The 72,089-nt window shown below is 34.3% G+C and overlaps 3 protein-coding genes, 1 long non-coding RNA gene and 1 other non-coding gene across 5 annotated transcripts; 2 read left to right on the top strand and 3 right to left on the bottom strand.

The window, feature by feature from the left end:
• The first annotated feature begins 28,573 nt into the window (after positions 1–28,573).
• LOC107888279 (probable pectinesterase 15) lies at positions 28,574–31,206 on the top strand. Its single transcript, XM_016812339.2, has 5 exons — positions 28,574–29,140; positions 29,302–29,473; positions 30,299–30,505; positions 30,599–30,849; positions 30,939–31,206. The coding sequence occupies exons 1-5, from the start codon at positions 28,692–28,694 to the stop codon at positions 31,084–31,086; spliced, it is 1,227 nt and encodes a 408-aa protein (XP_016667828.2). The 5' UTR covers positions 28,574–28,691; the 3' UTR covers positions 31,087–31,206.
• A 3,963-nt stretch (positions 31,207–35,169) lies between these two features.
• On the bottom strand, positions 35,170–36,960 carry LOC107888278 (UDP-glycosyltransferase 73D1). The gene has a single exon (XM_016812338.2). It carries the CDS (start codon positions 36,826–36,828, stop codon positions 35,350–35,352), a length of 1,479 nt encoding a protein of 492 aa, XP_016667827.1. The 5' UTR covers positions 36,829–36,960; the 3' UTR covers positions 35,170–35,349.
• Positions 36,961–38,796: 1,836 nt separating this feature from the next.
• On the bottom strand, positions 38,797–40,453 carry LOC107890155 (UDP-glycosyltransferase 73C4). The gene has a single exon (XM_016814657.2). It carries the CDS (start codon positions 40,376–40,378, stop codon positions 38,897–38,899), a length of 1,482 nt encoding a protein of 493 aa, XP_016670146.2. The 5' UTR covers positions 40,379–40,453; the 3' UTR covers positions 38,797–38,896.
• Positions 40,454–50,264: 9,811 nt separating this feature from the next.
• Positions 50,265–51,539, top strand: LOC107888277 (uncharacterized). Its single transcript, XR_001681328.2, has 2 exons — positions 50,265–50,933; positions 51,277–51,539. It is a non-coding gene; the product is annotated as an uncharacterized lncRNA (long non-coding RNA).
• A 17,466-nt stretch (positions 51,540–69,005) lies between these two features.
• Positions 69,006–69,111, bottom strand: LOC121207376 (small nucleolar RNA R71). Its single transcript, XR_005902466.1, has one exon. It is a non-coding gene; the product is annotated as a small nucleolar RNA R71 (small nucleolar RNA).
• Positions 69,112–72,089: the final 2,978 nt, after the last annotated feature.

Below are 72,089 nucleotides of genomic sequence, written 5' to 3' on the forward strand. Positions count from 1 at the left end.
ATAAACTAACTTTGTTTAAAGTTTGTTATAAACAATTAGAACCAAAATAGACAGCGTAAGAAAAATGAGAAAAAAAAAATTGACACATCCGATCTTTGTTTACATAATTCTGATATAAAGATTCTATGCCTGCGGAATCTCACTCAAGATAAATCTTTATTCAACCACCAAACACTTCAAGAATACACTTCTTTCTTTATTATATAAAGCTCACAACTCTACATGCAGCATCGATAAAAAACTAATAATCTCACACCACACAATAGTCACAAGACAGAAATTTCACTAAGTGTTACAAACACCCTATTCAACAAAACACTCACTCAAAAGAAGAAAGAAATAAACAAGCTAATAAACAACAAGATGCTCACCCAATATAATATGAATGACTATCTTATGTAAAACACAAAACTTTACCGTTAGCCTAGCCGGAGAAAGAGGAGTACTTTTGGTCATTAACAATATGGTTGTGGTCTTGGGTACATTCATCACTAATACTCTGATTATTCAGAAATCAATTGATAATGTCCAGACTAAAATTAAATAAATTCTCACGTCCCTTAACTTACTAAAAGTTAGCCGACCCTTCAACGCCAATGTCGTACTGTAGATTGCAATAGAATTCTTGCACAATTTCTTTGACATATGTTCTCGCAAAAGTGTTAATTAGACTTTAGGAGATTTTTCGTTTTAATATAACGATTCAAAAATTAGTGATGCAAAAAATTCAGTTTTGAGACCCTGTTTTAGATAAATTAAATTTTGAATATTAAATTAATAATTAATTAAGGTATAGGAGCTAAATTGTAAAAATTAAATTACTATAGATTTTTAATTGAAAACTTAGATTAAGGATCAATGTAGTAATATACCACATTGGAAGTTTAGTGGACCGTAAATGATCCTATATTTTACACGTTACTTTTTTCTTTTGTTTTAATTGAAACTAAAATATTTTTCAACTTTGTTTTAAAATAAAATTTATTTTGAATAGAATTTAAATATTTTTATAATTTTTTGAATAAATCAAAGGTATTTGTCATATTATTGTTTCGATAGCATCTTTCATTCGTACTGTACATTAGGACAGGTGAAGGGTGTTATAATTATAATGCAAGAAGGCAATTTATATTAATAGGTAATTTGAATTATACATTGTCCGTAGAAATAAAATTGAACAATTGACTCATGTGAACTATTATATTGTCTATAAGTCTAACTGGGAAGATTATTTGTCTTAACTATAGGAGAGAATGACTCTCAAAAATAGAGACACATGTGTAGTTGTCTAAATTGACAATACATCGACTAGACTCAAATAGAATTTATCTTAGATCTGTTTATGAATTTACTCGCTTGTAACATTTATAGTGTGACTTATCTCAATCATGTCTAAGTGACTAGCTTTGTGTACATAGTTCATGTGCTTTGATATATTGAAAGCATGTGCTCTCATGGTAGTAAGCTAAAAGTTGACATATGAGGCACATAATTTATGTATGACATGACTTCACTTATAATAGTAGAATTTATAACTCAGTTGAAGAGTAAATGATATTTTTTCATTGGCTGATACGAGCATTAAAACTCATTGTTAGGCCATGGGTGTGATGGGCTAAGTTTGCTACAATGCCCAATAACTCAGTCCAAAACTAAACAATTCAAAAATCAATTCAACGTGTTGATTCAAGAATGAGCGTCAAAACATTTTCAAGAGAAAGAATTGGAAGATCCAATCGCTCAAGACTTTGTTTCATGTTGTTTGGGTTACAAAGATGCAAGTCAATTAATGAAGCTAAATGGACGTTTTTTGTAAGCTTACAAGAGACCCAACTGTGAAGAGTTGGGCCATACGTACAAGCAATGAATAATCTAATTACAAAAGCTTTAAAAAAATAAAAATAAACAAAAAATAATAGTTATCTCTAAACTTTTCTATCACATAAGGAATCAGAAAATGATTTAAAGTTTTTTAAAATTAATTTTTAAATATTTATAAGTAAAAAGCAAGAATTCGTAACATACAAATTGCACTCGACTTTAATGATGAATTACAACAAAACTGTGCTAGTGCAAATAGCGTTGCGACACCCATTTCTTAGTTTATTCAATCGGTTTTGAGCGATTCGCAAATTAGTCGGCCTAACCCCCTATCTTCAGATATGTATCCTGATAAATTTAATTTAATTTAAACAACATAAAAGAAGAAGTAAACATATTTAAACAAGTTTACATAAATTGAAAAAAGAAAGAAATTAATAAAATTAAATCAACAAATTTCTATCAAATCGCTAGAGTTATCATTATTAAAGGATAATGGAAGAGGTTGTATAGGTTTGAACCTCATACTTGATGCAAGACAAATCATTTCCTATTATACCTGTGGCTAGTTTACATCAAATTCCAAGGGTTAAGCCTAAGATTATGTATATAATCTACCTTATATTTTGCATGACTTTAACGTATGATGCGTCGTTGAGAGCACTAAAAATATCCTATTCCCTGTAAAATAACGAAAAAGAAATAGTAAAGGAGAAGTAGGGTCGAATCCTCAGGGACCAAATTATACGAATGCTTGTTTCTCGAAATCCTGGATAGAATCGTGCCCAAGAAAACCTGCGTTCTTGGAAAAAAAAACAGAATTTAAGAATTGATTTTGGAAGAGAAAAATAAAATAAAACAGAATTTAAAGTTTACTGAAATTATGATCACGAAAATAATAAAAATAATAAAGAGAGTTTAAAGAGAAAAGAAATTCTTATGGGAAAGTTCCAACCTCCGGTTGTCTCATTCCGCATTGGGCTCAATCCTTGGCTTTTGGATGATCCTTCTCGACTCAAGTAAGCCAATTATAGTAGAAGAGGACGCCTAAGACCACCAGCTCCAAAGATTAGACTTACGATTTTTAGGGAACCTGACTCTAGCCAGTAATCTATGCTAAATCAACGCTTCTCAATGGCGAATCCCACGCCATTTTGTCTCTTTGGCTCGCCAACCTCTGACGCAGTAAGTTAATGAACCGACTATGCAATCCTTCCAAAACATACAAAGCGGCCGCCTTTGCATATGCTGAAAAGCTTACTTCTTAAGGGCCATGGACGGAAGCGTCAGCCCGTAGTGCGGAGAAACGATGAATACTTGGCGAGAAGGCTAAGTACGGATTCTAGGACTCATACCACCAGGTAATTACCCTTTGATTCGTTAGCTCTTTGAGACTTCCTTCGTCCCTAGAATAGGTCCCCAGATATCAATGATATGAGCGACACTGCTATTGACTCGGAACTTTCTTTCAAGCAAGATATGTGTCTAGAGGATCCTCAAGACTTCGAAGATGATCAAGACTGTAGTTTATCTCCTGATTTGTTAAGGATGGTAAGGCAAGTCAAAAAATAGATCCAACCTTACAAAAAAAAATTCAGTGGGGAATTGTGAGCTTAGGAGAAGAGAAAAAGGTGAAGATTAGAGCCTGTATCACTGCAGAGACAAAGCGAGACGTTATTGAGTTACTCTAAGAATTCAAAGATATTTTTAGACAAGTGGATGCTCTTGAGGTTAAGAAGATCTTGAATGAGGAACACGTGCTAATGGTTTTGCAATGGCCAAGTGAATCATGAGATATGGGTACTTCTGGTCCACCATGGAAGGGGATTGCATAAGTTATACCAAGAAACGCCACAAGGGCCAAATTTACGGGGACAAAATTCATGTACCTCCATCTATTCATGTTATGACTTTTCCATGACCTTTCTCTATGTGGGGGCATGGAGGTCATTGGGCTAATCTCGCCAAAAGCTAGCGGTCTTCGAGTCATCTTTGTAGTCATCGATTACTTCATTAGGTGGGTGGAAGCTGCTTCATATGCCAATATCACAAAGCTGACAATCAACAAATTTCTTGAAGAATCATATGTCAATATGAAACGCCAAAAAGGATCATATTAGACAATGCATTGAATTTGAACAACCGCACGACATTAGAAGTTTGCAGTCTGTTCAAGATTAACACCATGCCGCCCAAAATGAACAGTTCAGTGGAGACAAAAAAAAGAAAAAAAAAGTAAAAAAAACGAGAAAATAAAAATAAAAAAAACCAAATAAAAGAAAAACCTCTACTTGAGCAATTCAGTTCTCACTAGTATATGGAATAGAGGTAGTTTTACCCATCAAAGTTGATATTTCTACCCTTCAAGTCTTGTCAGAGCTGAATCTGGATGAAGCAAATCCAAACCCGATATGATCAGTTAAATTTGATTGAAGAGGAAAGATTCAAGGTTATCCGTCTTGGTCAAAAGTACCAAAAATAAAATACGCGAGCTCACCAAAAAGTTCGCCCCAGAGACCTGATATCGAAGAATATTCTTGCCATACAAAAGGACTTCAGAAGAAAATGGATGCCGAACTGGAAAGGACCTTATGTGGAAGGCCTTATCTGAAAAAGCGTTGATATTGACAGGATGGATGGCAAGAACCTGCCTAATCTCGAGAATTCTGATTCAAGAAATAAATACTTCACTTGAAAAAAAAACGAAAAGAAAAATAAAAAAATGAAAAAAGAAAAGAAGAAAGAAAAAAAAAAGGAGAGGCCAAGGTGAAAACCCACAAAGGGCGCCTTGAGACCAAAGGGTTTTGAATTGAAAACCCATGAATGGGCAGTTCAAATTTTGTTCAAAGGTGGGGCATGCGGTAGTCTTACCCTTTCTGAATTAATAAGAAGGAGAGATGCTACATCTTGGGGCATCAACAAAGCCTTCTAGGACTTCTAAACACATATCAAGTTCAAAAGGGTCCTTAAGAAGTTTGGGGCAGAGAAGCTCATGCTACGATATCTGGGGCACCTATTCCCATTTTATTCATTTTTTGTATTTTTGACAAAATACATCATCTTGATTAATTTATTCTCATTTTGTATTCTAGCAAAATTTGCTATCCTGATTAATGTGTTCATTTAGAGTTTTGCTCTCAACAAATTTTCATCTTATCCATTGTGATAATATTTTCCATCTTATTCATCTTGTATCTCAGCAAAATTTGCTATCTTGATTGATTTGTTTGTTTAGAGCTTTGCTCTCAACAAAATTTCATTTTGTCCATTTTGATAATCTTTTTCAAGCATTTTTCATTGAAATAACGATTAATGGACTGACAATACACACGCAGAAGGAGTTCTGTATATTACTCTGAAAGTTTCTAAATAATACGAGGACCTGAAACAGGACTATTGTTTAGAACTAACCAAACCTAAGGGTTAGAAACATTTGAGAAATGATAGTCTAAATAGCGTCTATTTCTTTGGGTTTTCTGTCAAACTGGCTGAACAAGAAGGCATCAGTGATAGAACCTTGATGAACAATGAGGAATGATAACCTAAGCATTAAGGAATTATTTTCATGACATTCTGCATTCATTCAAATACCATTCACACATGTCTAGTTAGGAGCATTTGATTCATTTTGATCATGCCATCCTAATCATTAGGCATAATTAGGTTCATTATACATGTCATGTTCCCTAGAGAACAGATCAGTAAAAATTGAAGATAAACCTTGCCTCTCTCAGTCGTAGCAGAGCTGGTTGAAGTTATCAGATCTTGCCTTCCTGCATTGACAGCGAAGCAGATCGAAGACAAACCTTGCCACTCTCGTTTGTAGTAGAGCTGGTTGAAGATAGCAGATCTTGCCTTCCTGCATTGACAGCGAAGCAGATCGAAGACAAACCTTGCCACTCTTTTTTTTAGTAGAGCTGGTTGAAGATAGCAGATCTTGCCTTCCTGCATTGACAGCGAAGCAGATCGAAGACAAACTTTGCCACTCTTTTTTTTAGTAGAGCTGGTTGAAGATAGCAGATCTTGCCTTCCTGCACTGACAGCGAAGCAGATCGAAGACAAACCTTGCCTCTCTCGTTTGTAGCAGAGCTGGTTGAAGATATCAGATCTTGCTTTTCTGTATTTGGCAGCGAAGCAGATCGAAGATGGCAGATTTTACCTCCCTGACAACAGTGGAGTACATTGAAGCCGATAATTCTATCTCCCTGTATTTGGCAGTGGAATAGATTGAAGATTGCAGATCTTGCCTTCCTGTATTTGGCAGCGAAGCAGATCAAAGATGGCAGATTTTACCTCCCTGACCACAGTGGAGTACATTGAAGCCGATAACTCTATCTCCCTGTATTTGGCAGTGGAATAGATTGAAGATCGAAGATGGCAGATTTTACCTCCCTGACTACAGTGGAGTACATTGAAGCCGATAATTCTATCTCCCTGTATTTGGCAGTGGAATAGATTGAAGATTGCAGATCTTGCCTTCCTGTATTTGGCAGCGAAGCAGATCAAAGATGGCAGATTTTACCTCCTTGACCACAGTGGAGTACATTGAAGCCGATAACTCTATCTCCCTGTATTTGGCAGTGGAATAGATTGAAGATCGAAGATGGCAGATTTTACCTCCCTGACTACAGTGGAGTACATTGAAGCCGATAACTCTATCTCCCTGTATTTGGCAGTGGGATAGATTGAAAATTGCAGATCTTGCCTTCCTGTATTTGGCAGCGAAGCAGATCGAAGATGGCAGATTTTACCTCCCTGACTACAGTGGAGTACATTGAAGCCGATAACTCTATCTCCTTGTATCTGGCAGTGGAATAGATTGAAGATTGCAGATCTTGCCTTCCTGTAATTGGAAGCGAAGCAGATCAAATATGGCAGATTTTACCTCCCTGACTACAGTGGAGTACATTAAAGCCGATAACTCTATCTCCCTGCATTTGGCAGTGGAATAGATTGAAGATCAAAGATGGCAGATTTTACTTCCCTGACTACATGGGAGTACATTGAAGCCGATAACTCTATCTCCCTGTATCTGGCAGTGGAATAGATTGAAGATTGTAGATCTTGCCTTCCTGTATTTGGCAGCAAAGCAGATCGAAGATGGCAGATTTTACCTCCCTGATTACAGTGGAGTACATTGAAGCTGATAGTTCTATCTCCCGGGGCAAGAAGTAGATCGAAGATAGCTGATCCTATCTTCCTATATTGGTAGGAAGTGGATCGAAGATGCAGATCTTGTCTTCCCATATTGGTGGCGAAGTAGATCGCAGAAAACAGATCTTATCTTCATGTATTGGCGTGAAGTAGATCGAAGGTAGCAGATCCTATCTTCCTATATTGGTAGGAAGTGGATCGAAGATGCAGATCTTGTCTTCCTATATTGATAGGAAGTGGATCCAAGATACAGATCTTGTCTTCTCATACTGGTGGTGAAGTAGATCGAAGAAAGCAGATTTTGTCCCTGTATTTGACAGTGGAATAGATCGAAGATTACAGTCTTATCTCCCTAAGTAGTAGTGGAGCAGACTAAAAACACAAATCTCATCCCCATGGAGTCGTAGCAGAGTAGATTGAAGCTACAAGGCGTATCTGAAGTTGCAGTAGAGCGGATCGAAGCAACAAGACGTGGCAGGTTGGAATAAGGCTATTTGAAGAAGATGAGCACCAAAAAGTCAAGACTCGGCAAGACCGGGCAAAATTGGCCCTTTTGATGTCTTTGCTCTATTCTCGTTACACGAAAATGAGCAAAGAGGGGCAGCTGTATGAGCCCATTTTGCCCGGGCCCAGTGCAAAACAAAAACAAAATAATAAATAATAAACCCAAAAGTAACAGCCCATTTACAAACCCAAACTCTGACCCAAAATTCAAACCCAAACGAATCAAAATCCTAAAGCCCAAATGGCCCAAAATCTAAAACATTTTTCAGCAAAATTCAGCAGCAAACCCTAGCTGGCCGCCGCATGCCTCGCGTGGCCTCCTCGTCTGCCACGCCCAGCTCTCCATGCCTCCATGTCGGCCACCTGCTCCTCCACTACCAGCACCTCCATACCCTGCAAGATCAAGACAAAAAAACAGGATAGAATAATAGAAAAAGGATGTAAAATGGGTTATAAAACCCGAAATGAAAAACGGAAACAGGGGTTTTTTTTTTTTGATTTTTTTTGGGTTATTTTAGGCCTTATATAGCCCTCCAAAACGACGTCGTTTTGGGGGCTACACTTAAGCCTCAAAACGACGTCGTTTTGACCATGCCCGACCCATCCGACCCGACCCGCTAGAGGATCCGCGTGTTTTCGTTTGAATGGGATATTTATGCGCGCAGTCCTTCCGCTTTTTCAGGGTTTTGCAATTAAGTCATTTTTCTTGTTTCCAATTTGGCCCTATAATTTCTCGCGCTTTTCGATTTAGTCCCCGCTAATGTGCTGCGTTTTAATGGAATGGAATAATTGTTGTTTCGGTCCCTCTATGTTTTGTGCGCGCTCAAATAAGCCCATTTCTCTTTATTTCCTTTCACATTTGCCCCACAACTTTGTTTTTAATTCAATTTTAGTCCTTTTTTTTCGTTTATTCTTATATCTTTATTAAATATCCTTGTTATTTTTATATTATTAGTATTATTAGTATTACTATTATTATTATTATGTATTAGTATATATTTTTATTATGTACGCGTATACATATATATATTTTCATATTTAATATTTTTATTTCATTTTTATTCTAATATTTTATTATAATTTATATATATATACATGTACATATTCTTTATTTATTTTAAGTACATATTTTTTATATTTCACATTTTCTACAGGCATATATATACTTATATATTTACATATTTTAATTCATATACTTATAAATGTATGTACATACTTACGTTATTTTATTTTTATAATATACATATTTATATTTTTTTGTCTTTATGTAATATATATACATACATGCGCATGTTATTTATATATATGTAATTATGTTTTCATATTTTATAATTCTTATACATACACATATATATATACGTATAGACATACATATTTTCATTATATATATATACCTACATAGTTTTTTTTTGTATTTTAAATCTTTTAAAATTCATACATACATTTTTAAAACTTTTATAATTTTATTCATTTCTTTATTATTATTATTGTTTTACTTTATGTTTATTTATTTATTTATGTGTCCATTATTATTTTTTTTAAAAATGTTTTAGTTTTTTTATTTTTTGTTTATTTACTTGTTATTGTATATAATTGATTTTTTTATATATTTATTTTTGTTATCTTCGCTCGTATTATTTTTACTCGCATTATCGTAATTGTTATTCCGTCACATCAATTTTCACCCGAATTCGTAAAAAAGGAAAATTTTGGAAATAAAAGCAATACTCGACACTTGGGATCTTCGAGAGAATTGGGCCCTAACGTGCTGGGTTCTAATTTTCTGTTGAATCTAAATACTCGAGAATGCTCTTTAATAAAAAACATAAATAAAAACTCATTATCGGGATTTCAATATGTTGTGTCCTAACGCATTGGATATGACACTTGGTTTTCTCGATATGAGGATTTTTCGAAAGTAAAGGCAATATTCCGTATTTAGAAAATTCGAGAAAATCGTGCCCTAACTTACTGAGCTTCGATTTTTCTCGTTGATTCTAAGTAATCGAATATCCTTTTAGAATTAAAATAAATGAGGTTTAAATAAAAAAAACGAAGGGCAAGCTTACTCTCAAAAATACGAGGTGTCGTGTCCTAACTTACTGGATGTAATATCTTGTTACTTCGAGATAAGGAGGCATTTTCCATTTTGATTTATTTGAGTATTTTTAAAATAACACAATATAAGGAGGGATCATATTTTTAAAATTCTTTTCGAGTTTTTAATTTTCGATACTAAGACACTGATTAATCAACTAGGTACCAATTTTGGGCGTATCGAGGGTGCTAATCCTTCCTCGTGCGTAACCGACTCCCGAACCCATTTTTCTGAATTTCGTAGACAAAAATCGTTGTTTTAATAAAATCTAAATCGTTTATTAAAAACAACCGTTTTACGAGGTGACCCGATCACACCTCATCAAAAAAGATTGGTGGCGACTCCCATTTTTCGTTTTATTTTCAAAATCCAAGTCGACCCCGTTTTATCCAAAAAAAATGGTGTCAACAGCTTGGCGACTCCACTGGGGATTATAAGAGAGTCAAGCCACGTGTTGATTATTTCTTGTCTTTTTGTTGAAAGTGGAAAATTCGATTTAAATTTACGATCCTCTCATTGCATCTCTTTTTGTTTTGAGTTATATTTTTTTATCATGTTCTGTATTTTATTTTATACCTCTGCACATTGCATTGCATGACCGTTGGTCACACCTTTTAAGTGGGAGTGAGAAACTACGCCTTCGTGAGGTTTTCACCTCCGCATGGGATAGTGAATCGCTTCCGGGATACATCCGTACCTATGTCTTCGTGAGATTTTCATCTCCGCATGGCCATAGGGAAATGTATTCCCCTGAACTGAACTCGGTCCATATGAGCCTATAATGGGTGAGGATCGAGGAATCTGCTGGTTCAGGTACCCTTACTTTAGAACCAAACCTCATGTAGTGAACCTTAGGAGCCCACCCTAGGTAGAACCACTTCGAACCCCTAGTATTCACCCAAATAGGTGTTCTATTTATTCTTGCTTGCTTTTGCTTTGTACTAACATGTTTTCTTTTTGTTATGATTGCATTGCATTTTCATCATAAAAAGAGGTGTTGATTCACGTTCAATTGCTAAATAGAGAGCTTGTCATAAGAAAATGGGTTTCTTGATAGAGTGGATGACGATACGGTTGTCCTAATACGGTCCGAGAAGATATAACAAAAGAAGGATGATAGTTCAGTAGAGAACTATACGACTTTGCCTCGTTGCCTGAAGACTCAAGATGACAAAGATTATTCGAGAACTGTTAAACTTTTTAAAGAGAAGCCAACGAGCATCACAAGGATGAGTGAGTAACGAGTGGCGGCCCGGATTGAGTAAAAAGGAGATATAAGATACGTCCCTTTTGAAGAGTTCGTGAGACTTATCTTAACGTTCGAACGAAGAAAATGATCGAATGCCTCCGCATATGAGGGCAAAGCCGTATATGTATCCGCTTTATGTAAAGAGATTTGTTTTCTAGTAAAGTTGTTCTAATAGAATTGAATCAAGAATCAATGTCTCTTTTTGCATTCATACATCTGCATTACATTTCATTGCACGTATCTCTTCATTCATTAACATTACATTTCATTACATACAATAAATTTCCTAAAATCCAAAAATACGCGTTCATGCATTAACATTACATTTTATTACATACAATAAATTTCCTAAAATCCAAAAATACGCGTTCATGCATCAACATTTCATTTCATTGCATACAATAAATTTCCTAAAATCCAAAAGTACGTCGAGTTTAGAACTCTAGTACAAAACCAGATGGATTGGAATTCTTTGAATATATCGATGGTTCGAAAGGTGAAGATGTGTATGCCTTTGAAAAAGAACTAAAAAATAAAAAACCTATCTTGAATTTGTTTCTACATCCCTAGAGGCGTTTTAAACAACTGGATCGTGGAGGAGATTCTTGTAATTTTTAGGACCATTTCAGAGTAATATTTGGAACGCTCTTATTGTTCTAAGCCTGGGAGCAATAGAAAATCCTTTTGTGAAAAGGCACATGTTCACTATTCTTTATTTCAACGAAATGCATCTTTGTGTCTTGTTTTGGCAAATATTCTTTTGTTCCTTCCAATTCATTCATACTCATACCACCAGGTAATTACCCTTTGATTCGTTAGCTCTTTGAGACTTCCTTCGTCCCTAGAATAGGTCCCCAGATATCAATGATATGAGCGACACTGCTATTGACTCGGAACTTTCTTTCAAGCAAGATATGTGTCTAGAGGATCCTCAAGACTTCGAAGATGATCAAGACTGTAGTTTATCTCCTGATTTGTTAAGGATGGTAAGGCAAGTCAAAAAATAGATCCAACCTTACAAAAAAAAATTCAGTGGGGAATTGTGAGCTTAGGAGAAGAGAAAAAGGTGAAGATTAGAGCCTGTATCACTGCAGAGACAAAGCGAGACGTTATTGAGTTACTCTAAGAATTCAAAGATATTTTTAGACAAGTGGATGCTCTTGAGGTTAAGAAGATCTTGAATGAGGAACACGTGCTAATGGTTTTGCAATGGCCAAGTGAATCATGAGATATGGGTACTTCTGGTCCACCATGGAAGGGGATTGCATAAGTTATACCAAGAAACGCCACAAGGGCCAAATTTACGGGGACAAAATTCATGTACCTCCATCTATTCATGTTATGACTTTTCCATGACCTTTCTCTATGTGGGGGCATGGAGGTCATTGGGCTAATCTCGCCAAAAGCTAGCGGTCTTCGAGTCATCTTTGTAGTCATCGATTACTTCATTAGGTGGGTGGAAGCTGCTTCATATGCCAATATCACAAAGCTGACAATCAACAAATTTCTTGAAGAATCATATGTCAATATGAAACGCCAAAAAGGATCATATTAGACAATGCATTGAATTTGAACAACCGCACGACATTAGAAGTTTGCAGTCTGTTCAAGATTAACACCATGCCGCCCAAAATGAACAGTTCAGTGGAGACAAAAAAAAGAAAAAAAAAGTAAAAAAAACGAGAAAATAAAAATAAAAAAAACCAAATAAAAGAAAAACCTCTACTTGAGCAATTCAGTTCTCACTAGTATATGGAATAGAGGTAGTTTTACCCATCAAAGTTGATATTTCTACCCTTCAAGTCTTGTCAGAGCTGAATCTGGATGAAGCAAATCCAAACCCGATATGATCAGTTAAATTTGATTGAAGAGGAAAGATTCAAGGTTATCCGTCTTGGTCAAAAGTACCAAAAATAAAATACGCGAGCTCACCAAAAAGTTCGCCCCAGAGACCTGATATCGAAGAATATTCTTGCCATACAAAAGGACTTCAGAAGAAAATGGATGCCGAACTGGAAAGGACCTTATGTGGAAGGCCTTATCTGAAAAAGCGTTGATATTGACAGGATGGATGGCAAGAACCTGCCTAATCTCGAGAATTCTGATTCAAGAAATAAATACTTCACTTGAAAAAAAACGAAAAGAAAAATAAAAAAATGAAAAAAGAAAAGAAGAAAGAAAAAAAAAGGAGAGGCCAAGGTGAAAACCCACAAAGGGCGCCTTGAGACCAAAGGGTTTTGAATTGAAAACCCATGAATGGGCAGTTCAAATTTTGTTCAAAGGTGGGGCATGCGGTAGTCTTACCCTTTCTGAATTAATAAGAAGGAGAGATGCTACATCTTGGGGCATCAACAAAGCCTTCTAGGACTTCTAAACACATATCAAGTTCAAAAGGGTCCTTAAGAAGTTTGGGGCAGAGAAGCTCATGCTACGATATCTGGGGCACCTATTCCCATTTTATTCATTTTTTGTATTTTTGACAAAATATATCATCTTGATTAATTTATTCTCATTTTGTATTCTAGCAAAATTTGCTATCCTGATTAATGTGTTCATTTAGAGTTTTGCTCTCAACAAATTTTCATCTTATCCATTGTGATAATATTTTCCATCTTATTCATCTTGTATCTCAGCAAAATTTGCTATCTTGATTGATTTGTTTGTTTAGAGCTTTGCTCTCAACAAAATTTCATTTTGTCCATTTTGATAATCTTTTTCAAGCATTTTTCATTGAAATAACGATTAATGGACTGACAATACACACGCAGAAGGAGTTCTGTATATTACTCTGAAAGTTTCTAAATAATACGAGGACCTGAAACAGGACTATTGTTTAGAACTAACCAAACCTAAGGGTTAGAAACATTTGAGAAATGATAGTCTAAATAGCGTCTATTTCTTTGGGTTTTCTGTCAAACTGGCTGAACAAGAAGGCATCAGTGATAGAACCTTGATGAACAATGAGGAATGATAACCTAAGCATTAAGGAATTATTTTCATGACATTCTGCATTCATTCAAATACCATTCACACATGTCTAGTTAGGAGCATTTGATTCATTTTGATCATGCCATCCTAATCATTAGGCATAATTAGGTTCATTATACATGTCATGTTCCCTAGAGAACAGATCAGTAAAAATTGAAGATAAACCTTGCCTCTCTCAGTCGTAGCAGAGCTGGTTGAAGTTATCAGATCTTGCCTTCCTGCATTGACAGCGAAGCAGATCGAAGACAAACCTTGCCACTCTCGTTTGTAGTAGAGCTGGTTGAAGATAGCAGATCTTGCCTTCCTGCATTGACAGCGAAGCAGATCGAAGACAAACCTTGCCACTCTTTTTTTTAGTAGAGCTGGTTGAAGATAGCAGATCTTGCCTTCCTGCATTGACAGCGAAGCAGATCGAAGACAAACTTTGCCACTCTTTTTTTTAGTAGAGCTGGTTGAAGATAGCAGATCTTGCCTTCCTGCACTGACAGCGAAGCAGATCGAAGACAAACCTTGCCTCTCTCGTTTGTAGCAGAGCTGGTTGAAGATATCAGATCTTGCTTTTCTGTATTTGGCAGCGAAGCAGATCGAAGATGGCAGATTTTACCTCCCTGACAACAGTGGAGTACATTGAAGCCGATAATTCTATCTCCCTGTATTTGGCAGTGGAATAGATTGAAGATTGCAGATCTTGCCTTCCTGTATTTGGCAGCGAAGCAGATCAAAGATGGCAGATTTTACCTCCCTGACCACAGTGGAGTACATTGAAGCCGATAACTCTATCTCCCTGTATTTGGCAGTGGAATAGATTGAAGATCGAAGATGGCAGATTTTACCTCCCTGACTACAGTGGAGTACATTGAAGCCGATAATTCTATCTCCCTGTATTTGGCAGTGGAATAGATTGAAGATTGCAGATCTTGCCTTCCTGTATTTGGCAGCGAAGCAGATCAAAGATGGCAGATTTTACCTCCCTGACCACAGTGGAGTACATTGAAGCCGATAACTCTATCTCCCTGTATTTGGCAGTGGAATAGATTGAAGATCGAAGATGGCAGATTTTACCTCCCTGACTACAGTGGAGTACATTGAAGCCGATAACTCTATCTCCCTGTATTTGGCAGTGGGATAGATTGAAAATTGCAGATCTTGCCTTCCTGTATTTGGCAGCGAAGCAGATCGAAGATGGCAGATTTTACCTCCCTGACTACAGTGGAGTACATTGAAGCCGATAACTCTATCTCCTTGTATCTGGCAGTGGAATAGATTGAAGATTGCAGATCTTGCCTTCCTGTAATTGGAAGCGAAGCAGATCAAATATGGCAGATTTTACCTCCCTGACTACAGTGGAGTACATTAAAGCCGATAACTCTATCTCCCTGCATTTGGCAGTGGAATAGATTGAAGATCAAAGATGGCAGATTTTACTTCCCTGACTACATGGGAGTACATTGAAGCCGATAACTCTATCTCCCTGTATCTGGCAGTGGAATAGATTGAAGATTGTAGATCTTGCCTTCCTGTATTTGGCAGCAAAGCAGATCGAAGATGGCAGATTTTACCTCCCTGATTACAGTGGAGTACATTGAAGCTGATAGTTCTATCTCCCGGGGCAAGAAGTAGATCGAAGATAGCTGATCCTATCTTCCTATATTGGTAGGAAGTGGATCGAAGATGCAGATCTTGTCTTCCCATATTGGTGGCGAAGTAGATCGCAGAAAACAGATCTTATCTTCATGTATTGGCGTGAAGTAGATCGAAGGTAGCAGATCCTATCTTCCTATATTGGTAGGAAGTGGATCGAAGATGCAGATCTTGTCTTCCTATATTGATAGGAAGTGGATCCAAGATACAGATCTTGTCTTCTCATACTGGTGGTGAAGTAGATCGAAGAAAGCAGATTTTGTCCCTGTATTTGACAGTGGAATAGATCGAAGATTACAGTCTTATCTCCCTAAGTAGTAGTGGAGCAGACTAAAAACACAAATCTCATCCCCATGGAGTCGTAGCAGAGTAGATTGAAGCTACAAGGCGTATCTGAAGTTGCAGTAGAGCGGATCGAAGCAACAAGACGTGGCAGGTTGGAATAAGGCTATTTGAAGAAGATGAGCACCAAAAAGTCAAGACTCGGCAAGACCGGGCAAAATTGGCCCTTTTGATGTCTTTGCTCTATTCTCGTTACACGAAAATGAGCAAAGAGGGGCAGCTGTATGAGCCCATTTTGCCCGGGCCCAGTGCAAAACAAAAACAAAATAATAAATAATAAACCCAAAAGTAACAGCCCATTTACAAACCCAAACTCTGACCCAAAATTCAAACCCAAACGAATCAAAATCCTAAAGCCCAAATGGCCCAAAATCTAAAACATTTTTCAGCAAAATTCAGCAGCAAACCCTAGCTGGCCGCCGCATGCCTCGCGTGGCCTCCTCGTCTGCCACGCCCAGCTCTCCATGCCTCCATGTCGGCCACCTGCTCCTCCACTACCAGCACCTCCATACCCTGCAAGATCAAGACAAAAAAACAGGATAGAATAATAGAAAAAGGATGTAAAATGGGTTATAAAACCCGAAATGAAAAACGGAAACAGGGGTTTTTTTTTTTTGATTTTTTTTGGGTTATTTTAGGCCTTATATAGCCCTCCAAAACGACGTCGTTTTGGGGGCTACACTTAAGCCTCAAAACGACGTCGTTTTGACCATGCCCGACCCATCCGACCCGACCCGCTAGAGGATCCGCGTGTTTTCGTTTGAATGGGATATTTATGCGCGCAGTCCTTCCGCTTTTTCAGGGTTTTGCAATTAAGTCATTTTTCTTGTTTCCAATTTGGCCCTATAATTTCTCGCGCTTTTCGATTTAGTCCCCGCTAATGTGCTGCGTTTTAATGGAATGGAATAATTGTTGTTTCGGTCCCTCTATGTTTTGTGCGCGCTCAAATAAGCCCATTTCTCTTTATTTCCTTTCACATTTGCCCCACAACTTTGTTTTTAATTCAATTTTAGTCCTTTTTTTTCGTTTATTCTTATATCTTTATTAAATATCCTTGTTATTTTTATATTATTAGTATTATTAGTATTACTATTATTATTATTATGTATTAGTATATATTTTTATTATGTACGCGTATACATATATATATTTTCATATTTAATATTTTTATTTCATTTTTATTCTAATATTTTATTATAATTTATATATATATACATGTACATATTCTTTATTTATTTTAAGTACATATTTTTTATATTTCACATTTTCTACAGGCATATATATACTTATATATTTACATATTTTAATTCATATACTTATAAATGTATGTACATACTTACGTTATTTTATTTTTATAATATACATATTTATATTTTTTTGTCTTTATGTAATATATATACATACATGCGCATGTTATTTATATATATGTAATTATGTTTTCATATTTTATAATTCTTATACATACACATATATATATACGTATAGACATACATATTTTCATTATATATATATACCTACATAGTTTTTTTTTGTATTTTAAATCTTTTAAAATTCATACATACATTTTTAAAACTTTTATAATTTTATTCATTTCTTTATTATTATTATTGTTTTACTTTATGTTTATTTATTTATTTATGTGTCCATTATTATTATTTTTTTTAAAAATGTTTTAGTTTTTTTTATTTTTTGTTTATTTACTTGTTATTGTATATAATTGATTTTTTTATATATTTATTTTTGTTATCTTCGCTCGTATTATTTTTACTCGCATTATCGTAATTGTTATTCCGTCACATCAATTTTCACCCGAATTCGTAAAAAAGGAAAATTTTGGAAATAAAAGCAATACTCGACACTTGGGATCTTCGAGAGAATTGGGCCCTAACGTGCTGGGTTCTAATTTTCTGTTGAATCTAAATACTCGAGAATGCTCTTTAATAAAAAACATAAATAAAAACTCATTATCGGGATTTCAATATGTTGTGTCCTAACGCATTGGATATGACACTTGGTTTTCTCGATATGAGGATTTTTCGAAAGTAAAGGCAATATTCCGTATTTAGAAAATTCGAGAAAATCGTGCCCTAACTTACTGAGCTTCGATTTTTCTCGTTGATTCTAAGTAATCGAATATCCTTTTAGAATTAAAATAAATGAGGTTTAAATAAAAAAACGAAGGGCAAGCTTACTCTCAAAAATACGAGGTGTCGTGTCCTAACTTACTGGATGTAATATCTTGTTACTTCGAGATAAGGAGGCATTTTCCATTTTGATTTATTTGAGTATTTTTAAAATAACACAATATAAGGAGGGATCATATTTTTAAAATTCTTTTCGAGTTTTTAATTTTCGATACTAAGACACTGATTAATCAACTAGGTACCAATTTTGGGCGTATCGAGGGTGCTAATCCTTCCTCGTGCGTAACCGACTCCCGAACCCATTTTTCTGAATTTCGTAGACAAAAATCGTTGTTTTAATAAAATCTAAATCGTTTATTAAAAACAACCGTTTTACGAGGTGACCCGATCACACCTCATCAAAAAAGATTGGTGGCGACTCCCATTTTTCGTTTTATTTTCAAAATCCAAGTCGACCCCGTTTTATCCAAAAAAAAATGGTGTCAACAATACAACTTTCATCACCTCTTGTTTTATCCAATGGTGGAACTGTTCCACTTTCTTTCCTACCAACAGCACTCCCTGAGCTATCCATGGTCCAGTTATTTGATTGTCCTGCAAAGTTCACGACACGAATTATAAGCAGAAATAGACAAAGATAAAAAAAAAAAAAAAACTTGCATAAATTACTTGTGTAATAATTTCCCAAGAATTTATATATTTAAAGCTGACTCAATGTATACATTTAAAGATGATAATACAATAGATGTAATAATTGAACAAGAAACTATCTTACTGTAATATTTTTGTTATTTATTTTACATAATAAATATTTAAAACTATTTAATATGAAGCAATTTTTGCATTTTCACAAAACAATTTAGAAACTGGAAATATTTTTTTCTGGCCAAGATTTGTAAAGCTTAGTGCTAGTAGGCAGATGCAGTAGCCTATGCATCGCATTTTTATTTTTGTTTTATTTCACTGGAATAATCCAATAGTTTATGACTTATTCCCTTCTATCCACTGCAATATTGCAATAAAGTACATTAGAAACTAGGATATTGGTAAAAGGCACACATAAGGTCTGGGGCTAGGCTTGGAGCTGAGGTGGGTACAAAATGAAAGCAATAATTCCATCCTCAAGAGTCCAAGCACGCAGAAATGTAATTTATTTTGACAAAATTATATGGCAAAAGGAAATAATGGCACGGTCTCAAAGTTTGATCATGCAACATGATAAAGTGTATGATTAGCAGCAGGTGGTGGGAATAAAGGCAACATGCTATGGGGATGTTTCATTGCAAACTAAGGAAAATAACTTATGTTTCTTCTTGGTGCAGTAAAGAGAACACCTCAGATTTGATTGAAGCTAACCTCAAGATGATCAGTAGTTATAAACAAATAAAAGAAGGATTTAGTCGGAGTCATTTTCAAGACTTTATCAACTTTAAAAAATGCAAAGAAGTAATGCTCAAATTTCAATACTGAACTAATGAAACAAATACAGTTCACAAATTGATGCATCACATAGATTGAACTATTGAAAGGACTTGAACAAAGAATGTAACAACTAAGTAAACATAGTGGAGAATCACATAAGAAATTAAAAACCCAACATGTGGTACATATATCACAGCCACCAATCATAAAAAAATTTAAATATACGGGACTCACCAAGATGCAATGCAACAATCGCAATTTAAATTGGTAAAACCAGTACTAGGAGGCTCTAACATAACAAAACCTGTAAAATTGAATACCTAATCTTTATATGAGTTCCAGCATACAAATTCCAGTTCTACCATGACCCATTTATAAATAAAAGTTTCTCAAATTATAAAGAAAAGGTTGACAGCAACTAGTACATAAAAGCTCCAATTGCAAACAAAGAGAAAGCACCAGATAAATAACAATGTCATTAAGTGAAAATGGAAAAAGAAAAACATATTTGAGGATTTGATACAAAAAGTATTATTTGGCATGTTAATAAAAATTAAGTACCAAATATAATTGTAAACAATTTGATTTTTTGCACGAATAACAAAAAATTCAGCACATAACAATAGTCATAACTTTATCCATTGAAAGACAAACCAAAACCAAAACCAAAACCAAAATCAAAATCAAGTTCATGCCAGCATATAATTTGAATCTCACCGCTGACCGTAAACTCTTTCTCCATTGAGGCCTTAGTTCCAAATCTGAGCGAGTGTGCATAATCCCACGAGGCAAATCTTTTAATTTCCCGGAAGGCAATTCATTATCCTTAACACAAACATAATACACACCTTAGATGACGACAATGAAGAATCCACACAGATTACCAATGTGAGCACTTAATGAATTAAGAAATACACATTAAGTTATACTAAAACATAGTCCAAAGAAAAACCAAGGCGAAAAAGTTTCAAGTTCTTCAAGCTCAGGCGTCAACAGGAACTATAAACTAACTTGGCATGGTATATGTCAATATTAAGATGCTTACCTCTACTGAGTCAAAAGGGTGCAATTTGGTTTCCATTTGACAATAAGAGAAAGCATTTATAAAAGATAAGAATATAGCTTTGGCAAGCCTCACAACACCTTATTACAATATAACAATGCCAGCATGAAATCCTATTTATCTCCTTACAATAAATCAAAACCAGTGGAATCTAGAGAACAAGGAGAGTTGTTATACCTGTGTCTCATAGTATCGATAATTTTTTCTATATTAAACGCATAAAAACTGCAGGAAATTGCATTGAAGAAAACAAAAGAAAAGGCTACCTCAAAAGTTCTTTTAAAAGTAAATGCAACAATTAATAAGTTCTCACTTAATTTATGCTGAAAGACCATACATGGTAATAGCAAAAAAGACCTAATTTTTCTTTTGTCTCAGCAAACTGACTTAAGAAAATGGAAGTCGCAAAATGATATGATATGCGTAATGCCATTAAACATTGAAATTTAAGATGTTTAAGTAAGTTGAAGCATGTGCATATGCATGTAATGGCCAAATCTCAAAAGAATTTATACCCACACCTACAAATTCTAGAATGGAATCCCGGTTATAAAGATTTGACATTAACCAATCCAGCACTTCCCCTTCAGTCAACCACTGGTAGAAGGAAAAAGGAAAAAGGCCTCTGATTATTTGAAAAATAAGAAAAAAATGAGAAAGATGTTGTCAAGAAGAGACAAATTTAAGCTTTTGTTGGATCTATGTATGTAGTTATTACTAATTTAAGCGCCTGATTTGGATTCAAAAAATACATGAAATGAAAGAACAATCACTGTAAAGAGCAAAGGTTCGATTTTTAGATTAAAGTAGAAAGATGAAATCCAAAAGCAATGAAAGCTAACACCCTTTATAAACTTGAAGTTCCCGGAATTGTTCAATTCAAATAAAATTTGGAAATGCTTGAACTTGTACTGAGAGACTCTCTATTAGTACAATTATTAAAACAAAAAGGAAAGATTCAATAAAGAAAATAAAGAATGAACAAGGAATATGAATGGGCAGAAATAAAAGTCTCTTAAAAACCAGATCTTGATCGAACCACCATTGCCAGAAAATAAAAATAAAAAAACGAAAACTAGAAACATAAAATGAGGGACCTTGAAGATTAAAAGGAGGCGAATTGATTGAAAAGAGATGAAACTAGACAGGGAGTAAAGCTCTTCTTTTGCCTTCGGGTAAATTCGGGTCGTCTAATTCAACAACAACCAAAAATTGAATGAATGAACCAGCAAAAACTAACAGAGAGAAAAGGTCATTTAAAAGAAAAACCGAAACAAGAGGACGCAACACCACGTCTTAAAGGTACATGTGGAAGAACATGTTGAAGTCAGCTCCCATGTAGCAGCAAAGGTGGCCATGCAAGGAACGTGCTTCAACAGCAAAATTGATGCAGCAAGCTGAAGCTATCCATTTAGTTTCCTTAATTGAATGTTTTGTATTTAGTTAGGATCAAACTTAGTTGGTAGCTGCATTTTGATGTAATTAGGTGCTGAATGACAAGTTTAGGTAGAAGTTTTTGTTTTTCAATCAAGTTTACCAAGTTACTAGGCAATTTAGTGGTGTTAGGTATGTTATTAGGTGATTACTTGTTTGTTTTACTTGTTGACTGATATATGTAATGGCTTAATGCCTTGTTGATGTTGTTAATGAAAGATATCAGCTCATTTTTCATTCAATCTTCTTCTCTCTTTTCTGTTTTTCACTTGCTAGTTTCATCTTTCTGTTTTCTGCTTCCGAGTTTGCTTCTTCACCAAGGCTCGAAGCTTACTACTCAAGCAAGACTAGAAACAGCTTGTTGCTGCCTCTTGCACCAACAGAACAAAAGGAAAGAGGTTTTGGGGGGGGGAATCTTTGCTTTTGCTTTTGCATGGGGAAAGGGTTTTTGGTCTCTGCTATGGGGTTTATATGAGTTGTCTAGCTGCCGCTCGCCGACGTCTCCCCCTGCGACAGCTCCCAAACACAACACCTTCCCATTTTTTTGAATACTCAATTTCACCATCTCTCCCCCTCACATGGATTTTTCCTTTCTTTCTTTAAAATTACAACTAAAAATGCCAATCGAACCTACCTGAAGCAATTAAGGAATGAAACAAAACCACTGTTAGAGAGTAAAAACTGCAAGCCAGTAAGTTCAGCCCAAGTTTTTAATGTCTCTGCTAAATCTCGGTTTTCGCTAATAATCTCAAGGAGATAGGATACCGAATGCAATTCCAGGCTACCGAATGCATCTTTGAGAAAGGATATCAAAATATTCTTCAATTAGGAGAGAAACAGGAAAAAGAATCCAAAAGATAAAAATCTTACTTTCTTTTTGTGACAGTATAACGGTATAACAGTAGATCCTAACGGCGGCGCAGATGATTGAGGCGGCGTCTGTAATATCCCGAATTAGGGCCTAATCGGAATAGTGGTTTCGTGACCACAAATCCGAGATAGAAATAATTATTTTATAATTATTTTGAGGTTTATGATATGAATGCATACTTGTGTGAAGATTTCGTGAAGAAATTTTGGGCATAACGAGTTTAATTTAAAGTTAGGGACTAAATTGAATAAGTTGTAAAATTTGCATTCTAGAAGTTTTTAGTATGAAATTACTTTGAAATATTAATTAGGAGGTCTTAAATAGCAATTTTACCAATTTTAAGTTCATGGACAAAATTAGGACGTGGAAGGAATTTTTGGAAAGTTTAGTAGTAAGGGTATTTTGGTCATTTAGTTATTAAGATGAATTAAAAACAAAATTAAAAGCCAATTTTTGTCCATCTTCTTCATTAGGCCGAAATTTCAAGGGTTCTCCATAGCTAGGGTTTGTTTCAAGCTTCCAAGCTCCATAGTAAGTGATTCCAAGCCCCGTTTTTAATGATTTTTACGTTTTTGAGATCCCGGTAACTCGATAAAGCTTATGTTAGCAATAATTTAACCTAGGGTTTATATTTAGAAAAATACCCATAGGTGAAATTTGTGTATTTTGATGTTTTATGATAGAATATGAAGTTTTAAATTATGTTAGACAACTTGTACTACTCGATTTTAAGCAAAAACGAGTAAAAGGGCTTAATCGGTAAAAATATCTAATAGTCACAAGTACATGTTAGAGTGAGAATTTGATGTTGCCATAGAAGAGAAAAGTGATCAGCATGTTGTAAAACATAAGAATAAGGAATAAAGTTTAATCCCGAGCCTAGGGGCAAAAATGTAAATATGCAAAAGTTTAGGGGTAAAATTGTAATTTTGCCAAAATTTGAGTTAAGAATTAATTTGATAATGTGAGTATTAAATAAGCTAAATGTGTTATTTTAGATCAAGAAAGACGTGGAATCGACCTCAATCGAGGAAAAGAAAAGATTGTGGACTAGATTGCAAAATCCTTGTATTTTGGTACCAAGGTAAGTTCATGTGTAAATAATGTAGCATAATGGTTATTTTTAAGTTATTGATGTTAATTATATGTTATGCTGAATTTTATTATGAAATGTATGCTTTGTGGTTAATTTCAAATAATATGTAAATTATGTGAACTACTTGTTAAATATAATTGTTACCGAGTATTGATTTCGGCATTCTACGGAAGACGGCAAGGATAATTGTTCGAGGAAAAAGCCCGTTTGAACCTTAGGAATAGATTAGGATACAAGTGACATGTCACTAGGATGGTTGAGTATCCGAACTCGTTGAGTTGAGTCCGAGTTCACTTATGGATGCGAATGTCCGAACTCGTTGAGTTGAGTCTGAGTTCGTGAGATGTAACTAGGCATCCGAGCTCGTTGAGTTGAGTCCGAGTTCACTTATGGATGCGAATGCCCGAGCTCGTTGAGTTGAGACCGAGTTCGCTTATGGGCGGGTTACATGATTGCTTGATTGCATATATGGCACTTATGTGCAAGTTATCCATGTATCCGAATTATATTCCGATGTGTTCAACGGGTAAAGCTCTACTCAAATGGAGGAATATTTGAGATGTAAAGAGACGTATTGGTAAGTGATGTGAAATGGATATTTTGAACAGGTATGTATTTAACCCTCGGGTTGAGTATTGATACAACCACGATAAGGTAATAAGATGATGAAAAATGATTAGAAATGTGACATGTGTTTTAGTGATGCATGCTAATGTTGATTGGTATGACTGTTTGTTATGTTACTTATTATTTGCATATGAACTTACTAAGCATTTATGCTTACTCCCCCCTTCTTACTCATTGTAGTTTTGGCCAAGCCAGCTCAGGAGTCGGGATAGGTCGAAGGCTCAGTCACACTATCTGGAAGACTTTTGGTAAAGGCTTGTAAATTTAAGTATGGCATGTATAGCAATATATCTATTTTGTGTAAATGATCTTATGGTATGGTAATGGAATGGTTGAGGAAATGTTTGATAATGATAAATTATGAAAATGGTTAGTTTAGATTATGTTTGATGATAAGGAAAATTAATAAGATACTTAGTGTATAAAAACTCATCAAAAGGGATGAAATTTGCCATAAACAGGATACTGCAGCAACACTGACGCGAGTTTGAAAATTTACCAAAAATCATAGAAATTGAATTTGGTGATGGAATACATATAAAATTGAAGCTTATTATGTCTAGTTTCACATGAAATAAATTAAACAAGAAAAGGAATTATATGTTATAAGATATTAGAATTTTAGTGAAACAGGGTCATAGCAGTTTCTGTATCCCCTGTTCCAACTTTATAAATTCACCATAAATTTTAAAGATATAATTAGGTAGTGTATTTTATATTCTCAGAATCCTTATTGAGTCTAGTTTCAGGAGAAATAAACCTCATATTCATATGAATTTTTTACAGAGAGAAATGTGGTTCGTAGTAAACAGAGGTCAGACCAGTCAAGTCCTGAAACAGGGGTAACTTTAACTAATAAACTGTACTAAATGGCCCAACAAAAAATTCTAGAAAACAATTAGTAGATAGGTATATGAGTCTAGATTCAGGGAAAATTTACGGATCTTGATTTCGAGTTTCGTAACTCGAGATATGATTTTTCTTGTGACTGTGATGCAAGTAGCTTAAAAGCTGCGAATGTAGAAATAAATAATCCAAAGTTCTAAATATGTTAAATTAAGCTTAGTAACACCTCATACTCGACTCCGACGACGGTCTCGGGCGTGGGGGCGTTACAGCGTCAATGCTACTGCTGCTTCTTCAGCCATTAATTTTGGGGAAGGGGGAGGGAACCGATTTTGGGAAAAAGAAAGGAGGGAAAAAAAAGAGATTTTGGGATTTCGGGGGGGGGAAGGGAGAACCGATTTAGGGAAAAAGTTTTAAGGCATTTTGGGTAATAAAACGGCGCCGTTTTGTGTAAGATTTTTTGTGGCGTTTTTATAAAAAATCCCGCTATTGCTTATCTTTTGTGGCGTTTTTTATAAAAACGCCGCAAAAAGTCATTTTCCTTTATACAAAATGGTGCCGTTTTGCTCTGCTAAAAATCTATTATTTTGTTTTAATATATATAAACTTTATCATTATCTCTTAAATAATTTAAACTATATTGATAATTTTAATATATTAAAACAAATATTATCTTTTTTATAATTATATAAGAAATTAATTAATATATAAATTAAAAAATCAGTCATATACCCAAAAATAACTTTAAAATTATTTTAATTAATAGTATTTTATTTTTTTCATTTTTGACATGTGTTTTTCTATATTTTTACTTTTAAATTTTTTTTCAATAAAATCCAAATGTTGCTTCAATTTTCCAACAGTAAACCCTAAATCTAAACCCCAAACTATAAACCTATATCCTAAACCCTAAATATATATATTACAAGGGATAAAAGTAATTAAAAAAGAATCTTATTACTTACCTAAACCCAAAAATAATTTGATTTTTTGTTATCTTATCAAAAATCCTAACTCTTAAACCTTAATAGCCTAACCCCTAAAACCATGAACAGTAGTACAATCCTAACTGTAAAACAAAAAACCACAAACTCTAAACCAAAAACAATAAACATTATATCATAAACCCTAAACCCTTAAACCATGGACATTAAACCTTAAATCTTAAATCATAAATTCTAAACCCCAAAATAATAATCATTATATCATAACCCTTATCCCCTAAACTCTAAACCATAAAACATAAACCATAAACCCTTAACCCCAACCCTTAAACCATAATTAGATATTTAATTATTTGTATACACCTAAATTTTGATAGAGATACATATCAGAATTATATATGAATTTCGATTTAATGTGTAATTGTAGATGTGAAATTCTAATTGTGGTTTAAATGTATAATTGAAACTTTAATTTTGATTTAATCATACACATTTTAAAAAATAAATACATCAATATATTTTTATATTGAATAAATATAAATATTTATGTATGCAATATATAAATATAAAATGATGTTATATCAATAATTGTGTTCATAATTTATGCTTTTACGATTTAACTTATTGCACACTAAACCATTGTTCATGTATACTTTTGGGATTTAACCCATTTTGATATATATATTTTTTAAAATAATAATTTATATTTATCTTATTTAGATTTATATTATAAAAAAATCCAAGATACACAAGTTAAGTAGTTTACCATATTTACCTCTAAATTCCAAACCCCAAACCCCAAATCCTAAACTCTAAGCCCTAAACACTAAACCATAACCCATAAACTAAATTACTTTTTTGCGACGTTTTTCCAAAAGCGCCGCTAAAACCACGATCTATAGCGGCGTTTTTCCAAGAGCGCCGCTAAAACCTCGACCTATAGCAGCGTTTTTCCAAAAGCGCCGCTATTGTTCAGTTTTTAGCGGCGTTTGGACCAAAAACGCCGCTATTGCTCAGTTTTTAGCGGCGTTTTATTGCAAACGCCGTTAATGTATAATATTTGCTGCGTTTTTTGTTCAAACGCCACTAAAAACGCCACTAAAGCCCTATTTTCCTGTAGTGGTGGTGGAAAAGAAAAGAAAATTATGGAAAAAGAAATTTTATTAAAAGAAAAAAATATGGAAAGAACAAAAGACTTTTAGGGGGAGAGTGTTTACAGAAAAGATGAACCCCAAATAAAGTCACTTCACCCCCTATTTATAGTACTAGGGAGATAGTCTAATTGAACTTAAATTCTAAAAAGATAAATACATTTAATTAAAGATAAATAAAGATAATTAAAATAAAATCCTAAAATTAAATAATCCTAATATTTATCTTAATATTAATTATCCTAATATAAATAAAATAAAATAAAATAAAATAAAATAGAGTCTTCCAAAATAAAATCTCTTCTATTTGCTTTTAAGTCCTTGTGCCTTTCATGTTCGCACTTTTGGCACCATATTTGTCCCACGTTGCATATTGACTCATTTAATCTCCAAATTGACGCTTTTTCTCTTGAATTTACTTTTCGCCTCCAATTTAGTCTCTAAAAGATAAAAAGACATAAATAGCTCAAATTAGTAGGCTCAAGCTCAAAATAAACACATGATTAATATATAAAAACACGTCATTTTAGAGTATTATCAGCGTATAACAAAACTCTTTTCATGGGCATAATACATTAATTTCAATCTATGTTAAATGAACTTTTTCCGTACGTAATATTGTATATTAAATAAATATCTAAATACGAAATATAATGAAAGCTAACATAACTTAGAGTATTCCTGCCTTGTAATCATAAGCTCCATTAGGAGAAAGTCATGAACAAGTTGCTTAACATAGGAGTTTGGCTGATTGTGCTGAACTGCTTTAAAATATATGCCTTAAATTTCATTGTTGTGATTACCTTAAAATATGTAAGGTCAGAAGTATATGTTACTCAAACGCCCCCATGCAAATCCAAATTAGAACAGTCATTATGGTGATGAAATCATAATTACATTAAGCATATTTTCATTTTGTTCAAATTGATAAAGAAGTATAAATTACTCAAATAAACAGGCAAATCTTGCGTTTCCTTTGTTTTCATCATTGCTATAATCAGATAATCTTTCCTTTTCTCTTTCTCTCTGCATCTCTCATGGGTTAGCGTATGCAGTTTCTAACCTTTTTTTTAACTCTTTCGTATCTTTATTTTCTACACCATTACTTTTAGCCTTTTAATTTATGAAAATCAATAACCAGGCCCTCCCACAGATATATCTTACCTCCCACGCCAAACATCACTTAACCGGCCCTTCGTCCTTCCCAAGGGAATATAATAAAGCCGTACCTTTCCCTTTGCTCTTTTAGCTCAAAAATTACATCATTCTCTAACTAATCCCCCCATTGCATTAGCCATGAGGCTCAAAACTAACTCCATTTGGCTCTTTGCCTTTCTCTTTGCACTCTTTTCCATCCTAATCTCTCTGTATACACTCCCTCCTTCTTCCCAAGCAACCATCTCCATGAAATTTGAAACTTCCTTCCTCAAGAAAGTTGTGAGCCAAAGCGGTGAATTCATATCTTTGCTAACGAGGATGGTGTCTGGACATCATCATCATCGTCGTCATCGACGTCGTCACCATCATCACCATCATAGGAGGGGGCGTGAGCACAAATGTGATCATATCAAATGGAGGTCGAGCTTGAGCACTAGCAACCTTATTTATCAATACAAAGTGTCACTTGTATTAACAGTTGACTTAGAGGGTTGCGGCAACTTCAGCAATGCGCAGAAGGCAATCGATGCTGTTCCTGATTCCAGCCCCTCCAAGACCCTGATCATTATTTATTCTGGTACATACAGGTCATTATTGAAAAACGTTTCTTCCCTGTGTGTATATATATTTGCACATGTATATGTACCATGAACAGCTAATATCATTGATGATCCACTATGATTCAATCTTGTGCAATATGCATGGAACTTTGAATCTAAGTTACAAACATGGGTGACCTGTGATTCAGGGAGAAGGTAGTGGTCCATGCAAGCAAATCCAACTTGATAATTCAAGGTGAGGGTTTTCTCAACACAGTTATAGAATGGAATGACACTGCAAATTCCACTGGAGGAACAGTGTACAGCTCTTCGGTTGCCATCTTTGCTTCTAACTTCACAGCCTATAACATCAGCTTTAAGGTAAATCATCACACTTAATTCCTGAAATTAACATTGCGTGTGTAGTATAGCCTACAAATTTAGCTTCAATCTCACTGTCTTTAACTTCTATCATTATATTTTCATAGTTGTTGCAATTTAGAGGTACTGAAAGGTGGATTTGCTCCATTTGTCTGTCCAATTTTCTCAAAATGCAACGTGGAGAATGACTGTGAGCCTAATTACCTCATCTCTCGAATCTGATTGGACGCTCAAGGAAGACATATTATGATGTACTAGATATTGTCTTACGTGTTGCTTATTTTACACATTTAAAAATTTACCATCGATAGAAAAAATCACTAAAATTAAAAAAGAGAAAGCCCAAATATTAATTTAAATTTTGTGAGATAAATTAACCTTTCAGCGGATAATACATTTAAGAATATTTTGGCTATTTTTCTTATTCCAGGATATAGCTATCCGAGGGTCGGCTATATGCTCGACTTGGACTGTGAAGTTTATGGCATTGGACGTGACTTTTGTAAATTTGGACCATCTAGACCTGAATTATTATTATTTTAATTATGAAATATCTACATAAAAATGGTTTTTATTTTTTTAACACTAATCCGAGCCATTTAACCCAATCCGTAAAAGGATTGCAAAAATTTAGGTTGGGATCCAGCCCAATAAGTAAACTAGTCTAGTCTTGCATAGAAGACTGTCCTAGAATTTGAATGGATGCTTGTTCTTTAAAATTAGAGTTGAAATGGTTCAGAGGAATATTAAAAACATGGTAAAGATTTTGCGTTACTCTTGTTGATTAATGGATCGGTCTATTGATTGCCAATTTTTCTGGGAAAGAATACAGCTCCAGAGCCAATCCCTGGTGAAACTGGAAAGCAGGCAGTGGCGCTTAGAATAGCGGGGGATCAAGCTGCTTTCTACAATTGTGGATTTTATGGAGCCCAAGACACACTTCTGGATGATCGTGGCAGACATTATTTCAAAGGTTGTTTCATACAAGGTTCTATTGATTTCATTTTTGGAAATGCTAGATCACTCTATCAGGTACCAACAATTTTCGGACGTCTTACACATGCTGTTTTGTCACTGAACCCGACAATTGGATTTAGATTATACATTTGCACTAATTGTTGACAGGGTTGCGTTATCCACTCAATTGCTAAAGAAGGGACGAGTGGAGTTAGCGGATCCGTTACAGCACATGCAAGGCAATCGTTGAATGAGCAAACAGGGTTTTCATTCGTAAATTGCATCGTCCGGGGAACCGGGAGCGTCTGGCTTGGTAGAGCTTGGGGAGCGTATGCCACCGTCGTCTTCTCCCGAAGTTATATGTCGGATGTTGTGGCACCGGTCGGATGGAACGACTGGCGAGACCCTTCTAGAGACCAGTCTGTCATTTTCATTCATATATTAAAAACCATATTTATATGGCAATTATTTTATTATAATAAAAAAATGAACTTTTTATTGTTTCCAGGACTGTTTTTTTTGGAGAATATGAGTGCTTGGGGCCTGGAGCAAACTACACATTCAGAGCTTCTTATGGGAAGCAGCTAATGGAATATGAAGCAGCTCACTACATGAACATATCATATATTGATGGAGATCAATGGCTTCAAGACTAGGCTTTCATCTTCATGCTATATATATATTATATCCTATATTCAAACCCGCCTATAGTTTATGTAGAAAATTTCGTTTCTGATGGAAATTATAAGTATATATGAAATTGTTATGTTATTCGCTATTATTTACTCCCTACTTGGTTACCTGATTGTGTCTTAACCCCTTTATGGAATCACATGATGTAAGTTCGCATCATCATGTAGACGAACTCATATTTAAAAAATACGTTTAATCTTAAAATAGGGTACGTGTTGGCATGTATAGAGACTTACCTACGATATCACATTCATGAATAGTAATTATATCATATAAATACACAATTTAACCCTTTTGAAGAACACTCTAAAACACTTAACAAAAATAAAGTGGAACAACCATTCTTTTAGCAAGTGATCTGCTTTTATGACGTCTCATCAGAAATCCATTTTTTTCAACATCAGAATCACTTTCAATCAGGCACATATTATATTACAAGCACTCGTTCTTAGAATTAAATTTTAAGAATCCCCCTCCCCCAACTAATTTATTTAATTAAACTATATATTATATTTTAAAAAATACCTATTTTATTTGTCGAAAAAGATTTTAATTTGTTGGATGTTCCAATTAAATATCCCAACCAATATTGAAATAGAAGTTGGACCACGATAGGTTAACAAACAAATTATAAAAGGAATAAGGCAAGGAGGGAAATCAACAACTGCTATTTGTTAATGTAGTTTGGATTCATAAATTTTATTTTGTGAAATTTTAATAAATTTAAAACTCTATTAGTTAAAAACTCAATCTGCTCTTACACAATGAATAATTACAGCTCAATAAAGTACCCCAATGTCACAATGACTTATCCCAAACAAGCTCACCTATAATAAAGATTACTCTCCAATAAAATGCCTAATAAAAAGTATAAGGATACAACGCGAAGAAAGCACAATACTTCACTAAAAAACACTCCAAAGACACTCACAACATATGCGACAATACAACCTATTTATAGGTAATATTAGCAATTTCTTCAAATAATAAATCAAATTTTAAATTAAAAAATTATCCACACAAAAAATTTCTGTTTTTAAATTAAAAAAATAAAGCATTCATATCCAAACAAATTCAAATGAGATTAGTCTCCAAGTAAAATAAAGTGAAAGGATGAAGGTAATGTTTGCCTTGCATCAAACTCTTCTCCTTCCTTTGCCATTTGGAAGTTAAACTCTCGGTAATAGTAAGATTAATCAAAGCAAAAATCAGCCATCCAAAATTATACAAGCTTATTGCATAGCTATACTAACTTGTTGTCCCAAGTGTTGTTCAAACAATGAGGGTAACAAGATTACAACAGATAATTAAAGTCCCAACAATATCCCTCTTTGACATTTTGACAAAATATGTCAGCAACTGATCAATACACGTGTTATCAACTTTCCACAATTCTCCCCCTATCACATAGCATCATGCCAAAAAACTCCCTCTTTTGACATGCATCAAATCAAATCATGAGTTCAAAAATAACTTAAGAAAATGCATTATCAATTAACCATCAAATGAAAACTCCCCGTAGAAAAATGCATCATCAAATATCATGGTCAAACATCAATTAGTAAACCAAACATATCTTAAATCGCAAAAGATTTATAAATCATTATCAATTAGCCATCAAATCAAAACTCCCCATAGAAAAATACATCACTAAATATCATGCTTAAATATTATCTTAAATCTCAAAGGATTTATAAAGCATTATCAATCCGCCATTAAGATATCAAGTTTGAAACAACTTCAAACAAAGTAGTACTAATCGTAAAAATAACAAACCATTAGCAACAAAAAGGTGCAAAAGCAAATAGAACATAAGCAATCTTTCAAAACCAAATCTGCAATGTAAAATGTAATAGCGAGCATTCACCATCTCATCTAATGCAATGTAAAATGTAATAGCGAGCATTCACCATCTCATCTAACTTCAAACATTTGTTATTACTTCTCCTTCCCTTCCAAGGTTGTCTTCTTCAAATCATAAATCAATTAAACAAACTTTACCTTGATAACAAATTAAAAACTTGATAGTTACTAAATTAACTATAAATACAACAAAAAGTCAAGTGCATCTATCAAACAATAGTATAGTTATGGTGAGTAGAAAATATTGTATTCACGAAGACTAAAAATATTAGTAATTACCGTTTTTCTATTATTTACCCAACAATTTGGAGTGATGTGTTTTAATCTAAAATTACTAAACTAATTATACCAAGAACGCATCAGAGAATGAATTAAGGAAATAATTGAATATTAACCAATGAGATAGACAATACCCAGGAAAGAATCCCCTTAGACTTCACTTATTATTATGAATCTGAATTAAATAATTTATTCACTTGTGTCTTGATCCGTAAAAATCCCTAAATTATGTTAATATCTTTTTCAGGAGTAAGAACAACTGAATCTAGGTTGATTAATTAAAATCTCTTTCTAATAAAAATTCCTATCGTCGCATTAACTCGATCTATGGATTCCCCTATTAGATTTGACTCTAATCCGGTAAATTTATGTCGTCCTATTTCTAAGATTGCATGTAACTCCACTCAATTATGCTAGATCTACTCTCAAACAAAGACTTTTCCTCCACTGAAATAAATATGAATTAATATCCCAGAAATATTAAAACAAGAAATGATGAGCATACATAATTGAGAATAAGAATCAAGTATTTATAGCATAAAATAGAAATTAAATAAAAGGATTTATCATATGTTTCATCCTCCCGTATCTAGGGAATTAGTTCATAATCTTGAATGAAAATATTTCAAAGTCAGAATAACCACAAAATATAAAGAAACTCAATAAAACTTCGAAAGAAATTAAAAAGAGATCTTCGATTTTAATGGAGATTCGCTTTTGAGTTTATTCCGATGGTGTTCTTCGAGTGTTTTCTTCGATCTTCTCTGATTGCTCCTTTATATCTTCTTCTAATTGGTATTTATAGACATTAGAATGCTCAAAAGTCTAAAAATCGAGTTTTTCCGCGTATTTGGGAAGCAGGGTGAAATCGACACCGGCTGGCATATGGGCATGTGTCCAACTTGTGTGGAAATGCCCAGGCCGGGTGGCTCCTGAAAATAACTCTATTCGTCTGATTTTAGCTTGTTTTTCGCTTCTTTTGCTCCCAAATGCTATTTTAAGTATAGAAACACGAATGTGAAGGATTAAGAGCATCAAATTCACTAATTTACATAATAAATCAACAAAAAACACATTAAAATGAGATTAAAATATGTTATTTTTATAGCTTATCAATAACAAATCTCCAAATTTTAACAAGCCCTTAACAGATCTAAAACTTGTGCATTTTGAATAGTTGTAGCAGGTTGAGTCGAGACTGTCCCACCTTCTACTATAACAGGGTTTCAGCCATCGTTGCATATTTGAATATTAGATAACCACAAACATGACATTTGAGACTCTGTCAAGATAATTTACTCATGTAATTATAATAGCTAACTTTTGCATTTTTTTTAAAGATTATTAGCCTTTCTTTTTAAATTGTAACAACTTTATTTATATTATCGATTTTTTTAGATTATTAACAGTTTTTAATTTTGAAATTTATATGGTATATGTTATTTAGATTATATTGACTATTTTTTTAATTAGTGTTCAAAAAATAACAATCTTATCTTAATCTAGAGATTGATGTATCAAATTCTTTTTAACTCTTTTCCTTTGTTAAAATTAGTATTCAAATGCAAAAGTCAGCATATGAGATAAGTGATATTTGGAATATTAGTGTTTTATATTTTTAATTTTAATTTAATTTTTTCTTATTGTTATATATGCAAATTTCCATTCCTTTTAATAGTTTACCCAAATAAGAAATTGCTTTATTAATTTTAATTATTCAAATAAAAAATAAATATATTATTTCTTTTCTTTAATTTTCCCTTCCTTTCCTTTCTTTTATTCTCCTTTAATAATATTTATCAAACATAGGGTTAAGTCATGATCTTCCTTTGAGTCTATCTCTTGAAAGAGTCTTCATAAAGCCTTGATCCTAGACTTTAATTACAACACATTTTGCTATTGATTTCCAAGAATAAAAATGATTACAATTAAAAGTCCAAACTGCAACTAAAGATTAAGCTGTGGCATATTATTTATGACGGCATGTATCAGGCTAGGCGTTTTGTACATCATTCTTCTTTTATGAAATAAAATTTGCCTTTAGAAAAAAAAAATAATAATAATTCAATCAAATATTGGCTGTGCTATAGTTGATTGACTTGCTCCAAAATGTCTTGCACCAAGAGTGACAGGTTGAGATGGGATGATCCTCCATTTTCCACTGCTTTTATCGCCATTTCCGCAAGTTCTCGAGCTCTCGTTCTCCTCTTTTCGCCTTCTTCTCCGCCATTCATCAACATATTTATGGCTTTCTCAATCTGTTCTTTCCTAACCAGCACCCCAAGTTTCTCTTCTTCACCCCATCTAACAGGGATCTCAACCCCAACCCCAACACCTATTTTTAGAATTTCAACAATCAGTTTCTCGTTAAAGAACTGTTCGGAGAATTGTGGCCATGTTATCATTGGCACCCCCGAGCATACGGCTTCTAAAGTTGAATTCCAACCGCAGTGAGTTAAGAACCCTCTTATTGCAGGGTGGGATAAAATAAGAACTTGGGGAGCCCAACCCTTGATTATAAGTCCTCTCCCTTTGATTTTCTCCTCAAAGTTATGTTCTGAAAACCACTTCTCCAACTCATCATTAGCTCGCTGATTTCCTGTTTTGACTACCCAAACGAACGGTTGTTGTGATGCTTCTAGACCCAACCCCAGCTCTATCAATTGTGCTGAAACGAGACGGCATAGACTGCCTAAACAAGCGTAAATAACTGACCTTGTTTTCATAGAGTCGAGCCATTTCAAGCATTTGTTGTCATTGATTGATGCTTTGTTGCCTCGTTCAAACTTGTCCAAGTATATTCTGTTGCATAAAGAAACTGGTCCAATGGCCCAAACCTTTTTCTTTATTGCCTTCTGGTACTCGTTGACACATCCATGCTCGAGTTCATTGAAGCTGTTTATCACAACACCATAAGCATTCATTTCAGCCTCTTGCATCTTGTTGCGAGTATCGTCCAACTCAGGCAAGCTAACAAAGGTACCGGGAAGCTGAGCCCTTGTTATCTCCACTTTTTGTGGCAATCCTGGAACCCGAAAGCGCTCCGAATCCGAGGCAACGAAAAGATGAGCCTTGTGGAGCTTCACATTGTGAGAGCTCAACAATGAAAAGCAGCCCATCCCATGAAAAACAATCCTGGGAATGTTAAACTTCTGAGCGGTTTCTGAGGTCCAGGAAAGACACTTGTCTGATATTATGCAGCTTGGTTGCGGCTTTTGCTGTTCCAGGAATTGTTCCAATGGTTCTCGCCACAAATCAAGTGCATTGTAGAACTTTTTCAATAGGTCCCTGGAACATAAAGTGTCGAGATTCTCGCATCCAATTGGAAGTCCCACTTCTTGGCATGGAAATGGAATTTTCACTAGCCGAATCCGGAGCCCTGACTCAGAAGCTCGTTCAATGACTGTGTCGAATCTCGACGCATTTCGGGGAGTAGTGATCAAGCTTACGATCACCCCTCGATCTGCAAGAAGCCGAGCCATGTCAACCATCGGAATCATATGACCTTGTGCCATCAGCGGGATTAACACAAAGTGTAGCTGCTTGGCCGTCACGGAAGCCATATAGTCTTCAGAAATATTGGAAACAAACAACGGATGCCAAGGATGGATCGATTAGGTCTAATAAAAAGCATAAACGTATTTGCAGGAGGATTGGCACCAATTGCAAGACTTATAAGGTAAGCCCGACTTTGAATTATTCCGAAAAAGAAAACAGCACATTTTTTAATATGTCAAAAAAAACATCTACCTTCTTATAATTTTCTTATCTAATAAAATTAATTAAAATTGACTTGGATTTTCAATTGATTTAAAAAGTCTATACCCAACCTTGTGCAGCACATGATTTTAATTACCTAACTCCCACGGTAACATATGATTTTAAGGCATAATCATGGTATCCAGTATTGGTTGGTTGGGTTATTTAGGGTCGATATTTCTTTTATCTAGATGAGTTTTGATGTTGACAGGATTTCCAGAAATCACACAATGTTCAAACAATTACAATCAGTGGTGACAAGTTTTCACCGTTGTTTCCATTGATTTACTTTTATTTTTTTTATTAATTTTCTTCAACAAACCTTTTACTCGTTCAGGGCTTTCTTATATTAATTGTATTGTTAGAATTTCAAAAAATTATCGTTATTACAGCAAAATGTTTTAAACGATCCTGTCTAGGGGATCCAAATTTTATCTTTAAAAAAATAGATCTCACATATAAATCAATATTTAAGCTTGACATATATAAACTTTTTTCTATTTTTACTTTAAAAATATTGCTATAGTAGCTTTTTCCTATCCAAAAAGATTCGTCGAATTTAAAGAAGACAATAAAAATGTTCTTGAGATTTTCGGTAAAGTCAAAGAGAAAACAGAAAATGAAATCACGGAGGAAATAATAGGGCAGGACAATAGTTATTTTGTTGAGTCTATACACATGAATTTTATATTTACTCCAAATAACTTTTGAGTTTCATGAAAAATTGAGAGTACTAGAATTTCTTCTACAGATTTTTTACTTTTATTGTATTGGAAATATAAGTGAGTTTAAGAATGATTGGTTAAATATTTGAAGGGGAATCAATACTCTAAAATTGTATTGGCTTTCAATTTGTGCCTAATGTTAGATTTTACTAAGTCAAGCCATTATTCGAAGATAAAATAACATTTAAGAATGTAAAAAAAAAAATACAGAGACGCAACTTTTCATTGCATTGCATATAGATACATCTCTAAGTGGTATAGCATGCTAATTCATTTGCATTTTCTTTATATTTTATTTTGAGTCTTTTCATTTCATTTTTATTTTTAGTGTTTGATTTGTGTAAGACTAAGTTGAAAGAGCGAGTCCAGCAACAAATGAAATCTCAAGGTTGGATCGGGCGAAAAGGAAAATTTTATAGTTTATTCTTATTTAATATTTTTAAAAATTATAATTTTATTATCTATATTTTATTCCTCTTGAAAAAAAATTATGTATAGGTTTTTATTTAGATAAACAGCTGGATTTTATTCATTTATTTCAAAACAATACAATCAAAATGAGCCTTCCCAATAAGCCCAATAACCCAGCAGCAAGAGTTTGCTCTAGAAACGTCCATGTGAACAGCCTTAAAAATTAATCAGCAAAATTCCTGAAAAACAACAACTGCAACTGGAGTAAAAGCCCCTCTTTAATTTTTCGTTTCTTTCCCAGAAACGTTAAAAAACCCTCCAGCTTCCTTTCTTCTCTAATCTCTCCTCCTTCAGATTACTACATCGGAGCAAAGGAATCTCATTCTGGCAACACCACCCCCCGCCGGTCTCTTTCCACTGCCTCTTCTGCATATCCAGTTACTCCGTTTCTCATAAATCTTTGTTCCCCGTTCTTCAACCCTTCTGTGGCTAACAGATGGCTTCTCCATTCATCGGTCAGTGGTCGTGCTTGAACTTGCAGATTTGGAAACCTTTTGGAAACCTCCATCCGATAACCAAATCCGAATAACATATATTGTTGACTAAGTTTGAACTTAAAAATGAACAGAAAGACAATAGCAGGGCAATATAATTAGACCTTCTTTATTGGAAATACATCAAGATTTTGAATCATTGTAAATGAACAAGTTACTAATGAATTTGAGACCTTCTGGTCTCATGCTACATCTGGACCAGCTATGGTTTCCTGTTGCTTGATATCTTCAATCAGTAGTGCAATGTTAAGATAAGAAGAGCCTCCTTCTTCAACAGCTTTCTTCGCCATCTCAGCTAGGTTTCTTGCCCTTTCCCTTCTCTCTTCTCCTTCCTTTCCTTCATCCATTAAACTCTCAACAGCTTTTTTAATATCTTCACTCTTCACCAGCACCCCATATTTATCTTCCTCCCCCATATGCACCACAAATTCCACCCCAACTCTAACACCAACTTTCAGTACTTGCACAAGGTGCTTCTCGTTAAAGAACTGCTCGGCAAACAAGGGCCATGTTATCATTGGCACCCCACAACTGATTCCTTCAAGTGTGGAATTCCACCCACAGTGTGTCAAAAATCCTCCAACGGAGGGGTGTGATAAAATTAACAGTTGCGGTGCCCATCCTCTTATCAAAAGGCCTCTTCCTTTTACCCTTTCTTCGAATCCATCTTCGGCTAACCATTTTTCCATTTCTTCTCTTTTATATCCTCCTCTAATAACCCAAATGAAGGGTTTATTTGATGCTTCCAAGGCTAAACCCAGTTCCATTAACTGAGGAGGTGTTAAACGGTTGAGGCTTCCAAAGCAAACATAGATTACTGAGCTTGCAGGCCAGGAATCAAGCCATTTCAAGCATTGGTTTTCATCTGTTAGAGCCTCGTTACCTCTTTTAGCTTTATCAATGTTATCCTTGTTGCATAATGACGCAGGACCTACGCACCACACTTTATGTTCTTTGATCTTTTGATATGATTTCGCATATTCGGCTTCCAACTCCTCGAAGCTGTTTACTATTGATCCGTAAGCTCCTTCTTCAGCTGCTATTATCTTCTTACTAAGCTCTTTCATGTTTGATCTTGGATTGAGGTTTCCAGGTAACTGCCCTATAGTGAATTCGATTTGATCGGGCAGTCCCGGCACAGCAAAAGGCTCTCCTTCGGAGACACATTCATGGACCTTGGAAGTGCTTATGTTATGACTGCACAAGTGAGTGAAACAGCTTTTTCCATCAAATAAAATCCTTGGAATCTGAAGCTTGGAGGCGATTTCACCCATCCAAGTGAAGTACTTATCATGTATTATGCAGTTTGGACAAGGCTTTAGCTCACGTAATAGCTTCTCCAGTGGCACCTGCAGCATGCTCATTGCAGAATGGAAGTTGCTCATGAGGTCCATGGAAGGGAGATTGTCGACTGTTTCACACCCATCTGGCAAACCGGCTTCTGCAGCCGGGAATCGAAGTTCAAGAACTGAGATGGATAGCTTGGATCCAATGTCGCGATTGCCACCTGCACTAAAACGAGCAGCATTCTGAGGTGTGGTAATTATAGTAACGATTACATTACGGTCAGCCAATAGCCTGCCTATGTCTATCAAGGGAAGAAGGTGCCCTTGGCACATAAAGGGTATCAATACGAAATGAGGTTTGGTAGACTTCAAGGCCATTGCTAATTGGAGATTTTAAGGATGGCAGATAACTTATCAGGCAAATATGGTTTTTTTTTTTTGTTGGTTCTTTCATCAGCTCAGTTTTGCTGTTATATTTATACATGGTTAATGGTTTAATAGTTTGCAGATGCGTAATGGAATTGGTTTTGAGTTTGACTGATTCATGAATACCGAGTACTTTTACTTCCGTTCTCCTTGAATTTCGCGTTGGATGGTCAACATGCCATTGTCAAAGGTTTACAAACACACGACAACAAATAATATGAATGAAAAGTAAAACATAGCTAGCAAACAGGCATAAGTTCAATAAAAACAACTGGATTTCTATTATCATCTTTAACTAAAACAAATTGAAATTAAAAGAGATGCATCAGATTAATCTTACAAATTTCATTATCTAGTATACTTTAAAAAAACCTAAAAATTTTGAGCTTAGTCCAATGAATTCATACCATTATTGTATTTAAATTCTAATATCAACATTGTCTCTAGGAGCCCAATTTTATTTGGGCCCAATAATAAAACAAAACCAAATAATAAAATTCTATTTACAAATAGGGCCCGATATATTATAAGTCCAAATAACCCAAATAAAAAAAACTTTATGCCCCTAACGTTTTAAGTTTTTAAGAAAAAAAAACTAAACAGAAACTCTAATCTCTAAGTCTCTAGTCGTCGCCGCTCCTATGCCTTCGACATGTCAACACGAACGTCGCTCAAGGTCTAACGCCTCTGGAGCGCCTCTTCCCACCATCGGCCAAGGACACCTGCAAAACAGAAAAACAATGACAAAAGCAACAACACGAAAAATAAATAGTAGAAAAAATAGTAAAAATAAATAGTGTAATACATTTGGCTATAAAAGCCAGACAAAAAAAATGTAATAGAAACAAACGAAAAGCAATCAAAAAACACAAAAAGAAAAAGTTAAAAGGTGATTTTTTTCGATTTATTTATTTTTTGTCGTAACAAATAAGAATAAATATAAAAAAAGGAGGGATTTTTACTGGTGTCACTTGTCAAAGGAGAGAGAAACCTAAAGGTTTCTTGACTTAAGATCCGTTTTTTGCCACTTTTTTGACAATTTCAACCCTAAAACAAGGTTCCTAAAAAGAAAAGGGGTAAAGAGGTAGGTTTTGAAATTTTTCGGCCACCGGGGACGAACGCGGTGCCGATGGCCGACTTGGGACGATTTTAGAGAAAAAAAGGATTTACAATTTTTTTTAAACTGAGGTTGAACATGATTTTTTTTTAAAAATTTTGGTACTTATAGGGCCCTTACATGACGTCATTTAGGGCTGGCCTCAGAAGCCCCAAAACGACGTTGTTTTGTAGCGCGACCCAAAAATCGACTTGACCCACCTTAAGATTAGCATGTTTTCGTGACCAAGGTCTATTTACGACCCCGATCCTTCCAATTTTGCGTCCTGCTTCAATTTAGTCTTGTTCTGTTTTTAATTTTACCACTTTTATTTATTTTATATTCATTTTGGTCATTAGGCCATTTTTGGGAAATAGACACCTAAAACGGTGTCGTTTTGAATCCGACCCAAAGATCAACTCGATCCTTCCTAGGATCCACGTGTTTTAGAAAAAATGGTCTATTTGCGACCCTGGTCCTTTCGCTTTTAGACCCTTTTTAATTCGATCCTAATTTCGATTTTTATTTTTAAGATTATACCTTTTAATTTTAAATTATTTTCAATTTATTCCTCCGATTTTCCAAAAGAATGGAGCGTTTAATGGGCCTGGGAATAATTTCCCTGTTGGTCCTTGCTCTTTTGTGCGCATTACATTCTAGCCCCTTTATTATTTATTTTATCCCGATTTATCCTTTTAACTTCATTTAAGTTACGATTAAGTCATTTATTTATTTTAATTCTTTTATTTATTTATTTACTTATTTATTATTCCTTCACTTTTTTTAATATTTAATTTTTTTATTTTCCTTTTATCGAGCATTTATTTTTTTCCTTTTTCTTCTTTTGTGCCTTTATTATTATTGTTATTATTGTTATTATTATTATCTATTTATTTATTTATTTATTACTTCTTTATTTTTTATACATACTTAAGAATTAGATTGTGTACATGCTTTTATTAGTGCATTTTTTATTTTTTATTGTCATTATTATTTTATTTTATTTTTTGGTGTTCTTGTTATTTTATTATTTCTTTTATTATTTTTGGCACTTTCATGTCATGTCCATTTATCTTTTAATTATGCATCTTCCATTTTTTATTTATCTTAAGTTACTTTATTTATTTGTTATTGCTACAATATGATTATTAATATAATTATTATATTCTTATTATTATAGTATTCCTTTATTTACTTATTATTTATCATTCTACTCACATAGCCATTTTATATTATTTCATTATCACTATATCATACATTATGTTTAAATGCATATCACTTTAAATGTTACGTTCATTGTTGCACGATGTATAAAAAAAGAAAAATTTTAAATCGAGACAATGTTCATTATTTTTGGAATTAGAAGAGTCATGTTCCTAACTTACGGAATATGGCTTCTTTTTGAAACCAAATTAGTCGAATATCTATTTCAAAAATAAAAAAACGAGATTTAAGTAACAAACAAATGGCGTTTATTCTTTTCTCCGAGGATTTAAGGCATTATGTCCTAACTTACGAGACATGATCCTTTCTTCTCGATTAACCTGAAATATGCCACTTTTCGCGAAAACTAGTTTAATTAAGTAATGTCTTAATACAAAAAGGGATTGTATTTTAAATTCTCTTCAAATTTTCAGTTCTCGATATTAAGACATCAAGTAATCAATTAGGTACCAATTTTGGGCGTAACAAGAATGCTAATCCTTTCTCGTGTATAACCGACTCCCGAACCTATTTTCGGATTTGTAAAACTGGATATTATAGTTTTAACAAATCTAACGTTTTACTAAAATGATTGAGTTTTGAGGTGATCCAATCACACCAAAGTAAAAAAGGTTGGTGGCGACTCCATCTTAGTTTTCAAAATAAAGTCGATTTTAAAAAAGGTTTCGACATTGTCAACATCTTTTTTACTTTGCACCTAAATAAAAGTAAAAATGTCAGCATCATGGATGTCGGCACTCTCAAAAGACTGAAGGCATTCACGTAACACCCCTAACTCATATCTGTCACCAGATTAAGATTACGAGGAATTACTGGACAAAACACAGCTCAAAATAGTCTTTTAATTTTAACATGTACAAAATTATAATGCATGAACCTTACAAAGCATAGTTCGAACCACATGTTTTTCACATTCATAAATCGAGTATACTCCAAGTCATTCGTATGTATGCATTTGATTCATTTATAAATTACTAATCAAATCACATATAAAACACATAACTAATGAAATTATTCAAGTTTTATTAGTAAAAATCATATACGAACCATGCTTTATCAATTCAATTACTTCAATATTATTGATCAATTCCAACTATTAGAACTAAGTTGTTATACAACAAAACCAATTTACACATGTTTCGTATTTATAGGATTTAAACCGTCTAAGTCATTTCAATCCATGTCTTTAACTAAAGAACAAACGTAACATTTAATAAACATTATACATGCGCCTGTTAAACTAATTTGGCCATATCACATAGTTCAATAATCATTTGCACATAAAACGTTAGGTAACTTTATACATGACCAACTATATTTTAAGTACACCTAATTTGTATGCTAAATATCACATAAACATAACAAATCCATTATCCCTATTTTCGTCATCAAATTGGACTCCAATTATCAAATCCAACCATCATAAAACATGAACATCATATGTCCTTTTCTAAATATATTTGTCAAATCAAAACATGTCAATTGCATATTATATGCTTCATGCCAAAATGTCATATACTCCACCAAATCATTTCTCACTTATTCAACTATCAAATTTTGAAATATAACACATTTTAAAATAACCATATGACCACAAATCATAATCATCAATAGCCATTACTTATGCACTAAAGTAACTAACAAATTAGCAATTAAAAACACATCTATTCCTTATCAAGACTTTAACCTGCATATATGACACATCAAATTTGAGTATTAAACCAACCACCATAGTCTCTAAAACATCTATCCATGAATCAATAACATATGCATAGAATTAAAATACATATATATACCTAGCACAAAGCCGAATGCATATACTCATTATAAACCTAGTTTGTCTCATAATATGACCGAATCAAATTTATCAATTACAGTATTTTCCAATTCAATTCACGTAGCAAATTATACATAAAAAATTAGGTCATTATTAAACCATACCAAATAGCCAAATTCACAAGGCATAGCAATATCATCTTATAACTTATCTTATAAGAACATATACAATGAAGCAAAAACACATTCATCAACTAAGATATACCACACATCATACTTCCAAAATGAACTACTTATAACCGAAAGTACTCAACCAATAACAACATTATTAAGCCATTTTCGCATGGCTAAATATATATACAAATAAAAAAGAACCAAATCGAAACTAGCCTATACATGTCACTTAACCAAATCTCAAAACATTATTTACCAAAATGATAACTGGATAGTGTGATGACATCTCCAACAACTTCCAACCCGAGCTATCCCTGAAATTCTATAGACATAAGAAAAACACACAGAGTAAGCTTTGAAAGCTTCGTAAGCCATAAGCAAATAAATCATTTCAATGATATTTATAAACCAATATCACTAAACCGAATTTAACAAATCTAAATCATATACAAACATTCATTGAACTCGTAAATTCATATAACTACATTAAATAACTCAACTTATCTTATTTATCAATAAAGGTATAATCATGCTTTCAAATTCGAGTAACAACTGTTAGCTCAATCATATAAATCAAACTCGCACATATTCATTATATCGCCAACCAAACATAGTCATTTATTAAAAATTATACATAAAGTTATATCAATTTCTTTATAAGCACTTCCAAACTCAAAAATCCATAAACCAAATTCGTATACTTGAATCATATAGTTAACCAAGATCAACTTTATTTTACTAAATATATATTACATATAAAGCATACACCAACTCAACCATTTTAATTTCATTATCTATTTAAGTTTTCGAACTAGATATCATATAGTAAAGCCATGTTTCTTATTTCATAATTCTCATGTCCGAAACATAGAACCATAATTTCATATAACGAACATATATATATAACACATCATTTATTTATATACACTCATACCATTCTTTATCATATATTTCACATATAGTCATATGATACATATTTATCTTTCGTTTCTGAATTTCATAACAATTCACACGTACCTAAATCGGATACAATTTCACATTTTTATTCATTTCTCAGAATGCTCGTTGAACCATTCGGAATTGAATAGGACACTCAAATAATCACACATATCACACAATGCCAACGTTCCGGATGTGGTCTTACATGTAATCACATATCGATGCCACTATCCCAGACAGGGTCTTACACGAAACAAATACGATGCCGATGTCCCAGACATGGTCTTACTCGTAACCACATATATCAATGCCAACGTACTAGACGTGGTCTTACTCGCACATATATATCAAAATTACATATCGATGTTGATGGACGTCGAATCCACCAAAAATAATTCCTACAAAATAGCTCTAATTAGTAGTAGAGTGGTAGTAGGGTCGAGTCCACAGGGATTGGTACTCTAATCAACTTTCGAGTTTGGCTTATGAACAGAATGTCGTGTTTAGGGTCGTGGCTAGAATCTTGCCCACAACTCAAAACGTACCAACTGAGAAATAAGCAAATAAATAAGTAAAGCAGGGGATTTTGAAATTGAGTAGAAACTAAATAATTAAAACTGCTAAGATAAATAATTAAATAAATCAGAAATTAAATTGGGATTTGCAATCAAATGTAATAAGCATTAGCCTTAGACTCGGTAAATTCCGTGTTGAGCATCGATCCTCGAAAATTAATCTTCTCCTCCAATTGATAAGCTGGTTATAGCAGTTAAGAACGTCCTAACCATCAATTCTTCCTCTAGTAGCTGGTTCCGGTACGACCTGCAAACCAACCCTTACCGATTATCTAACCGAGATACACATGTTCCCGATTCAAGATTCTGACAGCCTTGCATTCTGAAGAACCCAACTCAAATCAACGGCCTCAATCGTGTGGGTCGTTTAAACCCAATCACCTCTTCCTCGATTTGTTCTCGAAAATTCGAATACAGCACGGCTGACTCGAATCTCCAACTGTAAGCAAACACGAATCCAACCCAACATGCACTTTGACTTGAAATCAAATTCAACTTTAAGGGATGATTGGTCTATCCCGATACTTAGGAAAAAGGTGAATACCGATTGGAAGGATTTTAGGTGCAAGTACGAATCTCACAATTCTCGACCGGAAAGAACACCGGTCTAAAGCTAAGAAAGAAGTTAGTGGAGCATGAATTTATTCATGCTTAAGAGTGGAAGATGATAAATTTATGTGAAAGGTGATGGAAATTGGAAAGGAAAAGTACTTGGAAGGCAATTAGCCCAATTTGAGAAAAGAAACAAAACCAAATGAAAATTGACAGAATGCTAAACTCCAATTTGAAAAGGGAAAAGGAGAGTATTTCTATTCCAAGTAGAAGTAGGAATACAAAGACAAGAGATGATTTTCTAATAACTAAAAGCCCCTGAAAGTTTCTGCTAGGATTGCCGGGACGGGTGTGGTACCTTTATCAAGTCGATCGAATAAATCTGAGACGGCTTCATCTATGTGTCCGAGTGCCTTAGGAAAGATGATCAAACCGTAGAGGCTTAAGGCAAAAACGTCAACCCTTTTCTTCGAATCCGGGTGTGCAAGGATCAAATCCCTCAAATTCCTCCAAGGAATACACTTACTATCCCCTTTTTGCTTGATGCGGGCTGCAACCCATTGCTCGCTCATCCCCGCGATATTCATCAATTTTTTCAAAAAGGGAGGGACGTGACAGGTCTTAAATAGGCCCTATCGGCCTGAATCTTCGGGCAATTAAGTAACGCCATGTATTCCTCCACAGTAGGTATTAAATCGACTCCTCCGAAGGTGAAGCAACTGTAAGCGGGGTTCCAAAACTGTGCGAGGGCCCGGAACAAGTACTTGTTCACCTTTACATCAAGCAAATAGGGTAAGTCACCGTAGTTATAGTAAAAAAGTTACTTAACCTCGGTATTCCAACTATTCCATATATCCCTTAATTCTTGAAGGTCGTTCTGAGTCACACTGATGCGAGTGAAGTCCCACAACTCCGATTCATATCCCTCGGTCAAACTATCTCCTTTCTCTTGTTGTGTTCTCTCGGACCACACTCGGACGGCCGCATTATCCTTCACTCTATCAAGAAATCCTTTTTCCATGCTAAACTCTCCTATCTAGTAACAGAACATGAATCAACACCCTTTTATGATGAGATGCCATGCGAAAACAACAAAACACAACAAGTCAGTATTATATACAAAGAATAGAATTCAAAGCAAATAAGGAATAATTAAGCACCTAATCGGGTAACCACTAAGGTTCGGTGTGGTTCTACCTAGGGTAGGCTCTTAGGGCTCATTATATGTGGTTCAGTTCTAAAGTAAAGGTACCTGAATCGGTAGATTCCTCGATCCTCACCCATTATAGGCTCATAGGGACCGAGTTCAATTCAGGGGAATACATTTCCATACGGCTATACGGAGATGAAAACCTCACGAAGACGTAGGTACGAATGTATCCCGAATGTGATCCACTATCCTATACGGAGGTGAAGACCTCACGAAGGAGTAGTTTCACACTCCCAATTAAAGGGGTAAAATTGACCAACAATGCAATATGATGTGCAAAAGTATAGTTAAAAGAGTCGAACAAAAAGCCAATCGTATAAAGACACAGAGACCATACAGAGGAAATGCAATGATGCAATGAAATGACCGTAAGTTTAAAACAGATTTTCAAATTTTGACGAAGAACAAAAAATGATCAATTTTATGGCTCGACTCTCGAAAAACCAGTCCCCAGCGGAATCGCCAAGCTGTCGAAACCATTTTTTTGAAAACAGGAATCGACTTGTTTTTGAAAATGAAAATCAAAACAGGAGTCGCGACCGATCTTTATTAGGTGTGATCGGATCACATTTGTTTTAATAAGACATTTTAGTTTACTAAAACGGTGTTTTTGGTCTACGAAACTCGAGAGAACCGGTTCGAAAGTTGGTTAGGTGAGAGGAAGGATTAGCACCCTCGTCACGCCCAAAATTGGTACCGAATTGATTAGTTAGTGTCTTAATGTCAAAATTTGAAAATTGGGAATAGATTTAAAATACGATCTTTTTTATTAACGTTAATTTTAAAAAGTTCGAATTAAATCAAAGTGATTGCTAAAGATTTCCTCGTCTTGAGATATCGAAGTATCACATCCCGTAAGTTAGGACACGATACCATGAACTCCCGAGCGCAAGTTGTCTTTAATTTTAATTGGAATTCCGTATATTTTAAAACTCAAAAGGATATTTGGCAATTTAGGACCAACGAGAAAATCGAAACCCCGTAAGTTAGGGCACGGTTCCTCGATGTTCCAAAACGCTAAACATTGCCTTGTTTTAAAAATTCGTTTTGAAATATAGCGAGTATGATATTTAACGATGCGCAATGTTTGTTTGAATTAAAACAAAATAATTTATTGGATAAATATAACGAGGCTTGATTCATGAGGCGATGATATGAAATAGGAATATAGTAAATGTGCATAGAATAATAATGCATGGATACAATATTATACGAATGAATAACAAATAATGCAAAAAATATGAAGTAAACGAATTAAAATACACAATAGCAATAATCACACAACATACATTATTTAAATACTAATCATTAATAATCAAAGACAAATGAATTAAATTAAAAAAATTATAACGCAAATTAAAATGAATAAAACGTAAAACAAATTTTAAAATGATAAGAAATGAATTTAAAATAAATAATGAAAAAAGAAATTTAATCAACAATGTACAAAACAATTTAAAAATAGAATATATGTATAAACAATTTTAGAATAGGTAATATGGGCCAAAGTTTGAAATAAATAATATACGGGAAAAGTTTAAAATGAATAATATGTAAAATAATTTAAGATAATTAATATATGAATGAGTTTAAAATAAATGTTATGTAAAAAGAAACTTAAAATAAGTAATATACAAGACATCTAGAATTAACTAGTATATATATAAAAAAAAGATATAACGATTTGAAATTGATAATATATATAATTTTAAAGTAAATAATAAAACAATTTAAAATGAAAAATGCATAAAGCAAGTTTAAAATAAATAATGTAAAAGAATTTTAAAATCTATATTACACAAAGCAAATAAAAAAGATACATATGAATAATTTTAAAATAGATAATATATATAAATAAAAGTGTAAAATAAATAATATGGAATAAGTAGAATGGGTTTAAAATAAGGTAAATAAAATAATTTTAAAATAAATAATATATGAGTTAATTTAAAAGTAATAGATAAAAAGTTTAAAATTATAATACGTAAAAAGAATTAAAAATAGACAATATAAATATACTTTATAATAGTAATAGTTCAAAGATAATAAAAAGAGAGTTATTTGAAATACATAATATAAAATAACTTAAAATATAAAATAATTTGAAATAAATATATAATAATTTTTAAAGAATTATAAATATCTAAAAAGCTTGAAATAAACTATATGAATGCATAGATATAATAGGTAAGGAATAAAATTAAATAAATAATACATATAAAATAGATTAAGGTAACACATATATACATAAAGCAAGTTAAGATAAATAATAAGAATTTGAATAATCAGCACATTAAAATAAGTTAGAATAGATGTAAATAAGTAACATATAAAAATATTTGAAATAACATGTAAATGAAGCATTTAAAAAGGGTTAATAAATGAATTAAATAGATTTAGGACATGACTAAAAATAAATTAAAATTCGGGGTATAAAAATATAAATACTGGAAAGTTAATTAGGGATCAAAACATCTGAGGGCTAAATTTAAAAAAACAAAAGAAGACAGAAAATGGGGCCTGATTGAATGGGGGTTGAAAAGGGGAAGGACTAATCGAAAAATCTCCCTTTTAGGGAGAATGCACAAACCCCCAATTACACCAAACGGTGTCATTTCATCATCATCATTTAAACCAAAACCCTTTTTTTTTTTTCATTTTCAGCCCTTTTTTTTAAAAAAATAGAAAGCTTTTTTGCTTTCTCTCATTCTCCTCTTCTCCCCTATTTCTCTCTTTTTGGTTAAGGCTTCATATACCCATCATCGCCGCCGTTGTCACAGCGCCACCACAGGCGGTGGTTGGGCGGTGTGAGCTGGGCTTTTCAGCCCCGGTTTAAGGCGCCCCGAAGGCCAAGCCTTCAACCTAAAATGGTGCGAAGGTGAAAGGGGTTGTCCCTCCCTAAACGACACGATCCCGACGATGGAGGAGGGATCTCCGTCGACGAAGCCACGGGCGATTCCAGTGAGGCCCTCTTCTCCCCTTTTTTATTTATTTTAGGCCCACCTTTTTTTTAAAATAGTTTTGGAGTGAAAAAAAAAGAAGAAAATGAAACTAAAAAAACGAGTAGAAAACAAATAAGAGAAAACCGAAATCCACCTTTTTCAAACTTTGTTCTGCCTTTTTTGATTAATAGTGCATGTAAAAAAATACAGAGGGATCGAGTGTGGCCTTTATAGCCGGATACATGCTCGTTTGTTTCAACCTTTGTCTGTTTCTTCATTATTTTTCTCTTGGTTGTTTGCTACTATTTTTTGTCCTTTTGTTGGTTGTCTTTCTTTTGCTTGCTTGTGGTTTTGTTTTGCAGGTGACGTGAGCAGTCAGGGCGCATGCGAGTAGGCCTGGTGGCGTGAGGGGACGGTGCCGTGCGAGGTGGCCAATGGTGAAGAGGCTGGTGGCTGAAGGCATACGGCAGCTGCACCTTGAGGGCTTGGGTTTTACTTTGCTGAAAAACATTTAAGATAATGGGCTTGGGTTTGATGTAAATTGGGTTTGGTTTAATGGTTAGATGGGCTTGTTATTTTTTGTAAAATGGACTTTACTTATTTGGGACTTTTATTTTGGAATTAATTTAGATTGAATTGATTTGGGCCAAAAATTGGCCATTACAGCCCCTATTTATATATATATGGGGTTTATTAAAAATAGCCGAATCCTAAATTAATAAAATAAAAATAAATAAAAATAATAAAACTAAATAAAATAAAATAATATCTTCTATTTTTAGCTTTTTACAAAGTTAAAATTGATATTAAATCCTTGGCTTTCCCATCTTTATGATTTGGCCCCAACTTAACGATTCGTCTTTCAATTTAGCCACTTTTTGCTTTTTTTTTACCAATTGCATCGCTGAGAAGATTAAATCATAAAAACACCAATTAAGCGGGGATTAATTCAGAAATAAGCCAAATTAAACACAAGAATCATGTAAATTAATATGTTTATCAGATGTCAATGTATTAAACGTGGTCTTACTCGCACACATATATCACACACATATATCGAAATCACATATCGATGCCAAGTATTAAACATGGTCTTACTTGCATACATATATCGATGCCATGGTCTTACTCGAACATCACATATCGGAATCCTATGTCATGACATATTTATCCTAGCTATTCCTAGGGTTCATACGGGGCTTTCGAACGTCGTAACTCGATAGGTTCAAGCTCGTAATTAATTCTTCAATGCTTAAATCATTTCGGTATATACACATATATTTATTATAATTTAATTCAGCACATATAATATATATACAATTGAATTTAACAACATTTATTTACTTATGAACTTACCTCGAACGGACCAGAACGACTATTCGGTAATTTTCGACTTTCCCCTATCCAAATCTGATTTTTCTCATTTCTTGATCTAATTCAATACAAATTCAACTTATTTAATCATTTAATCAATCAAATTAATCCAAAAACACATAAATGATCAAATTACACTTTTACCCCTAACATTTTATATTTTCTCAATTTAGTCCCTATTTCAAAACAACTCAAAATATTCAAAATTTCAACATACTCTAGTTAGGCCGAATTTACCTTAGGTCCCTAGCAGCCCATTAATTTTATTTATTTCACATTTTGACCCCTAAATTTACAAATTTCACAATTTAGTCCTTAATAAGCATTTTTATCAAAAATCACTTAACAAAACATGATAATCTAACATCAAATATTTATTTTTCATCATCAAATAACAGAAACAACAAGCTCTTATCAATGGAAAATCACAAAATACACAACCAGTTCAAAAATTCAAGCATGGTGTAGCTAGTATTCGGAGCAACGATTTCAAAAACATAAAAATCGAACAAAATCGAACAAAATCCATACCTTAATTAAAGAACATAAGAGCCGAACCTAGCTTACTTAAAAATGGTGTCTTTCACCTTTAAGATTCGGCAATAAAAGAAAGGATGGACAAAATGCATGTTATGTTTTATTTTATTATCATTTTATTACTAAATTACCTTATTAACCTTTATAAAATAATATAAAAGCTTATTATAGTTGTCCACTACCGTCCATGTTACTAATTATTGGCCTAATTGCAACTTAAATACCTCATGCCATTAAGACAACATCAATTCGGCCCTTTTACAAATAACCATCAAATTTTCACTTTAAACGATTAAGCCCTTTTTATTAAATCGACACTCAAATGGTAAAATTAAAACATTAAAATTTCATAGATATAAATTCACGCATAATAAACACATAAAATAATTTTTAAATATTTTTATGACTTAGATTTTTGGTCCCGAAATCACTGTTCCAAATAGGGTCTAAATCGGGCTGTTACAATTCAACAGTGGGAAAATTTAGTTGGCTGAAAATCATACTGGTAAATATAATTCAGCTTACAATTTAGAAAATGAATTGAACATCCTTTGGTATTGCTGTAAACTTTCGGGTAGTTTCTGCTAAGTCTAAAGGGAAAATGGAAAAGTAGTTTTGACTTTTCTTAAATGTATCATAAATGCTTTGAGCCCTTTACTAGAATCTTCTTGAGTGCAGAATTGGAGCTACAGTGGAAGGTATTCGATTTTAATTGAAGCATAAGAAATGGAGTTTGATCTATGTTTGAGGACATTAATCATATTATGGGGTTAATTGAGAGAAGACCATTATAAACCATGAGAATGATGTATCACAAGATGTAGATTTCTATGCGAAAGCCCTTTGCAGCCTGGTTGAGCAAAGCAAAATATAACCAAGTTGCCTAATATGGATGCTTTAAACTCTGTTAGGCCTCAACATTCCTCCCACTAATTTGTGACATGCCTTTGATTAGCCATTTGACAATGAGATAAGGAGATCCTTGTTTTCAAATGCCTCATTTGCCAAATTTATAGCACTGAGTTCCAACCACAGTGAGTCAACAACCCTCCTATTGCTTTATGAGATAATATCAAAGCTTCAGTGTCCATCCATGGATTAAAATGACTTTCCCTTTGTTTTTCTCCTCAAATTCTTCTTAGACAACCATTTCTTGAACTCATCTGATTTATATCTTTCTCCTAGAACCTGTATGAATGACCTGTTTGATACTTCTAAGCCTAAGGCCAATTCAATCAGTTCCAAGGTGGACATAGAGCTTTGTGGCCATGATTCAAGCCACTACAAGCATTGGACTACATCAATCGAGGCTCTGTCTCCTCTTTGAGCCATATCTAATGCTCATTTGTTATAAAATGTTAAAGGACTAATAAACCAAATCTGATCCCATTTTGCCTTCGTTTATTCTTCAATGTATCTTGATTCCTATTCGTCAAAAGAATTAACCACGTAACTATTTGATACAATCTCTCGTGTGTTCTTCATTTTCTTTTAAAATCACCGACCCTGGATATTATACCAAATTTAACTGAACCGCCATGATATTCTCATATCACAACTTTATCATTTTCAGTACAATTACCGTTAAATTCAAAATGATTGTCTAACAAATCATAATAAAAAAACCCAAATTATCAAATTTTAACTGATGTTTCTTACATATTTGTATCTATAACTTTTAGCTGATATTTGTTTCCCTTTTCTTGGAAAGTGTCCAACAATATCATTTTACACCAGTGTGATAACTTTAACAATAGGAACGATTTTAACCCATAATAATATTTCCCGATTAAAACTGACCTGATAGATATATTTCTGCTGAAAATTACCACAAACTACATTAACTCAAACAAATTATAACATCCCGTTATTGACTTATTGACATAATCTGGGATTAACCGAGAAGTGAAAACCAAAATACAAGTTTGAGCTCAATCTTCCTCCATCTACACTTTTGCCGATGTCAACCTTTTCACGAAAACTAGAAAGGAATTATGTATAATAAAACTACTTCAGTTATTAACATTAAGCTTTGAACTATACTGAAACCACAACCATCAGATAGATTAAAAACCATAGTGTTATAATAGGACCGACGTTCCAACCGTATAGACAGAACAAAACCTTAACATTAATAGTGCACTCCAAATTAGATGAAGAAAATCGAAAGTAGACCCAATAACAACCAGTGCAGTAATACAACTTCTATAATCTGAGATCCATATCACCGAGCTCCCATAATTGAACCAGGATTTATAACAGTAATAAATATAATTACCTCCTGCCAATGAATATCTTTTACAGATGAACCATGTTTGATAAATTAAACAATAAGGATGATAATAAAACTGAGATAATGAAATCCAAGATGTGAAGCTATATTGAATTTGTAATACCCCAAAAATTTTATAGTAAGATATTATCCTTAATATAGTAAAATAAGGAAATAAAATGACAAAAAGGGAAATTTTGAGTTATGTCAACGTTGGGAAGTATATTATGATATATTAACTCAAGAAATGACTAAATCATAAAAGTCAGCAAAGTATTGTTGCACAAGAGTAAATACTCAAAATTTGAAGGGTTAAAGTGTAAATATAAAAAATTTGAAGGACCAATAGTGTAAATATTCTAAGGGTGGAATGATCAAGAAACTAAGGAAAATGGATGAATTAAGACCAAATTAAATAGGTGAAGAATTGTGAGGGACTAAATTGCAATTATACCAAAATAAATGATGACTCAAGGATGATATTTTAAAAGGTCATAAGGGGCAAAATGGTCAATTAGAAGGAGAGAGAAATTTAGAAGGCAAGATGATGTAGAGATATTTTAGATTAATTACATAAATATTAGTTTATTAATATTTTAATTTGATTTTTTTAAATTATATTTTATTATTATTTTATTATTATTTCATGTATTATATAAGGAAAGAAAGATGAAGAATTCTTTTCAACTTTCCCACGCATGAATATGAGAAGAAGAGAGAAAGAAAGAAAGCTTTGCTTTTTTTACAATTTGGTCCTTTCACCAAAAATCCATGATAAACGCCAAATTATACATAGTTTTACCCCAAATACTTAGCATACTTATGGATGTTTACTACTAGATTTGTGGATTTTGGTGCTCTTAATTCGGTTATTTCATGTTTTGTACTCAGGAGAGCACCAAGAGTCAAAAGGAGCAAAAAATGAGCTAAAAAGGGACAAAACGAACCAAATCGAGAAGATCACACGGCCTAAGCCTTGCCACATGGGCATCTCACATGCCCATGGCCTTCGGGGGTGCCGACCAAGGTTTACACGATTCACATGGCCTGGCCATTGAGCCCACACGGCCATGGTAAATTAACGGATCGAAGACGACCTGGCAATCACGTCACACGGCCGTGGCACACGGGCGTGTCCTTTTTTCAAGGAGTTGTATTTTACACTGAAAAGGGTACTTAGAGAGGAAAAAAGCCAATCCAAAGCCTATATAAACACCCTAAGTATGACCTAGAAAAGGGGGCCTCTTTTAGAACTTTTCTGGAATACAGAACCACACGCCAGGAATTACATGAAGGAAGCCAGACGATCCATCCTAAAAGCCGGAGCTACTTCAAGACTGAAGATCTCTCTCAGAATTCCTTCAGGGGTTTTAGAGTTTTCTTCATTTTTTGTTATTTTTATACTTTTGAGATGTACTCTTATTTTATTATGAACTAAACCCCTTAGATACCTAAGGGGGATAAAACCTATTATGGATCTTGTTATTATTATCTGAACTGTATGATAAATACTTGATTTGTTCTTAATTATGTGTTCTTAATGCTTAAGTTAATATTCCGGGTATTAATTCATGATTTGATGTGCTTATGTAGAGGAGGAATAGACTCTGCCTAAGAGTAGATTTGGCATAATTAAGCGGAGTTGATCGGACGCCTAGAAATAAGGTTACGAGATTTTACTGGATTAGGGTGAAACCTAATATGGGAGTCCATAGAGTGATTTACTGCTTCCCTAGTGGTTTTAATTAAGAAAGAAATTTCGATTAATTCAACTTAAGGTTAAACGTTATTAGTCTCTAAAGGGATAATAACATAGGTTAGGGAGTCTCACAGATCAAGTCAAGTAAATAAATCATCCGGTTCAGAGTTAGATAACAAGTTTAATTTAGGTGGATTCCTCATTGGGTGTCGTCTTTATCAATTGCTTCTCTTCAAGTCTTTTTTCAAATTTTCTCTCCGCTTTAGTTAAATTAGTTAATTAGTTTAGATAATTAGTTTAATAAACAAACCCTTTTTATTCTTAGACTAGATAATAAAAAGATAGTTATTACTAGTACTTTTGGTTCCCTTGGGTAAGATATCCCGGTCTTGCCATTACTACACTATTGTTCGATAGGTGCGCTTGCCTTTTCGTCGTGATAATAGTTAGTCTAGGTTTGATCTTCATTATAGTTATTTATTGCTTGTTACGAATCACGCGATCAAATTTTTGGCGCCGTTGCCGGGGAACTGAAATATTAGGAACACTAAATTTTTATTACTTTAGCCATTTATTTTTCTTGAAATTTTATTTTTTTTATTATTTATTAATTTACTCTCGCTTGGCAGGTTTTTATAGTTTATGACTAGAAGAAACCCATCAGGACCATTACTTTTTTTGAAGAAATCTATCGTACGATTCGCAAAAATCAAAGAGAAATAAGGCGTAGCTTACTGTAGACACTCAATTTTTCCCAGGCCCAGAAATAAGTCCAAAAACAAAAATAATAAACCCAAAAAAAAACGAAGTCCAAGTTCAGTTGAAAAGATTACTTGAAAAGATTTAAGGTCCATCTACAAGCTTGACTCATATGGAAATATAATCTTCAATGATTGCAATCTTAGATATGATATGCAATCTTAGATATGATACAATCTTAGATATGATTGCAATCTTAGATATGATATGCAATCTTAGAAGATATGATTTTGTAATCTTAGAGATTTAATTTGTAGATACCTTTTAATCTTAACCGTTGATGTAATTGATCTGTACCGTTGGATTTGAGGAGGTTCAACTATAAATAGAGGCCTCTCCCTTCATTGTAAACACATTGGAGTTTTGGGAAACAATAAAAATTTTTGAGAACTTTCACTGAAATTTCTCTCCCTCTTACGTTCTTATTTTCTACGGTTTGTTCTAATTTTATTCTTTGTTCATCTTCATTTTTCAATCCTTTTTATTTTGATTTAATCCATGTTTCCCTGATTTTTTTATTATATTTTAATTTTTTAATAATTTTAGTATCATATCAAACTCTTTCATTTTTAATAATTTTTTTTAGTATTACTCTTAGTAAATTATTTTTAAAATTTTACTCAAATCATTATTTAAAAAAATATATTTCATTTAATTGTCATATTTTATCCAAAAGTTTTTCGAAAATGAGGCAATGTTTTTCGTATTTAGGAATTTGGGAAATAGTGCCCTAATATGCTGGGTTGCGATTTCCCGTTTGTCTAAATGCCTAAAGTATCCTTCTAAATAGATTTTGTAAATCACGAGATAATTTCAGTTGCGAGAGTTTAAGAATATCGTATCCTATCATGCTGGATATGATGTTTGTATTCTTTCGGAGCTAAGGAATCTCGATTTTTTAACTTAAATAATTCCGATTTTAAAAAAGGGATCTTATTTTTAAACCCTTTCAAATTTTTGATATTAAGACAGAAAACTATTCAATTTGGTACCAATTTTTGGTGTTGCGAGGGTGCTAGTCCTTCCTCGTACGTAACCGACTCCCGAACCCGTTTTCTTAATTTTCGTAGACAAAAACGTTTTATAAGGTGATCCAATCACACCTTAAAAGGTTGATGGCGACTCCCATTTTCGTTTTTCAAAAGTCGATCCCCATTTTTCAAACAACCCTTTAAAAAATGATTTCGACAGCTTGGCGACTCCATTGGGGACTTAAGAGAGTCAAGCCAAGAAATTGAGTATTTTTTGTCTTAATGTCGGAAGTTTGGAAAATTTAAAATTGGATCATTTTTACATGTGTTTGCTGCATATGTTTGTTCCCTTATTGTTGTACATTGCATTTGCATGACCGTTGTGGTCATACCCTTAAGTGGGAGTGAGAAGCTATGCTTTCGTGAGGTTTTCACCTTCGTATGAGCTAGTGGATTGCTTCCGGGAAACTGTACCTATGTCTTCGTGAGATTTTCATCTCGGTATGGCCATAGAGAAATGTGTCCCCCTGAACTGAACTTGGTCTACATGAGCCTATAATGGGTGAAGACCATGGAATCTGCAGGTTCAGGTACTCTTGCTTTAGAACTAAAACTCATATAGTGAACTTTAAGTGCTTACCCTAGGGAAATAGTGATAGCCTTTAGTAAGCTACCCTTGTAAGTACTTGCTTTTTTCTTATATATATGATACTGACCTATTCTATTTTGCTGTTATTGCATGTCACTCAACATTTAAAGGTGTCGATTCAAGGTTTGATTTCTAGATTAGAAAGTTTTGTAATGAGGAACGAATACCTTAATAAAGTGGAGGACAACGCCTCTGTCTGTACCTGGTCAAAGAAAACTCAATTAGAGAAAGGAGATAGTGTCACTAAGGGGCATACATCAGAGTTATGGGACTTCACCCGTATTAATTCGATGCAGAATGAGTTTCAGGAGTTGAGAGACATTTGGGCCCAATGGGAGGAGGAGGCTAAGCAGATTTTCTATCAGAATTATAGAGACCTTCTCTATTTGCTAGACTTCAAAGTAGATAGGCACTTGTTTCGAGCTATGGTACAGTTCTGGAACCCTGTTTATAGTTGCTTTACATTTGGTGATGTTGATCTTGCACCTACTTTAGAGGAGTATAAGACTTTACTGCGTTGCCCGAGGATTCAGGGTCACAAGGCTTATGTTAGGTCTGCTAGTCTTCCAACTTTTGCAAAGAAGTTGGTGATGATTACTGGGATGAGTGAGTAGTGGGCTGTAGCTCGTATACAGCAAAAGGGTGATAGTAAGTGCGTTCCATGGGCCGTTTTGAGAGATTTGATATCGACACATCCAGACGTAAAGAAAAGGGTCGACGTCCTGGCTTTGAGTATTTACGGCATGGTGATTTTCCCAAAGGCGTTGGGGTACATGGATGAGGCAGTTGCGGATTTGATCGATCGCGTTGGTAAGCAGAATACACTGGTACCAGCAATCCTAGCTGAGACATTTAGATCTTTGAGTGCATGTCGGAGAGCTGGCGAAGGTAGATTCATTGGATGTGCACAGTTGCTGTTGGTTTGGTTCCACAGTCATTTTTTGAAGCTTGATAAGGTTCCTTGCCGAGTATTCTTTGAGGGTTATTCTCCCTTAAAAGAAGCAATAGACATGCCGAGGAGAGATTACATTTCAGAGGAGAGGTGGATAGACATTCTTCAGAATCTTCTAAAGGAAGATGTTATGTGGAAGGCTCATTGGTTGGTTTCTAGTGAAGTCCTTTACCGCTGTGGCAGTTTTGATTGGGTCCCTTTGCCAGGAATTTGGGGAGTTATTGGATATGCACCATTGCTTGTTCTAAGGCAATATAGAGCGAGGCATTTCATACCGGTTACACAGGGTCTAGCTCAAAGTGATTTCTCTTATAAAGGAGATCACTATAAGAAGAAGATGCGAGAGATTTCTGAGGCTTGGAAGAAGCCTTCTATATGAAGATCTTGACCGAAGGCTCGACGTCAATCCTTGAGTATAAATGGTGGTTTAGTAGGAGAGTCAACGATAATGTCCCTAGGCCAATTTTGGGAGTGGCTCGATCATTAGAGGAGAGCTTATGAATGATTCCATCAGAGTTGGAGGTTATGAAGCAAGAGTTAGAGAGAAAGAATTCGGAGATTGAAAAGAAGATTGAGAAGCTCGAAGAGGAAAAAATGTGTTTTAGTCTCGACATCGATATTCAAAATATGGAAGTCGAGAAGGTGAAAAAGGAAAAGAGAAAGATCGAGGAAGGTCGAGATGATTTAAAGATGCACTACAAAAAGGCCCAGGTAACGTTGAAAAAGGGTCGGATTAGGGAGATCTCCAGAGCAGTGGCAGCAAGAGATTCAGGAAGAAAGAGCCAAAGCCGAGTATTGGGAGAAGAAGTTCCAAGAGATGCAGTCACGTAATCAGGCCCTAGAGAAGGAAAATCAAGGATTAAAATCTAACGTGGTTGAACTTGGACGATCTCTTCATCATCACCGAAGTCGTAACCTTGCAATCGAGTTAAAGGCAAGCTTGAATAAGATCGAGGAAATGAAGCACGATATTAGAAGGTTGGAAGCAGCACTACAGGGCTGTGAGCTACGAATTGAGCAGCTCAAGGCAAGAGAAGAACAGTGGAAGAGAGAACTTCACCATCTTCAGGATCAAGTTGGAAATAGGGATTATCTCATGGGGGAAGCCTTAGTTCAGATTCGAGAGGTTGCTGAACACTTGCAGGATTTGGCAATACAAGCTAAAACGCTGAGTATAATGTATGAGTCATCGTCAGACAGAGGATGAGAGTTAACATTGTTATTAGATAGGGTTAAGACTCTAGGCCTACAGGCGAAAGCGTATTTGTAATCCGTTTTATGAAAAGATTTTTGTTCCTTAAATAATGTTTTTTAAAATGAAATTGAATCAGAATCGACATCTTTTTGCATTCATGCATTTGCATTTGACAGCATCTCATTTTATCATATGTATTCAAGTTTATAGAAAGACCCTAATTAGTTAAAATTAATAGGGAGAAAGAGAGCAATACGCGGCAAAGGATCGGAGCAAGGAAACCTTGAGGGCATTCGCCTTACGAACCGGGAAGCTCTCTGAACAATTGGACTGTGGAGGAACTTCCTGTAGTCTTTAGGAATTTTTCAGAGTAATTCTCGAAAAATTCTTGTTAGTCTAGAGCCTAGGAGTAATAAGATTTCATTTGTGAAATGGGCTTACAATCATCTATTATTTTTTAATAAAGCATAACTTTTATCAATTTGAACGAGTATTGTTTCATTTTTATCAACCAATATTCCGTTAAATTTTGGCAATTCTTATTCTTTCATTCATAACACATAAATAATCATTCTTAAATTCATTCATGCTTTGAATATTCTTTATACTTCACAGATCCCTAGATATCAATGACATGAGCATTGATATTACAAATCCTGATTTCTCTCGTGAGCAAGACATGTGTTTAGAGGAATCACAGGATTTTGAAGATGTCCAGGATTGTGATGTGTCTCTAGATCTTTTGAGGATGGTGAAACAGGAGGAGAAATATATCATGCCACATGAGAAAGAGTCAGTAGAGAATGTAGCCCTAGAGGAAGGGAAAGAGGTGAAAATTGGCACGCATATTGCTGATGATATAAGGCAAGGACTGATTGAGTTGTTACGTGAGTTTAAGGATATCTTCGCATGGTCCTATCAAGATATGCCAGGGTTAAATACTGATATTGTGGTGCATCTACTTCCAATAAGATAGGATTGTAAACCAGTTCAACAGAAGTTGCGAAGAATGAGACCAGATATCGTATTAAAAATGAAGGATGAAGTCAAGAAACAGTTCGATGCAGGATTCTTACAGGAGGTAAAGTATTTGGAATGGGTAGCTAACATTGTACCAGTTCCTAAGAAGGATGGGAAGGTACGAATGTGTGTTGAGTACAGGGATCTGAACAAAGCTAGCCCAAAAGATAATTTCCCTCTGCCTCACATAGACACTTTGGTAGACAACACAGTTGGATATTCGTTATTCTCCTTCATGGATGGGTTTTCAGGGTACAATCAAATAAAGATGCATCCTAAAGACACGGACAAAACCACCTTCATAACCTTATGGGGGACTTTCTGTTACAAGGTAATGCCCTTTGGGCTAAAGAATGCAGGGGCAACATACCAAAAGACTATGGTGACCTTATTTCACGATATGATGCATAAGGAAATTGAGGTGTATGTTGATGATATGATTTCCAAATCTTGAACAGATGAGGAACATATGAGGTTTTAAAGAAACTATTCTTGAGATTAAGGAAGTTTCAGTTAAAACTTAATCCGGCAAAATGCACTTTTGGAGCCAGGTTAGGGAAGTTACTAGGTTTTGTGGTAGTGAAAAAGGAATAGAAGTTGATTCATACAAAGTTAGAACCATACAAGATTTGCCTTCGCCATGTACTCAGGAAGAAGTTCGGAGTTTTCTTGGAAGGTTGAATTATATTGCTCAGTTTATTTCACAATTAACTGAGAAATGTGACCCTATATTTCGCTTCCTTAGAAAACACAACCAAGGTACTTGGGATGAGGAATGCCAGTGTGCTTTCGATAAGGTTAAGCAATACTTGTTAAATGCTCCTGTGTTATCTCCACCTAATCCAGGTAGACTATTAATTTTGTACTTATTAGTGTTTAGCAATTCTATGGGATGTGTGCTTGGCCAACATGACGAGTCGGGAAGAAATGAGAAGGCGATATACTATCTCAGCAAGAAATTCACAGAGTGTGAGATGAGATATTTGCCAATTGAGAAATTGTGCTGTGCTTTAATCTGGACGACTCGAAGGTTGAGGCAATATATGTTGTATCATACTACTTGACTTATTTCAAAACTTGATCCTCTGAAGTATATGATGGAGTCAACAGCTTTGAATGGAAGAATGGCGAGGTGGCAAATTCTGCATTCAGAGTTTGACATAGTTTATGTGAGCCAAAAGGCTATAAAAGGAAGTGCGATAGCAGAATTTCTGGCTAGTAGAGCTCTAAAAGACTATGAGCCGTTGAATTTTGATTTTCCAAATGAGGAGTTGATGTGTGTAGCAGCTACAGAGGATTATCATTGGAAGTTGAGCTTTGATGGGGCATCCAATACAGTGAAAAATAGAATTGGGGCAGTCTTGGTATCCCCAAATGGTGATTATTATCCATTCACGTGCAAGTTGGATTTTGATTGCACAAACAATATGGCCGAGTATGAAGCGTGCATCATGGGACTCCGAGTGGCTATAGAGCGAAGAAGAAGAACCTTGGAGGTTTATGGAGACTCCGCGTTGGTAATTTACCAGCTTAAAGGTGAATGGGAGACAAGGGATCCTAAATTGATCAATTATCGAAAGGTAGTTTTGGGGTTACTTGAGGAGTTCGATGACATCACTTTCAATCATATCCCATGAGACGAAAAGTAGATGGCAGATGCTCTGGCAACCTCGGCTTCAATGATTAAAGTGAATAAAGAGGAGGAGATGAGACCCATTCAGATGAGTATCTTCGAGGCTCCAGCTCACTGTTGTAACATTGAGGAAGAAGAAAAAGATGATAACCCTTGGTAGCAGGATATATTGCGATATGTGAGAGATCGTAAATACCTAGAATAGGCAACTGAAAATGATAAGCGAACTTTAAGGAGATTAGCCTACGACTACGTTTTGGATGGGGACATGTTGTACAAAAGAAGAAAGGACCAAGTACTGTTGAGATGTGTTGACGCCGTGGAAACTAAATTAATTTTGGAAGAAGTTCACGAGGGTGTTTGTGGGACGCACGCTAATGGTTTCACGATGGCTAGACAAATCATGAGGTTTGGATATTATTGGTCTACTTTGGAAGGGGATTGTATCAACTACACCAAAAATGCCATAAATGTCAGATTTATGGAGACAAGATTCATGTACCACCTTCACCTCTACACGTTATGACTTCTCCATGGCCTTTTTCTATGTGGGGCATGGATGTCATTGGGCCAATATCACCAAAAGCTTCAAATGGGCATCGCTTTATTTTTATGGTCATTGATTACTTCACGAAGTGGGTAGAGGCTGCTTCTTATGCGAATGTTATTAAGTCGACTGTAAGTCGATTCTTGAAGAAAGAGATTATTTGTCGGTATGGGATGCCTGAAAGGATCATATCAGACAATGCACTGAACTTGAACAACAAAATGATAGCAGAAGTTTGCAGTCAGTTTTGGATTAAACATCATAACTCTTCGCCGTATCGCCCAAAGATGAATGGGGCAGTGGAAGCTGCTAACAACAACATCAAGAAGATAGTGGGGAAAATGACTGAAACCTACAGAGACTGGCATGAGAAGTTACCATTTGCACTCTTAGCTTACCGAACATCTTTCAGAACTTCTACCGGGGCAACTCCTTTCTCGTTGGCTTATGGGATGGAAGCAGTGTTACCCATTGAAGTGGAAATATCGTCTCTTCGAGTCGTGTTAGAGATAAAGTTGAATGAAGCTGAATGGATACAATCGCGATATGATCAGTTGAACTTGATTGAGGAAAAGAGGCTAAAGGCCATTCGTCATGGTCAAATGTATTAGAACTGAATTATGCGAGCTTACGATAAGAAAGTGCGACCAAGAGAATTCCACGAGGGGGATCTTGTGCTAAAAAAGATCCTCCCTATTCAGAAGGACTTTAGAGGAAAATGGATGCCAAATTAGGAAGGGCCGTATGTCGTGAAGAAGGCTTTCTCTAGGGGTGCATTGATCTTAACGGAAATAGATGGGAAGAGTTTGCCCTATCCAGCGAATTCAGACTCAGTCCAAAAGTACTTTGTCTAAAGGAGAGAAGAATTCAGGGTGAAAACCCGCAAAGGGCGCCTTGAGTTTTCGAAAAAAAAATGGAGAGGCCAAGGTGAAAACTCGCAAAGGCGCCTTGTGACCAAAGGGGTTTTGAGTTGAAAACCCGAAAGGGCAGCTCAAATTTTGAAGAGCACATGATAATCTTGCTATATCTGATTCAACGAAGAGTGAAGCACGTTGCATATCGGGGCATATAAACGCTCAAGCGGCGATATCTAGGGCATCTAACTTTTGTCCTGTTTGCTATCTTTAGATTCTTTTTCTTCTCAAAGATAGGCTTTCAGATTAATTTCCTTTATATTTTTGAAAAATTTATTCAAATCTAATTATTCTCAAGATTAAATTCATTTTCCATTATTCTTAAAGTATGTTGCATTAAAATAATGATAGATGAATTAAATAATTTTCACAAATGAAGTTTTCTTCATTACTCTGGAAATTTCTAGATAATACAATAAACTAAAACAGAACAATTGTTTGAAGAATTCACGTAAGTGAGGTTTGAAAAAACTCGAGGAAATTCTTTCTTTAGTCCAAAATGATGATTGGACAAATCAAACGATTCGATCCTAAGAGAAGATCATCCTATAGACGTTTTTGGTGGGTCATAGCATTTGAAGAATGGTACAAACCCACAGGCTGAATAGGAATGATACTTCGAGAGAAATAAGGATAAACTTCGACGAAAGAATGAGTGGTGACGTCTAGAATAGGGGTCATATTCATAAATATTTTGCATTATAACAGGTTTAATTAGGAACATTTGACTCACTTCGATCATAGCATCCTAATTATTAGGCATGAACTCATACAGATTATACAGGTTATGTCCTTCAAGGGACAATGTAGATTGATGCGCCTTAACCCCCTAAGCAGTAGGGTAACAGGCTAAAGCATAGCAGATTTGACCTTCAGGTGTTTACGCTGAAGCTGATCCAAAATGATTTAACATCTCTGTATAGTCAGAGAACAAATCAAAGAAACGGATTTGGGATCTCCATATTCGACGGAGAGCAGATCGATGACATAGCAGATCTAACCTTCGGATGTCTTCACATCGAAGTAGATCCAAGATGATTTGGCATCCTTGCGTTGACAAGGAGCAGATTAAAGACATAACAGATTTGGCTTTCACGTGTTTATGCTGAAGCAAATCTAAGATGATTTGGCATCTCTGTACTGTCAGAGAACAAATCGAAGAAACATACTTGGCATCTCCATATTCGACGGAGAGCAGATCGAAGACATAGCAGATCTGACCTTTATTGAAGCAGATCCAAGATGATTTGGCATCTCTGTATTAGACGGGGAGTAGATTGAAGACACAGCAGATCTGACCTTCATTGAAGTAGATCCAAGATGATTTGGTATCTCTGTATTAGACGGGGAGCAGATCGAAGACATAACAAATTAGACCTTCATTGAAGCAGATCCAAGATGATTTGGCATCTATGTATTTGAAGGGGAGCAGATCGAAGACATAGCAGATTTGACCTTAATGTGTTTACATCGAAGCAGATCCAAGATGACAGATTTGTCATCTCTGTATTAGACGGGGAGCAAATCGGAGATAACAAATTTGGCATCTCTATATTAGACAGGGTGCAGATTGAAGAAGCAGATTTGGCGTCTCTGTATTAGACGGGAAGCAGATCAAAGATAACAGATTTGGCGTCTCTGTATTAGACAGGGAGCAGATCAAAGATAGCAGATATCTCATTCCTGAGTTGCAGTGAAGCAGATTGAAGCCGTTAAGAGGTCATTTAAAGAATATCAAGGATCAAGAACTCAAGTCTCGGCGAGCCTGGGCAAAATTGGTCCTTTTATAGTCTTTGCTCTATTCCTGTTACACAGCAATGAGCAAAGAGGGGCAGCTATAGACACTCAATTTTGCCCGGGCCCAGAAATAAGGCCAAAAACAAAAATAGTATACCCAAAAAAAAACGAAGTCCAAGTTCAGTCCAGAATTACAAATATAATTTGGCCCAATCGGAATGGCCCATGACTTGAAAAGATTTAAGGTCCATCTACAAGCTTGACTCATATGGAAATATAATCTTCAATGATTGCAATCTTAGATATGATATGCAATCTTAGATATGATACATTCTCAGATATGATTGCAATCTTAAAAATGATATGCAATCTTAGAAGATATGATTTTGTAATCTTAGAGATTTAATTTGTAGATACCTTTTAATCTTAACCGTTGATGTAATTGATCTGTACCGTTGGATTTAAGAAGGTTCAACTATAAATAGATGCCTCTCCCTTCATTGTAAACACACTGGAGTTTTGGGAAACAATAAAAATTTTTAAGAACTTTCACTCAAATTTCTCTCCCTCTTACGTTCTTATTTTCTACGGTTTGTTCTTATTTTATTCTTTGTTCATCTTTGTTTTTCAACCCTTTTTATTTTGATTTAATCCATGTTTCCCTGATTTTTTTATTATATTTTATTTTTTTAATAATTTTAGTATCATATCAAACTCTTTCATTTTTAATAATTTTTTTAGTATTACTCTTAGTAAATTATTTTTAAAATTTTACTCAAATCATTATTTTAAAAATATATATTTCATTTAATTGTCATATTTTATCCAAAAGTTTTCTCTAAAATGAGGCAATGTTTTTCGTATTTAGGAATTCGGGAAATAGTGCCCTAACATGCTGGGTTGTGATTTCCCGTTTGTCTAAATGCCTAAAGTATCCTTCTAAATAGATTTTGTAAATCACGAGATAATTTCAGTTACGAGAGTTTAAGAATATCGTGTCCTATCATGCTGGATGTGATGTTTGTATTCTTTCGGAGCTAAGGAATCTCGATTTTTCAACTTAAATAATTTCGGTTTTAAGAAAGGGATCCTATTTTTAAATCCTTTCAAATTTTTGACATTAAGACAGAAAACTATTCAATTTGGTACCAATTTTGGGCGTTGCGAGGGTGCTAATCCTTCCTCGTACGTAACCGACTCCCAAACCTATTTTCTTAATTTTCGTAGACCAAAACGTTTTATAAGGTGATCCAATCACACCTAAAAATGTTGGTGGCGACTCCCATTTTTGTTTTTCAAAAGTCGATCCCCATTTTTCAAACATCCCTTTAAAAAATGGTTTCGACACTTACGATACACAGAGAACGAGCGAGAAGACGATACTCAACCCCCAACCGACGAGATGGCTGAAAACCCAGGCGATCAGCTACCTCTTGCAATTGCAGCTAATCAAAATCCTGCTCCACGTACTATGTATGACTATGCTAAACCTTATTTAACAGAAACTGAGTCTAGTATAGTTAGACTTGCTATTGCTGCAAATAATTTCGAACTAAAACCTAACACAATTCAGATGATACAACAGTTTCTTCAGTTTGATGGTTTGCAGGATGAGGATCCCAACACACACTTGGCGAATTTTCTTGAATTTTGCGATACATTCAAAATCAATAGCATTTCTGATGATGCCATTTGACTTCGGTTATTTCCCTTTTCATTGAGAAACAAAGTTAAACAGTGGTTGAACTCGTTACCACGAGGGTTTATCACTACTTGGGAACAAATGACCGAAAAAATTTTTCTAAAATATTTTCCGCCGGCTAAAACGGCTAAATTACATAATGATATCTCTTCTTTTGTGCAGATGGATTTAGAAACACTTTACGATGCATGGGAGAGATACAAGGACTTACTGAGAAGGTGCCCTCACCATGGGTTACCGCTTTGGCTGTAAGTTCAAACGTTCTACAATGGTGTGAATCCCTCAACAAGACAAATGATTGACACAGCTGCTGGCGGAACCATCAACAGTAAAACGTCGGAAGATGCCTATGAATAGAGGTGTGCATGGGCCGGGCCAGGCCAGGTCGGGCTGAGCCCATAAAAAATTTAAGCCTGTTTTTAAGGCCCGGGCCAGGCCCAGGCCGAAATATGGGCCTGGAATTTTGTCCAAGCCTGACCCGAGAAAAAAATTGATAGGCTCGAGCCCAGCCCGGCCCGGCCTGGCTATATATATTTTTTTCTTTGTTTATAAAATAAAATATTTTAAAAAATAATAATTCAAATACGTTTAAAACATAAAAACAAATATTAGAACAAATAAAAAACAAGACAAACAATTCTTAAAATAATACAAAAATTAAAAATATAATAAAAAGTAGTTATATTAAAATTGAAACGAATTAGAACTAAAATAATAACTAAATTAATAACAAAACAAAGATTTTACAATATTAAAATAATATTAATAACTCTCTAATTTAAAATTTTGAACGAGTTTTAAATTTATGATATTGATTTAAAATTTGAACTTTTATTTATAATTAATTATTATTTAATTAGCTAACAAGTAGTTTTGTCTCTTAATAATTATCTAAATTAGCTAAGGATAATATAAAATCGTGAATTGGGTGTACATATTATAGACCAGACTCTAATAGTTAGTATATTTCTTAGCAAGGTGAGTAATTACTGATTAGATCTCCAAGGCCCAATTGAATTCTATCCGCACTTTGCCTTAGTATGTCATTTAAAAGAAGTGACGTGACAGACATTTGTATTTCTTTTTCAAATAATTTTATATCATACCACTAATTTCATCCTAAATTTTTGTATTTTTATTTTGAAAAAAATTAAATTAAAATTAAAATTTTAAAATTCATGAAAACTTACTAATATAACATTGAACTATTAGAAAGAAATAATATTTCTGTTCTATACAATCATTTCTCGTTACGTAGATTAAGTAAAACGACAACATATAACATAATAAATAGCTGTAAAAGAACAAAAAAACACGGCAAAAAGTAGCAGCAAAATAACACCAAAATACCATCAAAGCAGCACGAAAATACCATCAAAACAGCACCAAAATAGCACCCAAACAGCACCCAAACAGCACAAAAAATAGCATCACCAACAACACCAAAAACCTGCAAAATATAATCAACCAACCAAAATATTTATACATTATCTAATTAACATATTTAATTTTATGACAAAATATAAATTGTAAGCTAAATTAAATTGTCAACAATTAGAAAGGAAGGTAACCTAAAAAGCAATCGAAGAAACATCGTCCTCATCGTCCTCATCATTCTTGCAACCAATTTCTAACATGAAATAAGAATAAATAATTAGATAATCAAATTGATAAAAAAATAATATAAAATTACAACAATAAACCGATAATAATAATTACTTGTTGAAAATCCCTTAGCTCGCATCCAATCATCCAAGCAAACAACGGCTTGAACTGTTTTTGGCTTAAGTGAACTCCTCAAAAGTGTGATAACTTTCTTACCCATACTAAAAGCCGATTCGGAAGCTACAGTTGATATTGGAATTGCCAAAAGATCATAAGCCAATAATGAAAGCTCATTATACCGAACTGAACTTTTGCTCCAATAATCCAAAACATCTATTTGACTATTCAACTCAAGCTCTGGTTCTTCCAAATAAATGTCCAACTGTGACTTTTCACTCCTAGTGCTAGATTCATTTAAATACCGTTTATAATCATCACTCTCATCAAAATCTCATCAAAAATCAACACTATTAACATTGTGTTCACCCAAACTAGAATCAACAGGATTTTTATCCGAAACATTAGAACTCCCAGCCAAAGAGGAAGACGTGGATTTGGATTTCTTAACATACTCGTCAAACAAGAGTCTAAGATTGCTAAGAATGGTTTCAGCAAAATCTGAAGCATGAATACCATATATTGTAATAAAGCAATACTGCACATAATTCAACTTGTAACGAGGATCTAAAATTGTAGCACATGACAATATCAACGAATACTCAGCCCAATATTTATTAAATTTCTCTTGCATTTGCTTAACCACTGGAGTTAAAAATGAATAAGGACCTTTAACTGTATCAAGCAAGACCTTGTGAACCTTCCAAACACCTCTAAAATAAAGATTAGCCATTGGATAATTAGAACCAGAAAATACACAAGTCACATCATAAAAGACTTTCAAAAATTTGCAAAGAATAGCAACATTTCTCCACTCCTCGTTAGAAAGTGCAAATATTTGATAATCTTTATCCCGTTGACCCCAATAATCTAGCACATCTTTATAGTAAAGAGAAGATTCAAGCATCAAATAAGTAGAATTCCATCTCCCACAGACATCTTGACGCAACTTTTTGGTTACATTCAAATGAAAACTTTTGTCGGCCACATCATAAAATCTTTTCCTACGAGTTCCCGACTTTTTTATGTACTTAATTCCATTTCAAATCTTAGCAAAAACATCATCAGCAAGTTCCAAACCAGCTTTAACTATAAGATTCAATATATGTGCACAACATCTAACTTGAAAAAAAGCACCATCACACAAAATAGCTCGGTTTGCACGAAAACGATTTTTAAGACAAGAAACCATAACATCATTATAAGAAGCATTATCCAAAGTGATGCTAAAAATTTTCTTGTCTATACCCCATTGAGATAAACATCAAACAATTTCATCCGCTATGTTCAAACCATCATACGGAGGAAATAAAGCTCTAAACCTTATGACTCTCTTTTATAGCTTCCAATTTTCGTCAACCCAATGAGCAGTAATGCAAATATATTCATCATTAGTATGCTCCGAGTTCTAATTATCAGAGGTTAGAAAAATTAAACCAGGCGCTTTAGCCAACTCTTCTTTAACACGATCTCTCTCTTTTGCAATAATACA

This window comes from Gossypium hirsutum, chromosome A09, assembly GCF_007990345.1.
Source record: "Gossypium hirsutum isolate 1008001.06 chromosome A09, Gossypium_hirsutum_v2.1, whole genome shotgun sequence".
Lineage (NCBI taxonomy): Eukaryota > Viridiplantae > Streptophyta > Magnoliopsida > Malvales > Malvaceae > Gossypium > Gossypium hirsutum.

What these genes read in the sequence shown, in the direction of transcription:
- LOC107888279 (XM_016812339.2), top strand. Translation starts at nt 28,692, where the DNA reads ATGAGGCTCAAAACTAACTCCATTTGGCTCTTTGCCTTTCTCTTTGCA. An exon ending in ATTTATTCTGGTACATACAG is followed by an intron (nt 29,141 to 29,301) that starts GTCATTATTGAA and finishes CCTGTGATTCAG; the next exon opens with GGAGAAGGTAGTGGTCCATG. An exon ending in CGAGACCCTTCTAGAGACCA is followed by an intron (nt 30,850 to 30,938) that starts GTCTGTCATTTT and finishes TATTGTTTCCAG; the next exon opens with GACTGTTTTTTTTGGAGAAT.
- LOC107888278 (XM_016812338.2), bottom strand. Translation starts at nt 36,828, where the DNA reads ATGGCTTCCGTGACGGCCAAGCAGCTACACTTTGTGTTAATCCCGCTG.
- LOC107890155 (XM_016814657.2), bottom strand. Translation starts at nt 40,378, where the DNA reads ATGGCCTTGAAGTCTACCAAACCTCATTTCGTATTGATACCCTTTATG.